The following is a 61,341-nucleotide window of genomic DNA, read 5'->3' as shown; positions in this document are numbered from 1 at the left end:
TTGCTACCTTGTCTTCATATTAGTTCTTTATTTGCACTTCTTTATTTTAATTTGAAATATTAATAAGAAAACTACATTGTTAAAAGTTCATTTCTCTTTTCATTTTTATTTTATAGCAAACATTTATTAAAACTTTAAGTATATAAAATATGCAACCGACAAAGAAATGGAATAAATCATACATGACATTCCTTGGATCTAATTTCATCCATAGAGAACTCTTGCTACATTTTTTTTCTAAACATATATATATTTATAATTAAGGTATGGTTGAGCAAATAATTAAATTGAAGTAGGAGTCCACTTGACACTCACTGATGAACATTAGAGTGTTGGTTGCTAAGTAAACAAAGGAAGGTTCAAGGAAAAGACAAAGCAATAAATTAAGATGAAGAGAGAGAACAATAGTCCACATGGACCACACTCCTTAATAAGGACACTCATTCTAGTGTGTTAAGTGAAAAGGAAGAAGAAGCAAAGAGCTAGCAACTAGGCATGGTGATGACACACATTCCCACCCCACCATGTGAACCCCTCTGTTTGGTGCCTTAAGTTAGGGGTCACCCTTTTGAATAGGACATGAAGGTGGGGTGAAACTTCATCAAGTGAAAGCTGCCTCTTTTCTAACCTCTTTTGTGGTGTGGATAGTGAAAGGAGCTTAACAAAAAGCCAAAAGCTGCTACTCAAGTCAATACAATCCTAAAATCCCCGTTGATCATTCATCAAATTTAATTGAGGGTTTAGCTTTTAGGGGTCAGATTCCAGTGCAATAACAACACGGTTGTGACAATTCTCACCCTACCTCATACAATATTGTCAACTTTTAACTCTTTTAGACCAGAGATTTTCCAAAAAGTCCATCATAATATTCTTAGTTTTTTGCTCCTCGAACCAGAGACTTTCCAGGAGGTCACCCATCCTAATATTGTCGATTTTTTGCGTCCCCAGACCAAAGACTTTCCAGGAGGTCACCCATCTTAATATTGTCAGTTTTTTGTTCTCCCAGACCAAAGACTTCCTAAGAGGTCACCCATCCTGGTAGTCTGGTATTATTCCAGGTTAAGCACGCTTAATTTTGGAATTCTGATAAATTGATCACGACCAGGGACGACGGATCTACATTCAAGTTAGTGGGGGCAATTGCTTTTTGTAGTATAATACCTTGTTAAATTTTCCTTTTTAAATTATATACCTTTGAAATTTCAACATTGCCCCCCACTAGAATCACTAAAAAAAATCACTATTGCCCCCTCCCACATAAGTTTCTGGCTCCGTCCCTGATCACGACTATCATGTCTTTAAACGATTCTATTATAAAAAGGTGTTAAACCTTACATATATCACTTCACATTCTTTAAGCGATGTGGAATCATGACACATTGACACTCTATAGTCTGTCAGTGTAGTAACTTGTCCAATGTTTCGCACTCGCTCACATAGATCGTCACAACGGTGTTGTGCAACATTGAACGGCAAAGATCGCTCACGCGTGTGAACAACACCGTATTATTACTGCATGAAATATTCATGCGTGTGAGTGATCACAGTTATTCCCGAACAACCACGTACATGCACCGCATCCGCACTAGGCGTAGAGGAAGTTATGGAAGCTTTTCATTTCATGGGAAAAGGTTAAGTATGGGCATCAAAAACCCTAAGAGAGGACAAAGAGGATATAAAAAATTAATGACCCCATGACATGATTAGGTGTCTAATCTATAGTGTTCCAAAGCTCTCATTACATGACAAAATGTACCCATTATTCTGTTAGTCACGGATTTTTATTTTATGTGATCTCATTTTACCACTCTTGTAAAGAAGATGATTTATATATATATATATATTGCTAACAGTTAAATAATTTCCTAAGTGGGTGTTTGGGATTTAATTGTTTTTTCTTTTCTTTTCTTTTAAACTTTCCATTCTGAGGCCTGCGTGCCGACTGAGCAATTGCTCAATGAAAAATGTTTGTTGCATCCAACAATGGTTGTGTTGCTGTCTTAACCTTAGCATCATTTGAGTTGTCACATGGCCATGATATATTCTTGTTGGAAGCATATATATATATACATAATGTCATGTACTTATAAATCATACTAACTATATGGTGGGGTCGTAGCCTATAAGAATCATTCATCATCAAGCGTAGATTAATTACCTAAACTATATTATATGGTTAATTAGTAGCTTAAACTGTCTGCAGTCTAAATCTGATTAAGCTAAAAGGCCACTCCAACACCGACAAATCATACGATGATAGTGTAAACGCGATTAATCATACATAATTTTGCACATTAATCATACATAATTTTGCACATTAATCATACTTAATTCGTGTTGTAACTTTCAAGATACTTTGATTCACTATGACATGAGATTGAAAAGCAGAAAAGAAAAAGTGAGAAAAGTGGTAATGTTGTGAAATTGTATTAACAAGCCACTGAAAGCATTTTGTTGTGGTTCTTGTTTTGTGGGCAATGAAGGGTTAGGTGTGTAGAAATTAATGTCATTGCATCAAAAAGCATGCTACAAATTGGACACCTTTGAGTAGAAAATAAGGGATTTGCTAGATTGAGACATGGGTACAAAATAACTTAGCTTTGAAGAGAAAGGTACATGTAACAATCTTTCATCAATATATTCATGTGCATACACTGAAATGGAGCACAAGATTTCCCAACAATAAATGGAAAAAAAGAAAGAGTGAACATTGGAATAGAGATCGCTTCATAAGGATGTAAAAAATTCGGTGTCATTAATTTGAATCCCTAAATATATATATATGTATTCATAATCATTCGAATTGAACTTTTTGGGATGATTGTTGTAAAACAGCAAAAACTAAGGTCTATCTGGTTTAGTTTTCTAAAAAAAAGAATTCGGAAAACTTTGTTTTTAAAGAACTAAAAAATACATTTATCTGAATACAACCATTTTTTTTAGAAACTATCAACCAAATAGATTTTTGTACAATTTTCTGACTTTCAATTCTCATAACATTGGAAGAAAGATCGCTTCATAAGGATGTAAAAAATTCGGTGCCATTAATTTGAATCCCTAAATATATATGTATTCATAACCATTCGAATTGAACTTTTTAGGATGATTGTTGTAAAGCAACAAAAACTAAGGTCCGTCTGGTTCAGTTTTTTTTAAAAAAAGAACTCAGAAAATTTTATTTTTAAAGAACTAGAAAATACCGTTATCTGAATACAACCATTTTTTCAGAAACTGTCAACCAAATAGATTTTTGTATAATTTTCTGACTTTCAATTCTCATAAGAGTCATGAGAGAAAAACCGCCCCTATAGTATGCATATAGAGTGTATAAGCCTTCTATACATTCTGAAAAATCCTTAATATTTAATTTTTTAGTAAATAAGGGTCTGAATGCTAAACAGACAAAGCGTCCCTCCATAACTGAATAAAAAAAGAGTAAAAAATTAATTAAATGTGAAATGACTAAAGTGTCCCTCTTTTTTTTTTCTTCATATGTATAAGGGCACTATTGGAAGAGAAAATAGTATTTTCAGAATTTTATATCTTAAATGGCACATGACTAAGTTTGTAACCAAACAGTGACTTTAAGTCCTTTTTTGATTATTTTTTCAAACTTAACGCATTTTCTCTTCCAAAGAAGGCAAGGGGTTATTAATCTGTTGGTAAACTTAACGTACTTATATATCCAAAAATAATTTTAAGGGTAATATTTGTCCAAAATTTAAAATTAGAGGTGTTTCTCTCACTTTACTCTTCTCATAAAGTAAAAAACTATTCTAAAAAAAACTGAAGCAAGCAAATTCTTTTCCCCCAACAATTTTCTTGATTTAACCAAATTGAGGATTTGGACTGAAAATCTCAGCATTCATGTTCATTACCCACCCATAATATACAATTTACTCAAAGTCTAGAAATGAGAGACATAGCATAGGCAGTTACTTCTTTGATTAGCTTGTGACACACACAAAAACATAGTATTGATTTTTTAAGTGGAGTTGCAACTTTGGTGACACTACTACTAAAAGTAAACTCAGTGAGCATGTTAGATTTTGAGTTTTGACATTTTGATGTGATGGATTAAGAATTCTTGGAAGTGTTGATAATGACTCATCCAAAAAGAAACTGTTATAATCTCATTTTTTGGGGCCCTAACCATTTTGACCAAGCCATCTAATGTGGGGGGTAGACCAACCAAGAAAAGTTTGGTGGTGGTTCAACTATCTATACAGTGGCCATTGAATGAACCAATAGATGTCTTGTTGGAATTGGAACAAGTGAACTACATGTTGGATGTACAACCCTAAAAATCATCCTCTTCGTGATCATAGCCATTGAAACTTTTTAGTCCACCTGATTGGGTGCAACATTTTACAAATGATTTTCCATCATTGAAACCTTGGTTGTATATTTTGGTTTGCTTTTATAGACTTGACGTACAATTTATGAAGATATTTATCTGTTTTCACTACCTTGACCGATAATTATGAATTTGTGAACTAGCTTTTATCTTCAATTTGCACAGCAAGAAAATGATGTGTGTCCAAAAAGAGATATTCATGGGACCTGTATATTTCTCAGAGGGTGAAATGGTCATTATAAGCTTAAAATATGAAGGTGACAGCCTACCAAAACCTTGCTTAGTCATGGTTATAACTTGCTAGGTATTGTTAGACTATCAACCTACATGAATTCATTCTTTTCTTTTAGGAGTAGTCCTGTAATACATTTATTTTCTTGTCATATTTTCTTATTACTTCATCCAATGTTAATTTTAGTAATGTCTTTTCTCTTATCTTATAGTATTTGTATTAATATTCTTTTCTTTTATCGGTACATAAAGTGATCTAAGAGTATACCAAAGGCGGCTTATCCTATAGTATTGGTATTTTCTGGCTTTTTCAAAAGACAATGTGGATAGTCTAAGTTTTCGTATAAGCGTGTAAGCGTGATGCATAAAAAAATAAAAAAATAAAAAAATAAAAATAAAAAAAAAGCAAAAATTTATAAAGGGGTAAGGTAGATTATGAGTGGACACTTACCAAACCTTAACCTAATCAAATAAAATAATTGTTATAGGGATGGGAGTATGAGAATGGGACAAAAATTTGACTATCATATCTTATAAGAGGTGATTAAATCCTCCAATTGCTGTTTAAGTTGAGTACAGCTTATATGATATGACCATTTATTAATAAATAAAACATTTCTTTAATTGATAAAAAGGTACCTCACACCCCTGAGCGATTAATAAATATGACTTTCGATTTTTGGAACATTGAATGAAAAGCAATATGGTTTGAACCTCATTGTCCTCAATGCAAAATTAGACTTCCTTCCTACAATTTGAATAGGGATCATATGAAACCAACCACCTCATTTTATGAAAAGTTTGATAATTTTACACCTCACCTTCATTTTGAGCTCTGGTTTGATTATACCCACATTTTATTTATTTTTATTTTTTTTTTGGAGTTCAAAATTTTAGTTGTAACGCAAAATAGTTATTAATTGAGTAGACATATTTCATTAAACTCAATAACTAAATGTTCTTTGGTAAATCAATTCAAAAGTTCTAACAATGGAATTTATATTTCACTTAAAAGTTGAGATAACACACTTTCGACATTACTGACCATTTTCAGAGATCCGACTCAATCTTTTATACCAATGTATCGCATTCTCTCGATTAGGTCATGATAAGAAAATACTACTAAATCTTTATGAAGTGAGAGGAGGGAAGGCGCACTACAACTAACATAACAGTGACCTGAAAAAGTTAGATAGCTTAAACTAGCACGCAACAATGGCTTTCTCTGATAGAGGCTATCTTCTTCAAGCTTCCCCCAAGCTCTTTTTAAAAATCTCAATACTTAATTTTAGTTTTATCAAACAATGCCTAAGAAAATCTCTTATTACAATCTCAGCTGAAGTTCAGCACCTAAGAAAATCACTTATTACGATCTCAATTAAAGTTAAGCACCCAAGAACATCTCTTATCACACAATACCAAATGAAGTTACTCTCTTATTACATACAATCTCAGTGATCTTTCTTTCTTTGCCAATTTAAAACTCCTAGAAAATCTTGGTTCAGTTTTTTGACAAATTTGTTCTCTCTCAGAGACATGAAAAAAAATAATAATAATAAAATAAAAATTAGTGCACTCAAAAATTTGCTCCTTTAATTGACAATTTTGTAAACATTTTTCTCTATAAAGAGTTAAAAGGGATCCAATTTCATAAAAGTCATCTATGATTCTCAGAATTTTACCGAGCTGTTGCCATACCAGACTTCGAGTCATAATAACAACCCAGGAAACCATATTATTATTGAAAAACCTCAGTTGGCTTTGCATCATCACATTGTATATGAAATTGCATCACTGAGAAGAGATAAAATGCAAAGGATAACAAACAATTCAATATCCAACTTGCCATACAGTCCCTGCACAACATAGCATCGGACAACTTACATAGCATCAGTCCACGGCACCATTCAATGACCACTCCAGGATTCAGAATTCCGGGACTAAGCCACGGCACCCAACCAATTTGTGCCCATTTCAGTATGGTGCCCGTTACCACGCATTGCTCCTTTCACCAGCTTTTGATAGAAAGATTCCTCCAGTTCCTTCTCCGTCTTACCAGTTTAGAAGGCAAACGGTCGCTGATGACTGAAATGCTTCAAAAAATGCATCAGGAAAGCACTTCAACATACAGCAACACATCAAGGAGACGCAGGATCTCAATGGAACTGGGTGGCAATGCATTGTGCCAACTGCCATGGTTGTTTCATCTATGTCTGCATCCACAGCCTTGCATTCTTCGTTTTCAGGATGCAGCAATTGTTTTAACTGCCGAGGCAAACTTGTACCCAAACTTGAAGGCTGCAAAGGCACAAGTTTTTTCCTCTCTTGCTTCCTTGGTTTCCAGGGTTGCTACATAAAGAAGCAGCAGCCGAAAGACAGGTTTCCCAGTCCCGAATCTCTCTTCCTCTCTTCCACCCGTTATTCCATTGAGTCATATGAACTGTCAACCCGAGTAGCCACAAGTGAGTTGATCATCCACTATGAAACCTACAAGTGAATATTAGAAAATTATTGTTAGCAACAAGTCCAGGAAAAACAGAGAACATACAAAGTCTGAACACCTCTACGTAGATAAAAGTCTTTATGAATGCATTATAGTTCAATTGAAAATTCAATGACAGTATAACCTTGGTCATAATTCTTGTGTGTGTGTGTGTGTGTGTGTGTGTGTGGTGGGGGGGGACGACCTTGCTGGATAATCAAATACGGACACATCTTATATAACAAAGGAGGCATCTGGAAATAGATTCAAGCTAAAAATGGTTATTCGAGAATCTCACAGGTGTGCCCTGTTCTAAATCAGGAAGAAAGTTTAAAGATGATTCTATAGCAAAAAATGTCTCAGTAATGTATTTTGTTGAACATACAAGCACAGTATCCTGGAAAAAATAATAGAAAATTATTTTATACCCCAATCAGATAGTGGAATTGCATTTCACGTATCGATATTGAAAGTCTTGCTACACAGGCTCATCAATTTAGATACTGTAGAGTTTAGCCAATCACCGAGAGGACATGCTACATGTAATACATATATCATACAACAGCACCTCCAAATTTCATATTCTTCTTTTCCTTGGGTAGACAAGATATGAATACTGAATAGTTTAGTGAAATTATCTACCAACCTTCACTCCTTAGCTCCATACCACAATCTACCTAGACCTGATCAACTTGCCTTGCCCTTGGGTACCAATAAGTTTAGCAATTGTTAGTAAGAGCTTGCAGCACATTCAAGAGTTAGTGAAGAACCTCAGTGCCAAGAAATTGGCCCCCAAAAGATGAAAGTGCCCAGCCTATGCCAATAAATTCCTTATAGCAAGTAATAAGGCCCAACAAATCTATGGTAATACATTGGATTGCAGCACAATGCATGTATTTTTTTATGATTGTACATTTGTACACACACACATGGAGTGTGTGTGTGTGTGTGTGTGTGTGTGTGTGTGTGTGTGAGAGAGAGAGAGAGAGAGAGATTACCAAGATCTTTTTCTTTTAACTTCAGAGAGTGAGAACAAAAGGTGGAGAATCCTTTCTTGGCCCGGCTACAGAACGATAAACGTAAACTTTATCTGCTTGACTGTCATCACTTTCATCATCCTTTATTACCTCAACATTCAACCTTGGCATTTCCCTTGCCAGTAGTCTACACCCATTCATTGTCACATTGCAAGCTGACATCCAGAGTGAGCGCATTGACTCATACTTCTCCAAACCTGAGAGTAGTGCTGCATTCCCGAAAGGGCAATCCCTAATTTCAAGCTTCTTCAGCTTTGGGCAACCTCCTAGCACACATTGCATCCCCCAGTCACTGCTGCCAGCAAATGCCACTGATAGTGTCTCTAGGTTTTTGGCATACTTCCCAATGTACTCAAATGTCAGATCCGTCAACAGGCCTGAAACTGCAAGCCTCTGAAGTTTGGTGCAAGTCTTTACCACTGCGCCAAAAGCCTCATCCATTGGTTCATCCGTGAGATGATCTGGCTGGCCCGGGTTCATTATGCAGAGGCGGAAATGAGTGAAATCAGGGCAATTCTGCACTATGGTTGCCACAGCAGCATTAGTCATCTGCCGACAAAAATAGAGAACATAGCGGAGTTTGTGGCATCCATATGACACAGCAACAAAACCTGACTCAGTCACCCCACGGGGAATATCCTGGTCAAAAGGATCTGCAGGGAGGACACGGAGTTCTTCAAGCAACGGGCAACTAGTTCCAACAGCCTCCAGCCCCTTGTCTTCCACCGTGTCCATGACCTATACCAAAAAAGTGAACATAGATATTAGAACGTAAGAAAATATTTTGATTTAGTGTAAGATGTGAAGTTCTCATTTAGTATAGTCTATGGCATATATGAGATCCACAAGTTAAACTGAAACTCAATGATTGCTCAGATTGCTAGATGTGTAGTTCAATAAAGTATTCTTCAGGGTTACTTTATCGTTCTCTTTTGATATAAAAAGGGCAAACAGATGATTCTATATTGTAAGAGGACAAATTGGAAATGATAGTTTTTCCGAAATTTATGGCAAGCTGTTTTGGAGAAAATTTGGAGTTCTTGAAAGTATACTATGAAATGACAAATCTAACAGCAAACAATTATCAGCAAAAATGTTTTTGATTACTTCACACTAAGACCAAAGAAGGGGAATAATTTTGTAACAAACTATGACCAGTAAATTGTCACAACAATATAGCTGCTTCCACAGCCACTTTGGAAGAAGCCTTGGCATTTTGGCAATAGCAATATCCATAAACACACTCATGTTTTTCATTAGACAAAGGCCAATCACAACAGATATTCTAGCACAAGGTAATCAAAAATGATCTGTATTAAAAAATTAAAAAAAATTAAAAAAAAAAAAAAAAAAAAAAGACACACACAGAAGAATCCTATAAAAGTCAGACAGACTGAGAGATGTGAATGTTACAGGATAATCATCGGTCCTGCCATCAAACTTGATCCACAATCCACTGGGGAAAAAGTGAAGCATTTGGAAAAATAAAATAAAATAATGGTGATTTTATCAGCAATTAGCATCCATGGTTCCTTGGAGAAACTAACAGAATTCTTGTACAATCTCATATGTAAATAGGACATGTAAATATTGGTGCCCAATACAACGCCAAGGTCTCCGACGCTGACCAATAAAAGAAATGCAGTCTACATCTATCTGGAATCAATCAGTCACTTCATCATTAAATGAAGACAGCATAATCTGCATTTTTAGGTTTAATGGAAGATGAAAGCAGGAAAACAAAGCTATATTTTCATAGCCATGAAGCTACATGGAGGGCAACTCCATTGTTTATGAGACAAGGAATTGTTACCATTTCCTTAATAAGACAGTGAATAGTAGTGGGTTTAGAATTGCAAGTTATGCCCCATGACAAATTCAAAAGTAGTAGAGGAATCTTTACATTTGCCCTTAATGTGTTGCTCACTAGAAATCTAAGGATAAATTTTCTGTTAAGGGAATGACTACATTAGATAGGAATTTGGAGTTACTTACCCAGAGACGCCGCAGATTTGGGCATTGAGCAAGAAGCTTAGTGAATTCACCAGTTTGCAGAGTTGCATAGCTCAAATTTAAGAAAGTCAGACTGGCACAGGCAGGGTATAAAACTGGGAGATAGAGGGAAGTGGCTTCCCATAAACCTGAGAGGGTGTGTAGATTTTTGCAGTTGCTGAACGCACTTTCAAGCTCTGTATACTGCCTATGCGTGAGCTCTTGGTGGAAGGAGCCAGTACCAAGCTCAGTGAGCTGAGGGGCCCGCACAAGCAGTCTTTGTAATTGTTCCAAGGTGATATTCCTATTAACCTTCAAAACGCTTAATGACTTACACCTAGTAACAAGTCTTTCAAGGTCATCAAAACTGACATCACTGCTCAGGCTAGCAAAGTTCAATACTTCCAATGATGTGAAATTTTCAGGAAAGCAACTTAACCAACCTCCACCAAAATCTTCCATGCCATTCTCCTGTACGTCAAGCTCAGTCAAGTTCCTGCAAGACATTAAATTTAGAAGGCTACTTTAGAACTGTATAACTTTTATTCATTTTGACATATTTTATGATCAACGAAGTAGACTACTTTACAAATAGTCAGTCAAATATTGACTTAAAAGGATTATTTATACAAGAACAATCAAGTTGAAGATCCAGATGCCCACCTACAGAGGAAGTGGAAAAATAAGCAAACAGCAAATCGTAATGCATTTTTATGAAAATGCCCCATCAAAAATCCAAGCAAGTAGAGGCAACTAAATGGACGAAATAAAGCATATGCTGATTGCAAGTCGATTATATTTGTGTCTAACAACGTTGCAAGTTGCTTTAAATAGCCAGAAGGAATAGACCCAAGGAATTTCACTTTAATGAGAAATGGATGTCACTAAGACGTTTCGCATCTCAATTAGAGACTAGGTTCCCAGAACCAAATGGAGAAATCTCTACTGGCTTTCACCCAGATGATTCTCAAGCTACAAACTTTATCAAAAGTAAAAAAAAAGTGAATACCAAAATAATAAATGCTCATGAGTGATTGGTAAACTACTGCTATTAAAGGATAATGAACCAAAAGGCCATTGATAATACTTAATTTCTTGATACTGGTGATTTGTGTAAGCATCAAATCTGAGCCATTCCTAAAACCGTATGCAAATGAAGTCCATGGGCAACTCCCAAAACCATATGCTCACAAATTCATTGCCTAACCTAATCATTTCATTCCGCAGATGACAGATCCAGTATAGAGGTCTCAGCAGTCCATCAATTATGGTTTGCTACTCCTAATTATATGGTCAACAATTGATTATCGGTCTGCTTTACCTAAAGCTATCTAATTTGAAAATTAACCATTCCTTCTCAATAATATCAGTAAAAGGGGAATGTTTTAACAGCCAAAACCGCTAGATGCAGAGTTCCTATTGATGAACAACATAAAGGCACTGCACAAGTAGTCACCACACTGAAATTTACCTGCAATTACTCTCCCGCGTGAAAGGTTAGGATATGTTTTTTTCTTATCCAATGATAATAAAGATATTTGTGCAGGGTATGTGCAGAGTATGGTTTGACATCAAGGACATGGCATCCATTAAGATAACAGGTCAAACGTCACATCAAGAAAGCAACAGAAAAAAAGAAACATAAAGTAGAACCACTTCAATTTCCACTAAACTTTTGTTTTACATAGTAAAAACAACGCAACTGAACAAACCTCCCATGCCCCAAATCAATTCATTTATTCCTGTACTACCTCAAGAAACATAATTTTTATCTACTTTTTCACAAACATATACACATTTCTTATGATTCCTGACAATATTACCAGATCTCATTACCAAAACACCCATCTAATTAGAACCATAAAATTACATAACAGAAGCCATAAATGCAGTGAATATAAACCAAAATCTAAATTTTTCATTCAAGAAAAAGGCTTAATCAACACACACAAATTGCTTACTTGCAATGAGTTGAAATAGAAGCAAGGCCATCAGTGCTGAACCCATCACAGCTCAAGAGCGAAAGAGCTCGGAAATTGGGAAAGGATGTCGCCAGGAACTCCAAGCTCTTATCACTCACTGCCATCCTCTTCAGCCTCAACTCCTCAAGAAAAGGGTAAGCCCTCGCGAACACCACCAGCCAAGAGTGAATATCAGCTCCCCAATCCTGCGGAACCAAATTGAAATCCGAAAACCGGGGCTTCCCTTTCAGGGTCACGCTCCGAATCTTCGGAAACCTCCGGGCAACAATCTCCGGCGATACCGAATAACAGTTGCCGATAAATACATGAGTCCGACTCCATCGCTCGGCGTTGTACCAATCTTTGCACACAAGTGAGACTGAGCTCCGATCTTTGTGTGACTTCACAAGGGACAAAACTGGCTCCAAGACCTCGTCCGGAAATGGCAAAAAGGAATTCGACTCGGACGAGTCCGGCGAGTCCTTTCTCTTTGTAATTCGAACCATATCGATTCGAGACTCGATATCTAACTTACAAACCACATTCAATGACGAAAATTAATCAGAATATTAAGAGATCAGTGGCTAAAAGATTTAGTTCAGAATGAGAGAAGCTTAGAAATACTGACTGATATTTAGAGACTGAACAATTAGTATAAATCACCCATCAAATCAATGACGAAATCTAATCAAACTCGTAATCAATGCACATAAATATATGTAGATATACTGTATATACATATAGATTTCAAATGCTGGAATGAAACATTAAAAGATCGGTGACTAAAAACAGCAGATTTAGCTTTTTCAGGAAAAAAAACAAAAAATCAGAATGACAAAATTAGAAATACTGACTGATATTTTTGATCCTAAACAATTACTATAAATCAGTCATCAAATTAAACACGTGCTTCAGGTACTAGCACCTTGAGCTGGAACTTGTTGTGCCAGTGTTTGGAGACAGAGAAATCGTTAGGTTTTCATGGAAAGTTTCTTAAATCCTACTAACAGAGTAGTTTCAATAATTATAAAAATACTCAAAACTATTTATACACAAACATATATATACATATATATATACACACACACACAGAGATATGGAGAGAGAGAGAGACCTATTTTCAGGCCAATGAGAGATCCGCCATGGAAACAGCTTGAAGGAGCTTAACAAGATTTATGGACATATGCATCTATAGACTATAGATACATAGAAATACATACATATATATATATATATAGAGAGAGAGAGAGAGAGAGAATTAAGGAAAGCTTGGTGCCATGGAAAAATCTTAGATAAGAGAGCTCTTAATTATGATTCTTCTTCACCTTTTGAATCTCAAAGCAGCTAAAGAAGAGGCCAACCCAGGCGTATTATAGCAAAAACTGAGCTGAAAATATAATAAATTATTAAAAAAAAATAGGCAATTGGTCCAGGTGGTGCTGAAGCTAACAGACTGGCAGAGAGCAACCTAAGATATCCACTGTGGTGTGATTTGTACACAACCTCTCATACTGCCACGTGTCGTAATCACATGGTTGAGAAGGCTTTTGAGGCCTTTTTGTAGAAGATACCAGATTTCGATAGCTGAGTGGCGAGTGAAATAGTAAAAAAGGCTTTTTACGGTAGAGTAAATGGTAAAAGCGTTTATCCCTTAACGGGTAGCCCTGTATGTACTGTGCGTTTTTTCCTACTTGTTTTTACCGATGTCGACGCGAGAGCTCCCTGGATCAATGAATTGTCCTTTACCCGCCATAAACGAGGAGGTCCGCACAATTACAAAGATGTTCCATGTATACAGTACTTTTTTATTTTTTTTTCACATATATATATATATACAGTACTAACCTTTCCTAAACTACAGCACAAAACAATTATTGAATTATTTTTTTACAATCAAAAATTAATTCAATAATTGCATATTAACTAAAATGTTCATTATTCATAATAATTCTAACTATATTAGACACGTATTCAAGTTGTATCAGTATATACAGGAAGTGTTTGATATGGCATGTTATAAGAAATGTCTATATTTCCTAATATTTTGCTCATGCACAACATCAATAAAGAGGGCATGTGAGTTATAGCTGTTTTCTTTCGAAGAAAGGCAAACACATTGGTTTTAGCCTTTTTAATGATGGCTAATGACAGAGTTTGAGATGGATTTGATTGAACCTACCAACCCTTGTTAAGCTTTTAATTTTTGCGGGAAAAAATTATTTCTTTTATTCTAAAATTTTTGTTCATCTTTCAATTTGGAAATATTCCAAAATATATCTCATTTCAAAAATAAAAATATATTCAAACTATCACTTAAAATTGACTTGATTAAATAAGTGGACTAATTACTGAGTACTTTTTTATCTTTTAATAATGCTAAATTTGAAATTTCGTTCTTATTCTCTCATCAATTCAATTAAAAAAAATGCTAAAAACTCACTATCATAAAAAAATTGAATTCTCTAAACACATCAAAAATTTTGGAAAAGAAGAAGTATACTTTTTTTTATTAAAAAATTAGAATAACCATTAATCAGTGAAGAGAAAAATCAAATATGGCTAGTATAAGCAATTTGCATGTTTTGATGCAATTAAGTGAGATCCGAGTTAGACTCTCGTCACTGAAGATTTCTTCTCGGAATGAATATATATATATATATATATATATATATATATATATATATATATAGCATTAATCATATATCATGTTTTGTTGATTAATGAAAGTATGACATAATAAAAGAGTAATCATGTTCTAGGATTTTAAAAAAAAAAATTTATTTTGATAAATTTATCTCCATACCCTTTTTCATTTTTGTTTTTTATAAAAAGAAGGGTGAAGTACATTAAACTTCCCTTTTCTATATGTGTTTTTCACTAAACTCCCCTTTTTTATTTTTTTGTCAAAAAAAACCCGTCAACTATTAGAGGGGAGTGATTTAACTAACTTCCGTTAACTAACTATTAGAAGAGGGTGATTTAATTCTCAAATATATATGCGTGTATATATATATATATATAGCAAATAAATTTCAAGAAAAAAAAACTAAGTTTATATTGGAAAAAAAAAAAAAAAAAATAGGCATTATTTTTGGTAGTGTCCCTTTAATAAATCTATATAAAATGAAAATCAATAAAAACCAAACAAATGAATGCACAATATAATTCTCAAATATATATATATATATATATATATATATATATGTAGCAAATAAATTTTAAGAAAAAAAAACCTAGATTTATATTGGAAAAAAAAAAAAAAAAAAAACCATTGCAATAACCTGTACTCTTCTTCTTGTTCAACTTCTTTTATTTACCCATCATTATAATATTATATATAATTTGTATCATAATATAATGGTATATATAATATGTATCATTAAATATTATTTAAATATATTTTCATTTCCATCTAGCCTTCCGACCAATATAAGTCTAGTATTTAGGAAAAAAATTTAGGTTTTTTTTTTTCTTGAAATTTATTTGCTATATATATATATATATATATATATATATATATATATATATATATATATTTGAGAATTATATTGTGCATTCATTTATTTGGTTTTTATTGATTTTCGTTTTATATAGATTTATTAAAGGGACACAACCAGAAATAATGCCTAATTTTTTTTTTCCAATATAAATTTAGGTTTTTTTTTTTTTGAAATTTATTTGCTATATAGGGGGGTGATTTAACTAACTTCCGTTAACTAACTATTAGAGGGGGTGATTTAATTCTCAAATATATATATATATATATATATATTTGAGAATTAAATCACCCCCTCTAATAGTTAGTTAACGGAAGTTAGTTAAATCACCCCCCCTTTAATATTTGATGGAGGTTTTTTGACAAAAAAATAGAAAATGAGGGTTTAGTGAAAAATACAGATAGAAAAAGTGGGGTTTAATGTAGTTCACCGTAAAAAGATATTAGATATTAATAAAATTTTATTAAAAATACTACTCTTTCTTCTTCTTCTTCTTTTTTATAGGATAATAAAAATAACTCATCAAACTTTGATGTAACTATCCAAATCTTCCATTTCCTTTATTTTTCCTTCCAAATTTTTATACCAAACAAAAAAAAAAAAAAATTCATATCCCCCCATTTCTTTTCCTTTCATTTCATTTCTTTTCAATCTTAAACATATTTCAATGATAAACATAATTAACTTGTTAAAAATTAATAATAATAACAATTGTAAACGTAATCTATATACATACATTATGTAACGGGACCCAAAAGAAACAGATAATTACATATTGATTCCTAAAGTGCAATCAAGCCAAGCACTAGGTTCTTCGGACTCGGCTTGGCAACGCTAAATTGTGTCCGAGCTCGGTTTAGTACTCAATTGAGCATAACTTGGGCCAGATTGAGCTCGACTCGGTGATGTGCTGGGCTGGATTAATGATTACCAAAGAGATAAGTGAACTTTTTTTTTATGTGAGTTGATTTAAAAAAAATTAAAAATTAAAAATTAAAAAATTGATTACATACATTATTCACGAGTCCTTGTACAAGCTTGTTCACGAATATATATAAACAAACAAAACGAGGCAAGTATATAAATGTTTGAGATTTAATGAACGAGCCTATAAATCACGTTGATTTTCTTTTGTGCAACTTCTTCATTCTGCCTCCCTGCTCCCTTCCATAGGAGTGAGGAGATGAAGGCCTCCTCTCACGACTACAATAAATTCGGAGTGTTTCAATCAGTGTGTTCTGTGGGTATTTTTTTTACGCCGTTTTTTTGTTTTCTTCGACTAGATCTTTTCATGTTTGGTTCGTTTTCGGATCACATAAGCGGATCTGTTGTTTTCTCCGACTAGATCTCTGGTCTAAGTCGGTTTTGGTTTTCCCGACTCGATTTAATCTTTTTCTCCTTGATTTGATCTTGTGCGGAGTTTATTGGGTGTTGGAGCGCCTTGTGATTATAGTTTTGGAGCAGTTGTCGTGATGATGGCTAAATCTTTCGGTCTCTCCTATTTACTGCGTTCTCTCATGATAATTCCGTTTATAAAATATTGACTTTATTTCCTCCACAAATTTAGAGTATATTTTTTATTTATTTGTTTTGTTTCACTTTATGCCTTTTTACGGTCGTCTATCTCTAAATGACGGCTAAAAAAAAACAAAGGGGAAGGTTTAACGGTGCCATTAAATAAGGTGGGAAGCTGACAGAAAAGAAGCAATGATGGGGTCATGTGAGGGAAGCACGTGATTCCCTCCTTAACCGCACGAGTCCACGCCACGGTTCTTCTATTCCTCCCAATAAATAATATCGAAGCATCTAATTCGTACAGCTAATCATCTCGAATCTCTATAATTAAACCATAATACCCCCAAAATTATAATAATAATAATAATTCTATATATGTATTATCAACAATAGTAAATTATACACAAACAACATTATTTATAAAATCACAGCTGTCAGTCAATTCATCACACCGTCCACTTGCCGACACGTGGCTCTTCTGGCTCACACTCATACGCCATTAATTTGTCATACAAGAAAAATGTGCAAGTTATATAATTCCACCAATGTAAATCTATTTCTTCTTCTTTTCCCCCTAAATCTACGTTTATAATTGAAGCATCCATGTGAAGCTTATAGTTGAATTATGTCCAAAGTATATACATCACATTCAATAAAAAAAAATTGTATTCCTGCAATTTATTTGTGGCAAACATGAATATTATTTGTTTTGTGAATGATATAATTAGGACATGTACACAACTAGTTTCAAGTTCAAAAAACTATACAGGGTCTTACCACATAGTTTAACAGTCCTAATAAAACATTTATCTGAGAATTTGAATATGAGTCTGAGTTGGGTATGAAAATACATTTTCAATTACAGAAATAATCATTTTATGTAATCATTTTCAATTACATAGTTTGCCATACGTTTTTTTCTAGACATTTTCTTTTTGGATAAAGCATAACAATTTTTTTTTTTTGATGTAGGAGTGTTTTGAAAAAAAAATCAAAAGTTATGATTTTGGGTCATGAATAGTTGTCAAAATAAGAAAAATAACTTTTTGGTATTTTGGTTTTGGACCACTGTTCACGAAGTATTTTAGCACTATGTAAAATAAAACAAAATTGCACCAAACATACTTTTATTGTTAAAATCAATGATGTAACAGCCCAAAAATAAAAATAATAAAAATAAAATGCATGTCAAACGAGGCTTTAGTATCTTACTTCTAATACTTTGTCGAACCGGCTCCCCTCAATCAAAATGTCTCCCCGGGCAATTATAATATAACATTCATAGGTACAACTATTCTTAAAATAACAGCCAAAACAATGTCATTTTAGTTAGTTGTCATTGTTCAAACGACCTTATCACATTGAAATAAATATATATAAAATAAAGTAACTTACCTCCAAAATGAAGATGCCTTAATCGAATCTAACACAAAGAAGCCCTTGAAATTCCATGTTGAGGAGAAATCTTGAGAGTATACGAGGAGAAATCTTGAGAGAGAATAAGGGTTTGCTGGGTTTGTAATTTTGAAAATAGATCTCAAGAATTTAAAGAATAGAAAACTGTTTTCAGAATAAGGACTTGTTTGGCTTGTTTTCAGATAATATATTTTTGGCAAATAGAGTTCTCGAGAAAGAGAAATATTTAGTTAAAGGAGGGAAATCACAATGAAGGGAACAATTTCAAAGTATTATAATCGTTGCAACGATAATATGGTGTAACAGATAGTTACAAACATTTCATCAAAGCAAAGTGGACTTACAATAGAACCAAAAAGTTGATATATGTGCTTTAATGAAGTATTTGTAATCGTCCGTTACACCACATTATCGTTGCAACAATTTCAATAAATAATTTCTTGCTGAATGTTAAACTCGTAAATGCATTAAGAGAGATTTTAATTTAGAGGGGTCGCATCCATACTTCGTTAACAAAAAACATTGTTTGTAATAGTCGGTGCAAAAATATCTTGTAACAAATCTTAAAAATTAATATCAAGGAAACATTAAACAACAACACCCTCTTGGCTATTTGCTATGAGTTTATAAAAAATTATTATATGGTCCAATACTACATAACTCTTATCGATTATTGTCTGACACATAAGCAAAAATTAAAATATTTATTTACTTGTAGAGTTATTATTGGCCGAAACTATGAAGATGATTTTGATTTAGCTGAGAATTTGTGTCCCTAAGGTGGTGGAATAAGTCATTTTCCAATAAAAAACACGAAACAACCAAAACCCAGTGAGCTTTTAATAATTTAAACAAATCTCAGCCATCATAAAGAGTGCTATCCACACAATTATTATCAAGTGTCCTCGAACAGTATACAAGTGGGCCAAGAAACTGAGACAGCTGAAGCTTCCACGTCACTAATTGGCATAAAAAATTAGGGCACAGTTATATTCTAATAAATGCAACAGTGGCATATCTACTGTGCATTCATGTGAGGAGTGGGGAAGGTTGGCCCTGTTTTCTGATTGTGGGCCCCCATACAAAGGGGTTAGTTAGGTTACAGAAAAAAACACATGCTTCCAACCTTCTGTGGACTTCAATGTCCATTTTCTTTTTAGTCCATGACTTCATGTTCATTCTTAAAATGAAAAATCAAGAGGGTTGTGCCCATCTTTTAGGTTTTTTTTATTTTTATTTTTATTTTTTATTATTTTATTTTAATACACATTGTTTTTATTTTATTTTTATTTATTTATTTATTTATTTTATTGTGCTTGATTTATAAGTCTAAAATCAAATGTACAACATTACATCATTTCAGCTGCCAAAATTAACCCCCAAAATCACCTGCACCTATGATTTGTAACATAGAATTGGAAGGAATTCTAGTCCTTTGATGCACAAGCTCAATACATGTTTTGTTCTTTTACAATCGCTCGCAAGTCATACTTGTTGGTTAAATTCGGATTCGCTGCCTTAGAGAGAGTCGAACATAAGACCTTCCATGTGTAGAGCTCCTGTGTCCAACTCTTGAACTATTGGAATCAGCCGTGCAACATAATTTGCAATGTATTATAGTGTAAAATGTCATTTTTATTTAGCTAGTGCCTAGCATGTCCATTCATAGACCACCTAGACCTTATAAAATAGAAAAATCAGTACACCATTCAAACCAACATTTGTGTAATAGGATTCAAATCCTGATCCAAATTTTTGAGACCCCATGCAGATAGTGGCAAACAGAAAATCACAAGAAAAAAATAAAATAAAATTAGAGGAATATGTATATAACATTGTCATTTTTCTCGAATCATGAAAATATACAAGATTACAAATGAATCAAGTTGTTTACCAATAGGTAAATAGTCAAACTGATGACCCGTTAAAAAGCAACTCATATTCATTCACTAAAACTCAGTTCCTTAGAAAGCCAAACCTAAATAATATAACAATTATCATTTCTGATTTGAAGAAACTCTTTGCATTTTGAGAAAAGTGAATGTATGAGTGTATTTTTTTTTGCTAAGTTTTAAAATATATATATATATATATATAGTTCAATAAGCAGGCCCATGGGCCATGGCTTAATCAAGCCCATTTGTCAACCAACTACTTGTGCATAAGATAAGATTAAAGAGTCATTTGAATCGGAAATTTCAGTAAAAATCTAAGAATATTGACATCACCATTCCCATTCACCACTAAGATAGTGTTTGCTATTGCTTCCTCCAACTTTAGGGTTCATAGTTTATACGTATCTTTGATTGCAATAGACCCCTAAATCTCTTGTCTCCCAAACCTAAAAACCCCATGTTCTAATGTTGTATGAGCCATCATTTTTCTTTTTATCTTTTCCATATCAACATCCCTATCCAATCCATATATTTTTGTCTACATTTCGAGAATGTCATTGGAGAGCTAGGGTGGGGGTATTCCACGTGTCAACTCAGGTAGACATCAACATAGTCCCACTTGTTTGATCATAGCATATGCTTGACACATATTGTGTTATAATTCTATCCATCAAAGGGGACATTGCTGACACCAAACCTTTCAACAGGTCAGTGTTACTATTTTGTGTGCTTGTACAACACTGATTATATATATATATATATATATATATATCAGTGGTGAATGTGAATGGTGATGTCATTATCCAGTGTATTTTTTCACTAATTCAGGGCGTTTGGAAGGGTAAACAGGGTATATAATTTACATTTAACCTATTAGTCAAATTGAATGCCCTTACCATTACCACTATACTTACCTTTGCCCCCAAAAAATTTACAAGTTATCTTTTATTATTAGACCTACAAAAAAAAAAAAAAAAAATCCTTCTATAATTAGATGTACACATTTTGTATATAATTTATAAATTATATTTGGGACAAATTACAATCCATCTATCAAACTTTTGCAACAAACTCTCTTGGATTACTAAACAGTACAATGGCCGCTTGTTCAGTTTGGTTCTGTAACAATGGGTTGGACTTATCCTGGACCAAATTTATAAGCATAAACTTGAGTATGAAGAATATACACCCAAACCATTACATTTCTGCAGTTTCTTTATAGGTGAAACAGATAATATTAAGCCTTAGAAGTAGCCATGTAACTGATTTTGCTATAAGTATTAAATAAATAGTAGATCTCTTTGACGAAAGACGAAAAACCTACATCGAAGGAGCGACCTCAACGATAGCATACGCACAAGGATAATGATTCTCAAACCTAACAACCTAACCAAGAATGCTAATCTAGGCATGCAAGTATAATGATTCTCAAACCTAACACTCTTAACTTCTCGAAGAATGCAACTAACATTCAATTTTCGTTCTAAATAGCATTGTCCACTCACAATTCAACTCCAAACTTTCCTTCCTTTCTCAACACACAGCCTTTTGATATGTTCAATACTCGGTTTGATCCACGTCTTTGAAATTATCAATCACGATATTCCATTGTCGAGGTACTAGGAATTATGTGTTGGTTATTACGTTGGAATAGCATCACATTTGTATCTCAGCCAAAATTCAAGGGAAAAAAGAATTCATTATGCCACTATCCATATAACCATGTTTATTATTCGAAAAAACCATCTGCAATCTTCACATTTATAACCCAAGCATAGTCTAAAAGTGAATTTAGCTACAAAAATTGGGACCAGCTCATCCCCTTAGTTCCGGTAACATGTCCAAGGCAATGCGTATTTTCTTGAAGTTATTAAAGAATTATTACAGTAATCAACTAGGAAAACAAAATTTGCCTCAGCTATTAACTGGTGAATCGTAGTTTTAAAAAAAACGCACCCCAAACTAATTCAGAACCTGTTAGTGGATGCCTCAAATGCTACTCGAGTCCCTCCCAAAAACAAAGCGCTTGGTCCAATCCGATACCACCAAGGTCCTTGTGCGCCAGCTGACAAGCTTGCTGAATGTTGAGAAAAGGCAACAATTGGAATGAGGATCATAACTTACAAAATTTTTCTTCTACAAAGTTTGAGCAGTTACCCAGCCAACATAATTGACAAAAAGGAAGAAATTACCTTGCATACACAGAATACCAAAGCCACTGAGAGCTGCGACCAATCGAAACCCAATCCCCAGGAAGTTGTGCCGCTGTTTGCTCACCTCCCAATGGAGCAAATTGTCCAAAATGTTTGTACCTTGAATAAGGATCATCAACACAATAAATAAACCATTCACCAACCGATCTAAGAGCATTGAATTTTTGGTATATAAAGTTACTTTAATTTCAGTATATAATATTAATTATCCAATGTGGCAAAATAATAGAGCTAGACTCAACTCGGCCAACAGGGAACTCAAGATTTCCATGTGATCAATGCCTACATGCTTCATAGTTTTTTTTTTCCCTTACCTAAAATGAAAAAATTTGACTTTTATCATCTCATTTGGGTCCTGTCAAATTATTGCATGAGTGCATGACTAAACATCAACCACAATGTTCCTCTCGTCTGTTCACCTATTGAGGCCTAAAGAGCATACTAAATTTTTGAAGTTTTGTGACATCCGGTTCTAACATGGCTCCAGCATGATACTAACATACTATAATAATAGTATTCTCAACACAATACTGGTGGTACTAAAAAAGAAAATACCCAGCAAATTATTGGAAGAGTAGGATGGGGTTTGGAAGGGAGGGGGGGTTCCTCACAGATGGTGCAGTTGTACCTGAAGGGACGAAAACGATGGCGACCTTCTCCCCTGAACCGAAGAGGACCTTCGGGATTTTTCTCACACTCCTCCATACGGTTAAAACAATTAGCAAGGTAGGAACCTTGCTGAGTTGCAACCTGAAATTCCATTTACACAAATATATATCAGAAAATGTATGTAAGCAGCAAGCAGTGATATGTTTCTTTAAAAGATATCAATATACCGAGTACAGCATAATTAAATTGGCACAATACCTGTGCTGTTGCTGGAAGATTCTTCATCTGAGAATCCACTTGTGAAAGAGCTTTTTTGAATTCTTCGATATTCAACTCAATGGATTCTTTTGCAACGTCTCCTTTGGAATCCTTCAACAGATCTACAATACTGCCCATCTGCTTATTCTTCAAATAGAGCTCCAATTGAGGGTATCTTTCACAGATGTCATCTACAACTTCTTGAAATTCTTTAACTGTAAGTGTTCCCGATTTGTCCTTGTCTGCTTTACTAAATATTGCCGAAATATCTTCCTGAATTAGAAATTGTAATTGAAGTAAACAAAATTTAGCGCCTGCTGAGTATCAAGGACTTGATTACTTCACCAAAAGGCAAGAAATATAAACGAATAACAGATATAACAGGCTTAATGTGTCAATTTAAGTACCCAAACTGATGCCATAAACTAGTGGACACAGCTGTGCCCACAAGCATTAGCACACCAGTCATTGACTAAATATCCAGGCTAAAAATTTTCTGAATAAGTTAAGAGTGCATGTACCATGACTTTGCGCTGATTAATTGTTGCACAATCTCCAAGAGCATATATGCTATCGCACCCCTCAACTCGAAGCCATTCATCGGTTGCTATTGCACGTCTATTGGTCTGTGCTCAATAAAACATATGTTGGCTTAAATGAGATATAAATACACCATTGAGAAAAAAATTTAAAATAAACAAATGAAAAAATTTAACTACTAAATTATTTCATTGTTAAAGAAGAATTGTACCTGACCAATCTGCTTCATAAAATCCATTACAACAGGACGAGTCCCAATACCAGTTGACCAGACAACCATTCCATATGGCATAGAAGAAATTTCCCCATTTCCTCTCTCTTTAGTAGAAATTTCTTTGTCAGATACCTTGACAACCATTGACCCCAATTTCACATCAATACCTTCTCTTTGAAATTTTTCTTCCGCAAATGCTGTGATTCTTTTGTCAAACCTGCAAACACAAGCTTCCAATTGCATAAGAGGACATCCATGGAAATGAAAAAACAGCGTGACAAATATCAAAATAATCAGGCGAAGTGTTTGTTCCTAATTCACAGAAGTGGAAAGACACTAAAGGAGAGGGAGATACTCATTGATTTTTATGAAATCGCACCATTCAACTCGAACAGAAATGCAATTCACATCTAGCACACAAATGGTCCAATTTCATGTCTGTAAATACGTACAAAAAAAACAATTGGTGTCTGGAACTTATTTTTTTCTGCACACAAGTTACATAACATGATCATTAACGGATGGCTTGGCAGATTTGTTTTCAGATATCATCCTAGCAAGTTGAGACCAAATTATGTATGCAATGAGAGTCTGGTAGTCGATTCTAACACACTACATTTTATACATCCTATTCCCAAATTTGGGTATTGCACGCACTTAAATTAACGTACCCAAACTCCTAAATTTTTGGCTTTTTAGATAGTTTTATATCTAAATTTATGGAGGCTGCAAATTTCAATTTACAATTCTTGTATTTGTGCCAAGTCATTCTCCAAGTAGTAACAATAAGAACACTAGTATTTGAAAGGAATGTGTATGAAGTTCTCAATCACTAGTAATGATCATGTTAAGACACAGCTTAAGTAGGTTATGGAGGACCGAACAACAAAGTATAATTCAGAGAGAAACAACAAAGAACTAACGAGTTCCATACTCTTACATGTTCAATATATGATCTCCTGCCTCGAGAAGTGTTATTTTTACTAAATCCTTGACCTTAGGATATAACTTGACTAAATCTTCATTGACAAAATCATGAAGCTCCGCTGAAAACTCCACACCAGTAGGACCTCCGCCAACAACAACAAACTGAAGAATTTTTTTCCTCTCTTCATCGCTTAGGTTAGGCAGGCTGGCCCTCTCAAAGCAGTCGATAACAGTCCTACGGATCTTCTGAGCATCTTCTACTTCCTGCATGAAGCGCATTTTAATGAACAAATTAGCAATAAGTTAGTGTACATGTATGAGAACAACTGGGTCCATATATACCAGAATCCCCGAATGACCAAAATCCCCTGTTTCAGAGTTTTAAATTGCTACAAAAGCTGAAAAAAATTGGTCATTAAAAATACAATGACGATAAAACAAGATTTTCAAGTAAGTTACCTTCAAGAAATGGCAATTTTCCTCCACACCAGGAGTGTTGAATGTATTAGAGCGAGCTCCCATGGCTATTACAAGGTAATCATAGTCTACAACAAATTCTTCGTTCCCATTCAAATTGTTTCCTTGATTAGATCGACAGTAAACTTTCTTATTTTTGGCATCAATCTTAAAACATTCAGCTTCCCAGTAACAAATATCTAGATCTTTCTGCCAGTGAAGACAAAGAAAACACTGTGTCAGTAAATTCTTAAAATGAAATTAATAAACAATTAGTGAAATGGAGATTACTAGACAAAAAATTAACCACCACGTCCATAAGAACAAAAGAGTACTCATAAGAGCTAGCAAGAATCAAGTAAAGCTCTAAGGCTATTATGAGCCTACATAAATTTATTACATTCAAGTGATACATACCTTAGCCTACATAAATTTCTTACATCCAGTGATACATACATAAGTCTAAAGCCAACATTAAAATGAAATATGATTTACATCAACTTTTACATAAATTCAAAGAAGACACCACTTAAAACTTCAAGCATAGTTCCATTGGAGCACCATGGCAAAAACAACCATAGCAATACTAAGAAATAATAAATCTTTATCTACTAAACGCATCATGCAAATTCATCTCTAAGGATCTACTTTTTGTACCTTTCTGACAATGTTGCGAATGGGTTCGACAATGCTGCGAGCTTCCACTGTGCCACATGTAACACTTGGTAACAAAGGTGTGAAAGCAAAATAATTACGAGGAGATATCACCTCGACATCATATGAGGAATTCTTCAGGCTCTTCAAGAAACTTGTTCCAGCCCATCCAGTGCCAAGTACCACCACCCTCTTTTTCTTGCTATCAACCTCAGATGGATTAACAATGTTGACACCATCATATGATTTTGACTCGGAGTAAGCCACAAGGCCTCCACCACTGCCAATATTTAAAAAAAAAAAAAAAAAAAAAGGAGGAGGAGAGAGAGGGAGAGAGAGAGATGAAGTTATTAAATTATATGAACTTGATTTCAGCAGTCCTTATAAGATTAAAACTAACATCGGTTGAGATAATTAGAAAAAATCTAATAGCATATGGTTTAATTAAAGTTATGGCCTTAGACAGATTGGAATATCCAATCCAAATTGCGGGGAAATACTTTGTTGTGTGAAATTGAATTAACATTGAATCCAGCTATATGATTGAAAAACAATATCTTTCAAGTAGGACCACCATAGGAAGACAAGTGAAATTTACTTCTATCCAAATGGAGTAAAGAATGAGGAATGGAATTCCATACCAAAAAGTTAATTATTTCAAAAGTTAAATATCAACGAAGAAAATGGTTCGATGAGCCAATTCAACTCTAAAAGAATGCATAATTAACCATGAACCAGTTGTTAACCAGAGAAGTCATTTCACAATTTTACTGGTCAAATGAATTGGTGGAATTTGCTTGATTGCATTATTAAGCAATATTGCATTCTTCAATCATTTCTTCTCATCTGGAAAGCCTATCATTTTACTCAGCATCACTTTTAAATGCAACCAAAATTCTACCTATACATTGCTCGAGTAAATCAACTATCCTTTGCTTCTCTTCTAGTTTTCTGATATTTCCATGCTGGACGTGTTTCCATATGGACAATTTGTCATTGCTAAAACCTTTGGTCTTGTCATTGGCCACTTAAATAGCAATTTAAGTAAAACATCAGCATAAATGTTGATGAAGAGGATAATAAACTAATTGAAACTAGCAAAAAATGTATCATATAGCTTTCCTTAAGAATATTTAGGAGTTATTTCTCCACAAGCACTTCCAAATTAAAATGCAGTCAATTCTAGTATTTCCTGCGTTCTCAATAAGACAATAAAATTACTCCCTGGTTTGCCTTATTTTGGGCTCTAACTTCATTTAGTCGCACTTTAATGAATAAATCACCACACTCAACAAGCTAATAGAAAAACAAAAACAATAAACTGGCTTGACTTTTAACTAATGTGCTACTTGTTCCTGTTTTCCTTTCATTAGTTCTTTTTCCTCTGCTCCTACCTTTGACACCCCTGCATCCTTTCCTTCTTCAAGTAATCCCTTTCAGGAACATGACAATATTTTTCTCTTGTGCCGGATCGACCAAACAGAAACTTATGCCTCAGTAGGTTTCTGAAGTTTGCAAAAGAAGCAAAGACTAGCCCAATGACCACAGTCCAACCACAAAAAAGAAAGAAAGAAAGACTACAACAATGCTGTAACCACGCGAACTGATGTGAAATATGCACCACTTGGCAGGAAGTTAGGAAAACACGGCCACTAATGTTTGGGCAGAGAACAACAATCCATGTACTCTAGCTGATAACTTAATGACATTAAGATCTAACATAACATCTAATGTCTGCACTTCCCTCTGTACCGAGCTTTTATGTTTTAACTGCTAACAATTGTAAGTAAGCCTTATACACACACACACACATATAAAACATAAGGAAAGTTTAAAAATCTTTGCCTCAATCAAGTGTCAAAACTCCAAATTACAGATCTAGCATCCTAAACCAGCTTGAAAACAATTAACCATAAAAAAAGTATTTGTTTTAGCAATCAAAATTTTCACACTCTACCTGCTTAAATTGCATTGATTTTCATTTAACAATCAATTAATAATTTAGTACTTGTTATAATTATAAGATTGTGACCTATAATCGCCATAACTAAAAGCAAAGACCATCCATATAGCAATTACTGAACCAAAACAACTTAATTATGTGATAACAAATCAAAATCAATGAACTCTGGTGTACAAATCAGAGCAAATCCAAATTTGAACCTAACAAAGTACAAAACGAATCAATACAAATCGAAATGAACTAACAGAAAACCTAATAAAGTAGTACCTAATTGTGAAGAGAACATATATAACAATTACAGAACCAAAACAAATTAATTATATGATAAGAAATAAAAATCAATGAACTCTGGTCTACAAATCCAAATTTAAACCTAACGGAGAACAAAACGAATCAATACAAACCGAAATGAAGAAACAGAAATGAAACAGTAGTACCTAATTGAGAAGACAACCAGAATATTAGCGAGAGAAGGATGGCCGTTGAAAGCTCGAGAAAATCTCTGGTAGAAAGAGAAACGACTCATTGTGGCGTCAGCCTTGCGAGCTCAGATCTAGCCAGAAACTTGGAGGAACTGTAACAGAAACGACTTGATTACTGTTAGTTGGAACAAAAGCATACGTATACAAATATATTTAAATATATCGAGAGAGAGAGAGAGAGAGAGACGTGTTGTTCTTACTGGTTATTCTCTCGAATTTAGAGAGAGAAAGTAGAGAGAGAGAGAGAGAGAGAGAGGAGGCAGCCGTGATACGACTTTGAACTTCCTTCCAGAGTGACCCAAGAAGGTGGGAGGTGGGAGGGAGGGTGCTGAGAACGTGATGTGTCACGATGGTGCCAGCTTTGATTTTGCTTTGTCGTGGCGCGCAAGATTGAGACACGCGTTTTTTTTTTTTTTTTTGGAGGAAATATAGGTGGACAATCCGAGTTTTATTTTTACAATTATTTCATTGACATTCAAAGTTTCAAAACTCTGTCCCGATGAATAAAATATCTGGAGTCCGAACTCCGAATCTCAGACCGAAAATGAGTGTGGGTCTCATTCGCCTTTGGTCTCTAAATTTGGAAAATATATTTAGCATGTTAGGTGCACTGTCTACCAGACTACTAGAGTCATCCATTTTTGCACACATAGTGCACGGTGTACTGAATATACCGAATACCTACTTTAAATTTAGAGAGTGGTTCATTTGATTTTTGGAAAGAGAACACTGGACATTTGATTCCAGATCCATTACCACTTGACACATAAATATCTATCAAGTTTGTGTAAATTTTACTGTCTCCCTCCTATATTAATTAGCCATTTTAGAGAGTATTGCAATTATTGCATTATTCTTTTTTAAAATTATCAAGTTGTACTTTTAAGTTTAAATATATGTATTATTAAGTGAGATTTTTTAAAAAGTTTAATTAAGAAAACATAACTTTTATTGATCAAAACCCTAGTCTAGAGACCGTGCTCTAATTTCTCCCTTTGAGAGATTTGAGAAAGTCTATAATGCTCTAAAAATGCATTAACATGTGATATCTCTTTTAATAAATGACGGATACTTCGTATCAACCTACTTCAAAATATTATAAATTTTCTTGACTTCTTGAATATGTGGGCCCCACTTGTGCTGGGAACGTCTTTTTTTTTTGCTAACATTACTCTTCGTTTACTACTACGGTCTTTAATAAGTGAAAATGGAATAAGGTTTAAATGAGAAAATTGATGGACTTAGTTGAAGTTTATTAAATTACAAGACTTGGACTTACAAATGAAGGAAGAGAGTTGAACGGCAACATAAATTGTGTGCGCGCGCTCCTGCAGTAGCTTTAAATAAGGAGAACTGGCAAATAAAAAAAAATTCCGAAAATTAGTTTGGTTGACAATTCATCGAAATTATTTTTTTCGTTGAAATATTATATAATTATTTGATATTTTTTCGCATTTTTGAAAATTGCTTCTGTTTTTTCTTTATATAACAAAAATAGATATAATTATTGGACACCATGCAACTTTTGATTTTGCATTAAAAAACATGAGAAATTACTACACCTCCCGGGCTAATCACAAAGCACCATATAAGTAAATGTGTTAAATTTATGTCAATTTCAAACAAATTTTTGTTCATGTGTCACTTCGTAATTAATCGGTATCAATGATTCCGGATCACGCTCTACAAAGACATAGGCAGTCTACAGGTCCGCAGCCCACACAAGATTGCCAAACAAACAGAACACATACAAACCCATACCCAAACTTCTTGGGTCAATCCAACTGTCATTCAGAATTCGGCTTTTGGGCTTAATTCATAGCTGATCTCTGGGCCTTCCTCGTAGCCATCAAAGAACCGGGTCCTTTCCTGAACAAAATTTTGTACTACTACATCTTCTTGTGCACTTACATGGAGAATACAACACAGTGCAAGGGTGTAGCTTTCTCCTTGTAAAATTGTTACATTGTTGCATTTTGATATAATGCAAAATGTTAGATGGAAGTTACATTCTCTATATAATTGTGTTAAATTTGTATGGTAAAGGTACAATAAATACTCTCACCTTACACTCCTATATCAGAGGTTGGGAGTTCGAATTCTTTTTGGGACCGGAGAATTTTTTTTGTTACTTGTCCCGTGCATGTGAAAAGGAATGACTTTATTTGCTTAACGGTGGATTAAGGAGTGCTCTAAAACGTTCAACACCACATCGTGAAAAAAAAAAAAAAAAAAAAAAAAAAAAAATTCTATTACAAAAAGGGAAACAAAGAAGTGCATTGAGAGTATTTGTCAAGGAAATTTTTTTTGGGATATTTTGTTCAGTCTCATCGGTTGAATAAGACAGACACTGTGCAAGTCTCATTTTGGGCCTAACCTCACTTAAAGACAAGCTAGGTTAGGCAAATTATTCATTACACTCTTGTTGTTTTGAGTCACTTTCATTGTTCCAAATCGAGTGAATTTAGAAGTGACTAAAAATGACACGTCTTGAGACATCCATTTCATTTGGGCATTTAAGCTCATATTTGATTAGACTAATTAGTCTTTTAGCGAAAAGTTTCATAATTGATTGGAAATTTGACCATTGATAACCATATAATCCTAAACCGTCGATGAGGGTTGTGTTAGAAAGTGTGTAACCTACCAAGTCATTATTAATATTTATTAAATAAATTTTAATTTATTTATCTTCGTATAATATTAACGAATAATTGTGTTAAGTAATTTAAAGAGTTTTTTATTCAATTGCCCATTAAATATTATACGATGAGTTTATATGCACGCAAACTAAAGACACATGAATTGAAGTTATGAATCTAACGATATTCGTAATTATTAATGTTCGTACTAAAATGTTTTATTTCGTGAGCATAACCGTTTGTTTCTAACTCAATGAAAACACTAAGTGAAGTAACTTATCTCGATCATTTAAATGAAGTGATTCAGAACCAAATGTATTGGCGTGCAGGACATGTTGAACGGATCGTTAATAAATAAAAAAATTACTTGCACCATCATGAATATTTTTCCTTATTTTTTACCAATGTAAATTAACTCTTAATCTTGAAAGCTATAGGTTGTATTAAAATTTACTTTGATATACTTGATATCCACATGGCAAAGTATTTTGGTTAGGTTGATTTGATTACAGAAAACTGGTCAGTTATATTTAATGTTAGTTCGGATAAACCTAAATGACCAAATATAGATTTATTAGTACATTGAAGTGATAAAAATATTTAACAAAATAACTAATTAACGTGAAATGATTGATTTATGGTATTAACTCACTCTTGGGGCTAGATTATAATTAATACCAATTATTCATATCGTTAAGTATAATTATTTTTTTAGTGGAGTTGAAAATAATTAATAAAAGGTATTTTAATAGTTTAAGTAGTTAGCAAATTAATAAAATAAAGCATTGAAGTTTTGGATAAAAATAAGCCTATCATATCGCATTCCTAAATATAAGCAGTAAATTAAAGGTGAATATGTGTGAAATAAAGCGAAACATGGATTGCTCATGTTTTAATTGTAAAAAAAAAATTCATTGTAGAACATAATAACTCAAAGATAATGAATTAGAAAAGGGATGGCAAAAGGTACCACTACTACGCCATCATCAGCTTGTTTTAAACATAAATAAGGATGCCAAAATAGTCTGCCTGTGGTGCACTAACTTTGTCGAATTCCATTTAAAGCAGTTTTGAAGGCTTGCTTAATGGTTTTAAACTACATGAGTTTTGTAATAAAAACCCGGACAGGTGCAGGGCAGGACGAAGGAAAGTCATCCCGCCTCGTTTATAATTTTAAAAATACTATTTTACTCTTGTGTATCATGTTTTATACAAAGTTACCTTATTGTTGGAAGAACGCTACTTAATATTTGTTTGGTTAATTCGATATAATTGTGAAAATATTCCTAAGAATAAATTACAGTGACACTTCACGTAGTTTGCCTTATTGACACCCAAATACAACTTGGCCTATTTTTTGACAATGACGCCCCTCAGGTTTGCAACATTTGACAAAAGACATCCCAGGCCGCTTTAACACATGATAAAATGAACAGAATGTCATTTAACTTGTGAATTGCCCATTTAAATAATGAAATTATAAATTTAACAGTCTTTAATTTTCAAAGCACTCCCTCACTAATAACCTGGAACAAAATTAGAATCAAACACAAGCGATTCAATTGAACTCAATATGTGTCTTTGTTTTTTTTTTTTTCCTAGTTGATACTCACACCCCTCCAAAGAATTGTTTGCATCTAGTAAGAATCGATCCTAAAACCTAATGAGACACCAGAGCACAAGTCTTTTCTAACTAAGCCACCTTGAGATTGTCCATTAGATTTCTAGAAATTTAAACCAAACAGTAAATTGAGATTGTCACAATTGTACCCTTTCAAACACTTCACACCCACATTCCATCTTCTCCGTCTGATCATCCCTCTTACTGGGTTCACCACTGTCCTTTGTTGTCGTTGCCACCACCAACAATTGAGATGATAACTTAGAGAGAGAGAGACAATGGTTAGTAATGCATCAAGGGTAATTCTGTCGTTTAAGTCTTCTGATAATTTATATAAAAAATTAATTAAATATTGAAGAGTAATCTTGTCTTTTCCTCTCTTTTTAGGGACTGTATACGAGTTGTCATTGTTAAAAAAATGTCTAACTTGTATATGTCTATCAATAAAAAAAGAGTAATAATAAAGGAACCGAAAAGGAATTCCCGAATTAACATTAAATTTAACATGGATACTGTTTAAGTAGATGAGGTGGATAAAAACAAGTCAAATTTTGTATTTATTCGGGTTTAATTCTTCGGTCTCCCTATCATTATTCATAAAAAAAAATTAGCCTATACCTAAATAGGAGCTTTTAGCATTTGAGTGGGATTTTTTTTTTTTGGAAAAAATATTGACCCGGACCGGTTTGCTAAGACACACACACACACAAAAGAGTTTGCTAAATTTTTTGAATTTAAGACTCCGTTTGTTTTAAAGTAAAATATTATCAATGTTTTTTTATTTTTTGTGTTTAGTTGTCGTATTTACGAAAAAATATATATTAAAATTTAACAAAAATAATTTATTCCTTAATTTTCAGTAACTTATTTTACATGCCCCGCCTAATGGACACGTAACCCTTTATCAAACACAGACAAAGTAAAAATAAAAGAATATTTCACCTGCAAAAGAAATTTTAGATAGTATAACGATTTTTATTTGTACAAAAATAAAATAGAAAACCTAAAATAAAGTCATTATCCATGACTTAGCTGTCTATGCTAGTTGTTGATAGGAAAAAACAGGATAGATTGCACTTCCAAGTCCTAACATTTTGACACAGCTTCAATAATAAGACGCACACAATATACATACAACCAAAACCTCACTTCACACTCAAATGGCACATCCATTAAGTTCATTAAGTTCATCGATACTTTCACCGTAGGAGAGATGTATCAGTCATTTTCATTGTACTATATCTTTGGATTTAGTGCTTAATGCACCTAAAACATTGGTAAAATACAACACTAATCTCTGTTTACCAAACTCAAAACCCAATTATCCAAAATCTCTTTTTCTCTGTCTCCAATGACACTTTAATTAATCAAGATTAACTTAATCAAACTCTCGCCGGAATTCGTCATCTCTCGCCGTTGAAATGTCAATCTCAATCAGGTTCTCTTCTTCAACTTCACTTGTTCTCTTACCATCCAATGCAATCTCAATCAACCCATCTCCGCCGTCTTCCTCCCACCTGAAACCCATACTCTCCGGCGAGTCCCAGCCTCCGATCACCGGAAAATCGCCGTCCGACGAGTCATCCGAGTCAGATTCCGGATAATACAGCGACAACGAAGGGTATCTCTCGATACCTGTTTCACGTCTCTCTCCTTTCTCGACCGGAACGTCGTCGTTTCCTTCTCCTTCTTCGTCTTCACCTTCGTACTCTTCGTATATGACCTCCAACGGTGCTCTCAAGTTCCATTCAACAAACGAATCGGCGTAAAACGGATTTGGATTCAAATCCAAACCCAAACTCGTTTCGCGTGAGACCCATTTGTGATCTTCCTCTGTTGATGAATCATGGGTTTGTTGTGCGTCGGTGGAATTGAATTCCTTTTCCGTCGTTTGGATGAGCCCTAATCGAGGAAGAGAAAGAAAGAGAATTCCAGTTGAAATCAGAACCGGGGAGAAAACAATTCCGAGGAAAAGTCGAGGGAAATAGAGGAGAATTAGGGTGTAGAGTGTGACAATGCTTGAGAAGAGAGGGTCAGAGGAAAGAGTGGAGAGAAAGGAATATGTTCTTTCTAGAAACGTCATGGTCGAATTGAATTCCATATGGAGGAGATTCAGAAAATAAAATAGGGGAAGTCAGAGAGGGAGAGAGGAGAGAATGGAATACGTTTGAATGGAAAGGAAAATGATGGTTGGGGATGCGATAATAGACATAATATATACATATGCATGAATGCGTAGAGAGAGGATAAAAAAAAAAGGTTTGTGAAGAGACTTTTGGGGAGTGCGTAAGAGGAAGGAAAGAATGGAATATTAATGGGGAGTGGTGGTGTGTTTCACAATGAAAATACAGTGAGAAGACTATTCAACTCACTTGTTGGTCGTTAGTCACTGTTTAAAGCAAGTCACGTAACTAAGAGTGAGCAAATTTAAGAGGGGGGTGTGACAATTGTAGAATTAAGTCGTAAATAATGAGGATTTGAGTCAGAATGTATGTAGAGTGGGTACATGTTTGAAATGTGAAAGTGACACCCATCGAAAATGATTGTGTGACTTAGGGTTTAACATTTAGTACCATTTAAAAAAAAACCTATTTTGGGTTCCAAACATACCATCATTATCATTCAAATTGTGATCTATGTAAGAAAAATGTAATCAGAACCTAATAAGTAGAACATATTTTGATTTCAGAATATCACCCTTCCTTAATGTAATTTTAAAAGAGGTGATATTTGCACAAATTCTTATATATATGAATTCGTTACTTAAATTAAATGGCATAAATTCCTTTTATACTTCGTTTTTAAGTATCAAATCAAAAAGGTAGCATTACTTGACATTTAAATGAAACATGTTTGAACTTTGGCGGAATTGCTTAACATGCAATTTTTTTATTAATCATTTTTACCAAATATAAAAAGTTGTGGTCTCATTTCATAATATTTTAATCAAAACTTATACTATATAACTAATCAACCTAAAAGTCATTTTCCTTTATAAATGGACTGTATTTAGCCATTTATTACTTTCCTCTTAATGAGTAATGATAGACTTGCCGACGTCCAATTAATCCAATGAATTAAGGATCTTGTGATCAAGTGATATTTTAAATTGTTGAAATCTTATCTACCGTAATATACAAATTTGGAATTACTATCAAGCTAATTAATACAACCATCATATGGAATACTCTTTTTTTTCTTTTCTTTATTTTATCTAACGGGTAATGTCATCATTTTCTTAGGCAAACCAGATAATAACATTTTTTCAAGACGTTTTTTTTTTTTTTTGGCTAATTAATTGCAATTACTAATTCAAGTGTTCTCCCTCGCGTGGATAGGATAAGGGGATGGCACTGCTTTCAACCGATGCACTCAAAGCCTGTGGCTTAGTGATATCTCATCTATTGTTCAAGCCTCTTCAAATGTTGCCATTTAATGTAATAATAATAATAATAATAATAATAAAGGAAATAAAAACAAAAGAAGAAGAAAAAAAAAAAAAAAACATGGATGCATATATGAGACATAGCATATTACTTCCCTTGGCTTGCATGTGCTGAGCATAAAGAGATAATGTGTCCCAATATGTTGAAAAGCTAACCCCATAAAAAAGAAGCTTCAAATGAATGCAAACTACGTATTAGCTTTTAGGTTTCTCTAACTTGTGGATTTGATATTTGGGATGGAAAGGTCCAACTTCCCTCCTCTCCCCACCCTCTCTCTCTCTCTCTCTCACACACACACACACACACACACACTCTCTCTCTCTCTCTCTCTCTCTCTCTTCAATAATAAAGTGAAACAGTGGAAGTTCCACAGTGGAGCATTGGGTCTACCACTAATCCTAGCTTGACTTCCAAGGAAAATAATGCAGGTCTTGGATGGATTGTATCCTTATATATCTGAATGGAACACTGAATTTCTACCACAAGTTTATACGGTATGGGTTAAGGCACAATGTTTCATGTTGATCCAAGAAAAAATTAATGCCGTTTCAGAGAGTGAGAGATCAAACCTTTATGGAGCTAGATGGATCGGATCGAATAGCATCATAACATACTCCAAATGTGCATTTTTACAAATGTATCTTCCTATTACTGATTTCCCAATTCATTGATATATATATATATATATATATATCTATATATATATATATATATATATGTATAATGTATATAAAAAGTTTATATCTGAATTTTGGTGATGTTAAGAGTGTATTCCTACCATAGTTTCCTCATCATGAGTGGATCAAATAAATGGACATTCTATAATTCTTTTTTAAGTGTGACGTAAGATTAAATGACTACCATGGTATTTCTCTTGTACCAATGTGCACTAGTTTAGATACTATAAACTTAATCTCATAGTGCTTCGTTTTCATTATAAGTGGACTTGTTAAAATTCTTTTATATTAAGGCATCAAATTGGACTACATGGCCTTTCTATTATGCCATTATGTTACCGTTAACAGTGAACTTCTCTAATGCTTCGTTCAGTATGAAAGAAAAAAAATTAAATAGAAGAAAGAGAAGAAAGAATGAATAGAAAGAGATTGTTTGCTTCTTTCTTTTTAATCCTATTAAAAACAAATGTGTGTGTGAGTTTTTGAATTAAAATAAAAAATAAGAGTTGCAAAAGAATTGGTTTTCTTGAGTCATTAGTATACACCTGTGGGACGATTTGGTAGATATGATTTTGAGTCTCACATTCCAAAAGAATCTTTTAATGGGAAATTGGGTTTGATGAAAAAATATTAAAATAAATTATCTCTAACACACAAATTGTTTTTCATGTGCTAGTGACCCTCCTAGCCTCCTTTATAAATATTTTTTTCATGCTCAATTCTCCCTTTCTTAATTTCAGAACATACTAAAATAATCGATACGTACTCTATAACATGGAGTGGAGTCAGGAGTGTGGTATGATTTTTATTGCGAATATCTCCTCTTTTATTTTCAATAAAATTTTGTTTGATGTTAGTCCATAAAAATATTGTGCTGAATTCAAAGGCCCCACCAACAACATACATAACAAGGTTGTTAAAGAATTGAACAATAAAGATGACATCTATATAATTGAAAGATATTATTTTGAGTGCGTCAGCATAAAAGTGGTTTCTTTCTTCTTCTTTTTTTTTTTTTTAAATAATAAATAGTGCCCATTTATGAGCACACTCCAATGCATACCATGGTCCGTAGATGTGATGTATATCGGTCCAAGTATAACAGACTCAGATAAATATCGGTGTAAATTGACCGAATTGACTAGTTCATGAAAATATGTAACGATATAGGACTCTTAAAAAATAATTACAAACATGCCGATATCGGACCCTGAAAGTGTGTCCAACCATGCTTGAGACACTAAGACTCTTGGAATGAATCCCACTTCAATGCATTTAAGTGCTTCAACTCGGTTAATTCTGACTACTTCTCTTTGTGAAGATAGCATCATTCTTGAGACACTAATACTCTTAAAATATAGACCGACCGAGTTGACCGGTTCATGAAATGCATAATAGTATCAGACTCTTAAAAAAGAATGACAAATAGACTGATAGGTGGAACAATGCTTGAGACATTAGTACTCTTAAAAGGAATCCCACTACAATGCATTGAAGTGTTTGAACTCCGATATTTCCGACTACTTCTCACTCGGTGTGAAAATGGCATCACTCTTTTCTCTCTGTCTTTTCTTCTTCTTCTTCTTCTTCTTCTTCTTTTTTTTTTTCAAGGCCATACAATGATCAATGAAATATTAGAATATGACAAGACAAGACATTTGGACGGCCAGTTAGAGGGAGCCCAGCTTTAATGATGTGGATTGTGGTTTTTAGCTATGGCTGACAACAAATCACAGCAGTCAATTCAAATAATTCAACCTTAAGAGTTTGGTGGACCTTAACAAATTAATTCATGTGGCATTGCCAATATGTCACAACATGATTATCACATGGTTTTGGGCCCTTAAAATGTACTCCAGGCATTGACTTTTAATATATATATATATATATATATATATATGGACTTTACTAATAATAGCCTTGTACTTTTTATTTACTAACACCAACTTTTACCCAAATTATCAATGGACTGTTAACTCAATGGTATAACTTCTCCAATTCAAAGAAAGGTGAGAAGTTGAAACTCAGTAGAGGTCACCGGAGTTCCTAATACACGATACTCCTGCTTTTGTGAAACTACAGAAGAGTTTGATATACAGAGTCTTGCCTCTACCTCCACAAACCGCAATGCCCTCTGATATTTGTCAATAAGTACCATCAAGAAAAATATTTTTTAACCTACAATACCATAAATATTTTTTAACCTGTGCTTTAACATTCAATTAAATTTATTTTGTTTTGTCTTCCAACACATCCAAGGATAAAATTCTCATCTCAACAAAATAATGAAAGCCCAACAGAAGCATTTATAGAAGAGTAAATATAAAACAATAACAAACATTTCAAAAGGATTAAAGTGGAAACTTATATTGCTTTATAGATGTAGTATGTCCACAAAAGAAAACAAACCAGTAATATTAGTCATGACAAAGGGCCTTGGATTCTAGCTAATGCTTGAAAAAGTTTCAGTCAGTTGAGTCTTTTTCCACCTTTTGATTCCTAGAACTATAGCTGTTCCCATTATACTTTATACCATAGACATCATGAAACCAAGAGCTCTCCCTTGCAGTTTTCACAACCAGCCGACAACATTCTAACAGCCATCAGTATGGACGAGGCGGACCATAACCTCCAGAATACTGTGTGTAAGTCGGAATATTTCCAGTTGGAGGCCTTGGAACCGGAGATGCATATTGCGAATCTGAAGACACAAAAATGAAGTTAGGGACAACAAAATAAAACAATCAAATGATGCCCTATATGACAAAATTCCAGATTAGCTTGCTGTGACAACACCTGAGAGCGTGTGCAGAATACATGACCAAACAACTACAAAACACAGAACAAGATTTCAAAACCCAAGCAACCAGTTAAAATACCTACCATATGTAATTGGAGGTGGCTGCAGAAATGTCTGTTGTCTTGGAGATTGCAGATTAACTAGGGGGCTTCCCGAGCCACTATGTCCACCATGAGAGTTGTAAGAGAGTGAACCACCCTGGTAAGAACCCTGGTTATAGAGAGCACTCTCTCCATAGGTAGCTCCTGTAGTTGCACCCCCGGGAATAAAATTCCTATTCTGAGCGCTGGGATGGTTATAGAGATCACCCGCTCCATAGGTACCATAAGAGTCAGTAGCACCCCCAGGAATGGCAATTCTACTTGCATTGTCATTTCTCATGTGAGCGCTGGGATGGTTATAGAGATCACCCGCTCCATAGGTACCATAAGAGTCAGTAGCACCCCCAGGAATGGCAATACTACTTGCATTGTCATTTCTCATGTGACCATATGCATCGTAACTCCCATACCCTTTGAAGTCACCTCTATGAAGAGAACCACCAGTGCTTGAGTAGTTTCCAAAAGGAACGTCTCTCAATGCAGGACTTTGATTGGAAGAAAATGATTCTGTTCTTCCAAGTGGTTCAGCTCCCAAATATGCAGAGCTCGCCTACAGAATTTAGCAAATCAATTTCAAAGAAGTGAAACTTCTCTTTCCCAATAAAAAATGACTGGGTATTTATAAAGCATAAATAAACGCATGTCTCAAAGAAGCTACCAGAAAATTTAGCTTCTCACAGAAGCATGTAGAAACGCGGACCTCAATTACGAATTCATAAAACCAAAAAACAAATCAAATTTGACTTGCCTGCCAAGGACTTTGGTAACCATAGTTCAACGGAGGCTGGGGTGGATGAGAACTTTGACAATGTCCACCAGCAACTGAACCAAAATGAGAACATATCATCAACATATGAAAAAACATTGGGGGACCAATTGCCAATTCCAAAAGAACTCACAGATGAGGGGGGAAGGGGAAACCTGGTACTGTTCCTTGATTATGTATTGAAGTGCCACAATATGACTGGATAGGGTTTCCACCAGAATAAGGTGTAGTTGTTGCACGTGTACCATATGACTGAACAGAAGTACCATATGACTGAACAGAACTTTCACGCGAATAAGGTGAAGTGTTGTTCATTGAGTTCCTTGTGGATTCTAGGGAGCGCTTCATCTCATACAAATATTTTTGTATTTCTACTCTGCTGTGTTCTGGAAACATAACCTTTACAAAACATACATCGAAGCATTAGCCACAATATCAAGATATTGTCAAAAAATCAAGTATCCAGCTCCTGAGCAATTACTTGATCAAAATACTCATCTGCACCAGCCATGTCCTTGCTCACAGGCAAAGCAAAATTGGCTGCCAGAGAGAAATTACAGGTCACATCAACAAAGAAAAGAACTCAAGCAATTAGAGAAACAGCGCCCAATATATATGTATATTATATATATATATATATATATATATATATATATATATATATATAAGAGCTAATGTGGTTGCTAGTTGGTATACCTAACATTTCATTTACTGCTTCAGCCGGAACCTCCTTTCCCATTTCTTTGAATCTTTTCTCTGAACGAGCCGTGAGCTCCTCTGGTTTTGGAAATACCACAACGGCAATCTGTTTTGGGTCGTGAAGGTCAGAAGATGTATCAAAAAGAAATTAGGAAGTAAAAAAAAAAAAAAAATCACTCTATAACATATGACCTCCATAAAAGATTAAACAACTTATTTTCAGATTACCTTCCTATAGTTTGCAAAAGGCCTCAGTTTACGTTTCCGAGCACTCTTGTAGACATTTGTCTGATCAAGGATGTAATTACGACTTGTCTTGGAAGCCCTTAATAATAAGGTATTAAAAATCCCAGTTGCACGGTCCATCAAGCGATCAAATCTTTCACCATAATTTTGCTTACGCAGAAGACCAGGTACCTGAAAGTAGTCGAACATTGATCAATCTGAAAGATAACTATGACATAATAAACAATCTTGTGGATCCTACAAACAGCAAGAAATAAAACTAAAAACAAAACAAAGAGAAAATAAAAATAAAATCAGAAACCTTCATTTGATCCAGAGCTAGGTTTGTTCCAAGCAATACATATCTTTTCTCAGGGTGATCCTTCACCCATTTCTCTGCCCAAGTTGTCTTGCCAGAAGCAGGTAAACCAACCATCATCATCACTTCACAATCCCTTTGATTAGAAAAGGTGGGTCCCATTATTGCATTTCCATCGTCAATAGCAGAAGCCCAAGGTTTGTAACCTTGTTCAGGAACCAGTCCATCTTCAATGCTAAATTGAACCTGGACTACAACATTTTTCAACAGAACATGGGGAAACAGTGCTGATTCCCATTGTAGCTTTCTTGTTGGAGAGTCCACTACCCCAAGACCCCTCGGCCCTGCATTAAAATGAATTGCAGTACCCAACCATTTCCCATTCTTTGAAAAACCAATGGAAGCCAATGGTTTATTTTCTAGATTTACAGCACAGACAATTGTATCGCCAACCCCATATTTCTCACCATAATCAGAGAACTTCCCTGCCTTAGAAAATTTTCCAGTGCCACCGAACCCAAAGCTGTGCGGAGTCTCCCCAAGGTTTCCCACTGAATCATCCCCTCTCGAGATGCCAAGACGACACACATGCTGCTGGTCAAGATTAGTGTCTTCCATTACAACTGGCTGGGCTAAAATGATTTTGCAACCAAAACAATACTTCCCCCCAGTTATTCCCACATTGGCACGAGCACCAGACCAGCAATAAGCAAAACCTTGCTCATGAAGTGCAGAACCTTGTAGACCATTGCCTTCGACATTGAAATCTGATGAAAGGATATCCAATTTTCCCATCAGCTATTCAAGAATAAATCATAATATAGTAGAACCAATTTTGATAAAGTATATCATACAGAAAGGTAGAATTGAGTGAACACCTTTAAAAATCAACATAAATTATCAGAACTCGAGTGGAAAAGCTTGTAAAAAAGTGATCAGCAATTTAAAAAATTAATCATAATAACCAATATCGATACAGTATACATACTGCACAAAAAGGTGGACCTGAGTGAGCACCGTTAAAAATCAACAGAAATTATCAGAACTCCAGTGAAAAAGCTTGTAAAAAGGTATTCATACAAAAAGGTAGACTTGAGTGAACACAGGTAACAATCAACAGAAATTTTCAGAACTCGAGTGAAAAAGCTTGTTAAAAGGTGCTCATCTATTCAAAAAATTAATCATAATATAGTAGAACCAATTTCAATACAGTATATCATTACATAAAGGTATGTCTGATCTGTTTGGGATTAGATTTTCCTTGCATGTTAATTCAACACAGGAACAAATATTTACATCCCATCTATTTTAGAACTGCAAAAAGTTAGGGTTTACAACAATGCAAGTTAACTACAAATTCAATAATATTTGGCATTATAGAATCTAGATTACAATACATCAAAAGCCAATATATAATTAAAAATTTAAATTAAAAAAAAAATTCCATAGTGTAAACGTACACAAATTTTAAAGTCTAATATCAAATTGATTCAAGAAAACGAGAAATTGAGTGCCAAAGTGATTCATAATAAACAAACTCGACCTAATAGGTCAGGAATCTACAAATTAGGGTTTTTAAAACCCTGAGGTTCAGAGAAGAATTTGAGCACCCAAGTATTACTAATGTCAAAACGAATCAGCAATGCAATGTTCAAATAAGAGAGAAATTGAGCGCGAAAGTGATTCAAAGTATACAAACTCGACCTAATTGGACAGAAATCTACAAATTAGGGTTCCTAAAATACATCATATGGGATTCAAAGAACAATCGCCAAATAAGTAAGAAACTGAGCGCGCAAATGATTCATAGTAAACAAACTCGACCAAATTGGGCAGAAATCTACATATTAGGGTTTTCAAATGAGGTTCAAAGAAGAAATCAAGAACCCAAGATTTGGTGTTGTCAAAGCGATAAAATTACCTAAATCGCAATCAGCAGGGTTAAGCTCGACGACCGTCTTCGCTTTCGACTCCGTTTTGTCGAACTTTGTCTTCTTGGTTTCAGGTTCACCGCTTTCTGCTTTGGGTAGTTCGCGTTTCGTGGAAGCCATTGAAGAATCTGGTAGTCACTCTCACTCTACGTGCATGAAGTGGAAGAGAGAGAGAGAGAGAGAAACTTAACAGATATGAATGCATACGACCTCTTAGAAATATATATAGTGGAATGTCTCTGACCTCTTCGTCGTTATATATATAGTGGCACAGATAAACAGACTTAACAAATGATTTTTATTTATTTATTTATTTTTTTTTTTCCATGACCGACTAGAGAATTGAATTTTTTTAAAAAAATTTAGTTATTTCATGATTTTTGCATTTTCACCTTTGACCTCCTCACAAGAAGACTTTTCTCTAAAAATTTTATTTTTTGTTGTTATACTATACACTCTGTTTAGATAGTACAAATTTGATCACAATTACCTTAAAATTTTACTTAAGAATTCATTATTACACCTGTGATCAGGCGGGCAGCCCCTCCACGACACGGCTCTCTCTCACACTCTCTTTTTCCGAACAGGCAAATCAAGTAAAAAAAAACTTTGTAAGGTTTGAATTGTTTGATTTCTATATTGAAATTTTTTTTTATGTATTTTATCAATAAAACGTTGTAAGATTTGATCCTATCTTTTCAGTTTTCTTTATTGAGTCAATAAAACCTTGTAAGTTTGATTTCATCTTGAAATTGTTTTCTATAATTGATTTCATTTTGAATTTTTGTTCTATATTGACTCAATAAAATCTTGAAATTGTATTCTGTATTTCTTCTGTTTCTCTTGTCGAAGACAAAGACTAGATTTCACGACAGAAATACCATGATTTATTGATTTGGTGATAGTTGGATATGTAACCGATTGATTTGGTGATAGTTGGGTATGTAACCGAGCCCGAGCTTGGCTCGCTCAAGCTCGAACAGCGCAATATAGATAACGAGTCGAGCTCGAACAACCCAAGGCTCGACTCAGCTCAGATCGTCTTATTTGTAGCCCTATCCACAACCACGAAAATATAAACAATGTAGTAAAACGAGTAAAGTTAAGTTTGAGAAATGACACTTTCGGAGGAAACCCTTATTAGTGAAAATCTACCAATCGTTTGGAAAAAATCTTGAAAGCTCTGTTGTCTCAGCAAAATAATTCACTAGTGTCGAAACAAAGTACAATAGACTCTGACGATCACACCATTTCATTCTACTAAAAACCAATTGAACACATCTTGGCAACTCCTCCGTTCAACATCACTCAAAGTCAGGCTTACTTCCTTTATTCCTATAGAATGATAGCTTGTAGATCAACAAGTACTCCACGAACACATTGATCTCTTCGTAGTGTGACTGAAACCTCCTCTTCTTTCATAAATGATTTTGTGATGGTTTATAAGAAAACCTGTTGATTTGATCAATTTGTAAACTGATGTAAACTCTGAAGATTCATCGTTGACCAGTAGAAGAACATTAACCTAATCACTCTCGTGTTTAAGTGTGTTGTTGGGTTTGTGGCTCAAAATTTGTGTGCAGAAAGTTAGTTTCCTTTTTTGTTTTGGAAGCTGCGAGAAATAGTTTCCTGATTGGTTTTAGAATCCAAAAGACTTGGGGGAAAAGGCTAAAGATTTGGGAAAGAAATTACACCTGCTATTTTAGAGTTGAGGATTGATATGGTAACTCCTTGTAGGTAAGTTGATCCTTATCCAACAAGGAATTGGATTTGAGGAATACTTGTCCAACAAGGAATTGAGTTTTGAAGACTCTATAAATAGAGATGGGTATGAGGGGGTTTAGAGAGAGAAAGAGAAAAGACAAAAGATGTAAGGGGTTTAAGGGTGAGTGTTGTGAGGAGATGGGAGAATATATGTAATTCCTGAGTGTATACATGTAGCCTCAAAAGAGATGATGAGTGAGTGAGTGTAGATTTTGACATGTGGTTGTATATTCTCTTCCTTGATTCATAATAGTGAAATCTCTTTCTCCCATGGACGTAACCCTAAAGTTGGGTGAACCATGTAAAATATTGTGTTGTGCGTGGATGTGTATGATTGTTATCTCTATATATGCTTGTGTTAATGTGATGTGATGATACTTCCGCTGTGTGTGATGAATGAGGGATTTAACTCTCAACAACAGCCGACCGTTGAGTGGGTTGGAGGGAGTTAATTATCTCCAACAACTAGTATCAGAGCCGATGGTGGGTCAGAGCCTGTGATTAGTCCTGAAGATTAGTAAAAGAAGATTGCTGCGAAGTTTGTCAGAGTAGAGGATGATAATAAGGTGCTATGGAGATTCAATCAAAGTTAATGATGACATGAAGGTATGAAGAAGGTGATGACGTGAAGCCCATGAGGAACAAGTCTTGTGACAAGCCAGAAGATGCTCGTTTTCAAGATGGGGCAAAGGTGATAGAGGTGAAACCCACGAGGAACAAGTTTTGAGGACAACTCAAGAGTGGGTGCTAGTTCTCAAGATAGGGCAAGGGGTGTGAAGAATGAAGGGGTTTGCTCTAAGACCGATAAAGAGCAAAGGGGAATATGAAGAGTAAAGAGAGGTTTGTTGTTTTGAGCCAGAAAAGCAATTGACGAAGATGAGTTAAAAATTGGTAGATTGCCATGCGTGAGCAATTGAACACCAATGAGATGGATAGAGAAGATAGAAGAAAAAAAGAAGAATGATGAAATTCGAGAAAAAGTGGAGATTGTTAGAGTGTTTCTTAAGTTCATCATAGTGCATTATTTGAGGTGGAGAAATTTTCAGTTGAGGTGGAGCTATGAAGAGCTTGAGGTGAAGGTATGAAGAGATCCTTGTTCGAGGTGGAGTTATGAAGAAGTACGTGAAGATAGAATTTTGAGCTAGGTGGAGATTGTTGGATTTGTGGCTCAAAATTTGTGTGTAGAAAATTAATTTCCTTTTTTGTTTTAGAAGCTACGAGAAATAGTTTCCTGATTGGTTTTGGAATCCAGAAGACTTGGGGAAAAAGGCCAAAGATTTGGAAAATAAATTATACCTGCTATTTTAGAGTTGAAGATGGATATGGTAACTCCTTGTAGGTAAGTTGATCCTTGTCCAACAAGGAATTAGATTTGAGATATACTTATCCAACAAGTAATTGAGTTTTGAAGACTCTATAAATAGAGATGGGTATGAGGGGTTTAGAGAGAAAGAGACAAAAGATGTAAGGGGTTTAAGGGTGAGTGTTGTGAGGAGATAGGAGAATATATATAATTCCCGAGTGTATACATGTAGCCTCAAAAGAGATGATGAGTGAGTGAGTGGGGGTTTTGACATGTGGTTGTATATTCTCTTCCTTGATTCATAATAGTGAAATCTCTCTCTCCCATAGACGTAACCCTAGAGTTGGGTGAACCATGTAAAATATTATGTTGTGCGTGGATGTGTATGATTGTTATCTCTATATATGCTTGTGTTAATGTGATGTGATGATACTTCCGCTGTGTGTGATGAAGGAGGGATTTAACTCTCAACAACAGCCGACCGTTAAGTGGGTTGGAGGGAGTTAATTATCCCCAACATGTGTGTCCTCAAAAAAATCTCTCAAAAATTTTCAATGTTCATTTAAAAGATAAAAATTTTAATTTTTCAATTGAAGCAATCAATCTCTTAGGTTAGAGATAGATGTGTTTTATATATATATATATATATATATATATATATATATATATATATATAAAAGACGTTTTTAAAAGGTAAAAAGACTTTCATTAGTATTTGGGTAAAAATGAGAAACTTGAAAGTTACCAAAATCTGAATTTTGGCACATTTTAGAAAACGCAATCGATTCTGTTTAAAACACCACCGGTTGTGTTTTTATTGAGAGCAATTTTATCATAGAGAACACAAATGGTTCTATTTTGAAACACCACTTGTTGTGTTTTTACTGAGAGCAAATTTAAGACTTGAGAAATGTGCACAGTTGTGTTTGCTGATGGCAAAAAATTGACCTATTTTGACTCTAAAAAACTTAATACTCTCACAACCCACCCAAACCATACAAGTGCAATGTGTCATAACTCACATATCTGTTCTAAACAATGTTTTTGACTAATTCAACTATAAGAGGCACTTGTACTTTCTTTTTTCTTTTTTCTTTTTTTTTTTCTTAGCAAACAGCAAAAAAAAAAACTAGCAGAGAATAGGACAGTAATCCAAATCCACAAATTGAAGCACTTCCTCTGGAATTCAAGAGATAACAGAATCAACACGCAAGCAAGATGAGGAGAGTGATGCAAGGGCATGGGCTACTCAATTACCTTGCCGCCTCACATGAGAAACCTTAACCCATGAGAAAAGGTCCAAATCAATGCAAATATTATAGATACATGGAGCGATGACAGAAGGGCACTTAAAACCCACTTGCAGAGTTTTCACAAGATTTTTAGTATCACATTCAAACCAAACTTTCTGAAAATCAAAAACACGAGCCCACATGATAGCAAGTCTAAAAGTGAAGGCTTCAGCCACCAATGGAGATGGAGTCGAAATTTGCTTAAAAACTACTGCCTTAAGAACCAAGCCTTCTGAATCTCTGAAAATAGTTCCCTCACCCCCAAGGCCGGCTGAATGGAAAAAAGATGCATCAACATTGCACTTGATTTTGCCTAGAGGGGGAGGAGACCAAGAAAGAGGGGAAACAAAAGTTTTGGGAGTCAAATGCAAATTCAAACAACACCTCTGCGTATCAAAAAACTCCAAGAAACTTTGGACTGCCTTGGAGGCCACAATTGAAGGATTCCAAAGTTCACCCCCAAAAATTAATTTGTTTCGAGCTTTCCATAAAAATCAGCAACAAAAGGAAACCAAGCTCATCATAGAAGCTACCTCCGTACGGCCAGAAGCAAAATTATGGAGGCACTTGTACTTCAATTTCGAAATTCAAGATAAACAAAAATACAAATCCATCATCAAGTTTTGACCAATATAATTTGCCAATATTATAAATACGTATCTTACAATATGCTGCCATTTTTCAGTCAAACTAATGTACATAGAAGTAACAAACAATTGATCAAAGAAAGAATAAGAAAAAAAAAAATCAATCACTGTAAATGAATTAATACTTAAAATTCTGAGGTTCAACTGATTCCTTATGATTATGATTGGGTTGTCTGTCATAAGAGATTTTAATCTGAACTCTAAGATGAAGTTGAAAGGGCGTGCCTATATTTGTCCAACTCCTTTTAAATTCAATTTTCAATTATCTTTCTGTCTAAAAAATTATACGAATGGATTTCCACCGTCTCCAATTCTATTCATTTACAATATAACTCTCCATATTCGTCTTAAATCTCCATTTTATTTTTCATGGCTGTTTAAGTTATTTAAAATAATATCATAGTATAAAATTTATCACGTGTGTGTGTGTGTATATATATATTATCTTTTATACATATCTAAGTTTATAAAAATATATATTTTTATGTCATTGCATATTCTGTATTCTAATATTTAATAATGAGACCATTGCACTTACTTTCCTTGTAAACTGTCTAAATAACAAGTACATCCTTTACGATTTCAAATACTATATTTGTCCCAAAAAAGTGTCCTTTTAGAACTGTGATGTGAGTCAAGGTCTCAAAACAGGACACTTATTTTGGAACGGAGGGGTATAATAACACTAATCCCTATCAATGTTGACTTTGACTCGAAGGTGTAAAATGACTATATACCCGTTGTACTTTATTATTATTTTTCAATGTAAAATATATGTTTTTTAATGGACAAAATAGTATTTTCAAATTTTTGAAGAGCATTATTGAATTTTAAATAAATATAGAGCATGACATCATTAGACAAAGGTGTCGGATATTATTACACCTACAAGGAAGACTACTGTTACTCAAATCTGAATAGGAAGTAAGTGCCATATTTGGAGTTAAATGCTCTATTTGAAACTAAATGAGAGATTCCTTTATTTTGATAATTTATAATGGAGGCAAGTGTAATTATCCCTTTACAAAATTGTTGTGTGTGTGATATTATTAACAAAACTATATTTTCTATTAATAATGGACCGGGTATTTGAAATTAATGTTTCGTTCCTTTCAATTCAATTATTTTTTCTAGAAAGCATTCATTTTTTGAAAGACTGCTAACTCAATTAATGTTGAAAAATGCTGAATCATTTTATGAGACATAATATTCAAACCAAAGGTGGAGTTTATCATTGGTTGGTCTTATCCGTCACAAGGTTGGAGAAAATTAAGATCTACTTAGTTTGTCGTTCAAAAAATAATAATTAAGAATTCAAAAAATAAAAATTATTTATGGAGTATTAAAGATGAAGTACCTTTTTTTTTGTTTTTTAAATATAAATCTAGCACTTTGTCATGCCCCGACCAAGTTCGAGATAGGTTGAAATGCGTGGGTAAGACATGAGAATTAATTTGGAGAGCCTTCCATAATATTGTAATTAAGTGTAGATGATTCTAAAATATGTGGAAGCGTTGTAGTGAGGGTAAATACATCCTAACCCTCTCTATTAAAATAGTGGAACCTTTAAAAGGGTTAAGAGGGTTGAAGTCTCCTTTGCAATACCAAATGACACGTTTACTTAATGTTTTATATAATTAAGTAAAACATTATTAATCAGACGTTTACATATTATTTCATGTTACTCATCATTGATGTATTTTAGCGTATGGAGTAAAATTGAGTGGGGGACTGGTCAGCATAGAGAGTAAAACTAGGTTAGCGAATTTGCTAGGTTAAATATAAATAAGAAACTAAAATATTTGCTTGTTAAACCCAAATAATTGGTTTTCTTTAAACCAAGACAAACCCAAATGATTATAGAAAAGGATGATTGCTATGGTCACCAAATATCCAATCCCCTCAAGTATCACGAGGGGCCATTTTAACTAATATCTATTCGAGTGATTGTGCGAGTAGTTCTTTTGGACAAAATTATCCTTAACATCAATTATCCATTTGAGTGATTGTGTGATAATTTTTTTGGACGAAATTATTCTTCAAATCAAAACGATATATTATTACTAAAGTACCCACCACTTACTTTTTTTTTTTTTTTTTCTTTTCTTTTTTCTAGCACTCAAACGGATAATTAAAAAAATTTAATTAAAGACCCAAATGACAATAATCTTCCAAAATGAATGAAAGATAGTTGAAAAACTTCATTTTGGTCTTTTTTTTTCTTTTTCTTTTTTTTTTTTGCCTTTCATAGGTGACCAACAATTATCAGTTTGATGATGACATTTTTTTGTTATATTTCATGTTTGTCAGTTATATATAATTTTGATGTGTAGTTTTTTTAGTTATGAATGTATTCAAGTGTTTTGGTAAACAGGTTGATTCATTTATGCTAATGAATGCTTGGACATATGTCTTATTGTCAGTTATGGTTATTAACGATGGAATTAATTTTTTAGAGGACAAATGATTGCTTGTCAATTATGGATATATTGAAGAAGAAGAAAAATTTGAGGATGTGTCTGAATGTTTTGTAAGCAGATTGCGTTCAACCATTGTTTGGTTACTGAAATATGCATATTCAATAAACAAGTTTTTTTTTTTTTTTTTTCACCAAAATCAATTTAAGTTGATATTTGATGAATAACTACCATATTACTATATATATTCTAAATGCAAAAACATTTCGAAAGAAAAAATCAAAGGCCTCGTTTCAAAATGAGAGGCCTCGTTTTAGTGTTTTATGCAATTAACAAAAAAAAAAAAAAATGAGTGGTGCGTACTTTAGTAATAATGTATTGTTTTGATTTTAAGGATAATTTCGTCCGAAATTTTTTAAACACAATCACTCAAATGGATGTTTCATGTTAAAAGTAATTTTGTCCGAAAATTTTCCTCACACAATCATTCTAACGAAGATTAGTTAAAATGACCCATAGTTGAGGGGGATTAATTGCTAAAAATATTCATAAAGGAAGTTTTTTATAAACAGGTGAAAGTCAGAGAAGAATTTTTTGCAATTCGCCCTTTAAAATATTTTTTAAAGTTAGTTATCAACTTAAATTAAATAAAACCTGTATAAGTACATGTATACTAATATTTTTTTTTAGTTCAATCATATAAACATGTATTAAACATTTTACATATCATACATTATGAAAAATACTTCACTTACATAAATTATTTTTAAGCAGTGATAGGAACGAAAGGTATCCCGAAAAAATGACCGAATCATTCGTGGCAGAGCCACGTCAGATTCTCACTCTTCAGTAAAAAAAAAAAGGAGGAGGTGGATAGGAACGGCGGCCGGCGGTGGGTATTGCCGGTCCTCTATTGCTCGGCGGCAGAGAATACTCTGTTCCGATTGCGACCACAGAAGGCTGTTTGGTGGCGACCACCAACAGGGGTTGTTGGTGTTGATTTGGTCTCCTTTGATGATGCCGTCCCCACTGCAAATTTTATTTCACTCCATATGCCACTCACTCCAGCTACATCCAAGATAATGAATGATGAAACTTTTGCCAAGGTGAAGAAGAGGAGGTGAAGGGAGGAGGAGAGAGGTTGGGATTTGCAGGGAGAGGATGGGATTTGGTTGAGGGAAACTGAGGTGGCAGATCAGATCGGTTGTGGCAGAGATCGGCTTCGACACGAAGTCGCGACGGTAGAGATCTTATCTCTGTTGTTTGCTCAACTCGGCAGAGAAGATCGGCGGCGGCAAGAAGTCGAGATCTGCGGCGGTGGCTAGAGCAGTGGCGGTGGTGGCAGAGATAGGCTTCGGCTAGGCAAATGAGATCGATGGTAAAGGCGGCAATGCTCGGATGCTATCGGCTGTGGTGGGCGTTGTTTGGTGCAGCGGCGGTGACGGCTATGAGATGGTGACGGGCTGGGCTGCGGCGGCTCAGATGGAGCAGGTCGGTTATGAGTTTTGCAGTAACAACCGGCGAACAATGTGGTTCCCCGGTGGACAACGAGGTTTTATAAAATCTGACGTGGCTTTGCCACGGAAGATTCGGTCATTTTTTCGGTGTTTATAGTTTGGCCCCATTTTCATTTTCCATTCTTTTTAAAAAGTTTAGATGCTTTTAATCATTTTATTAGGAATAAATAAATAAATAAATTGAGACAAAGTGTAATCAAAATAACATAACTCTAATTAACCTAACCATCTAATTTTTCCCAATAAATTTAATACTACAGTCATGAGCTACAACTAATTGGTTAAGTGCAAAAACACTCTCTTATTACAAAAAAAAAAAATTGTGCAAGAAGTACCCCACTAAAAATTAAGTGCATATAAATCCCTATATTATCAATCTTTTGAGCAAATTACTCCCTAATCATCAATTTTGACCATTTTTTTTTTTAAAACCCTGAAATGCCCTTGCTGATGTAAAAAAAAAAAAAATCTATCTTTTCCTCTCTCTCTAAACCGTCGCGCTCTCAGGTCTCTCTCTCTCTACAACATAGAAGTTCAACATACATTTTTTTCGCGTCTATTTCGGCTTCAGCAACAAACCATTAACTTTTGTCGAAAAATCACTACTTTAATAAATTAAAAAAAAAAATAAAAAAAAATTATATATTTAGGCAATTTCTAAAGCAAATTGCTTAAAATATATATATAATTTCAATATTATATATATAACACAAAACTAACACCACAAAATATTTAATTGACGAAGACACAGTGTTTATTTTGTCAAACTTGAAATATAAAGATTATTGTATTCCCTGAAGATAAGTATTGTCAATATGTCAGCAATTTATATACATACTTTTACAATAAGATAAATGTTATGTTGGCTTCGACATCATCTCAATTTGATTCACTTTTAGTTTATGACTGTGGAGCCTCAGATGCATAAGTTCAGTTGTCCCCTCTTGGTTGTTCATGAGTGCTTCTCATTGAATGTTATCTTGATTGGGATAATTTTGATACTTCTTAGGCTCATAATAGCATTTACACTCCAAAAATAAATAAATAAAATTAAATTATATGAGCATTGTTATATATACTCTTGTAACCAGGTCTACTCCCATATCCATATGTTAGAGAGAGAGAGAGATTTTGCTTTTAAAACCAGAGTTACCATGGATTGATTGCATTTTGCATATATATATATATATATATATATATATATATATATATAAGACAAAATTAATAACTATATGAAAGTAACTAAAAAAGAGAAAATAGAGAGCCAAACAAATATGGAAGTCACTTGAAAAAGAGTCCCACCAGAAAGTAAAAATTATGGGTGCAACTTGGGTTGGGAAATCCAAACCCAACCCGAGTCCAACCCGATTTTTTGCAGAATTGAACAATTATTTTTACAATTAGAGTTAGACTTGGGTTGAAAATTTTCAACCCGAATTTAATTAGGGTTGGGCTTGGGTTGAAATGCAAACAACCCGAGCCAACCCGAACCCGAATTGTAATATTATTTTCATATATATTTTTACTTTAAAATACATTATATATAATATTTAAATTATGATTACCTTTTTCTTCTTTTCAACTTCCTTGTTAAATCTTAAACATCTAGGAAACTTAATTTTCTAATAATTTGTTTGTAATTTATTAAAAATTTACAAAAATCTTTGAACTTTTTCTTATTTAAGAGTAATTTAATCTAAAACTAATTCAAGATCATATTAAATTTTGGATGTGAAGATTAGCCATATGAGTAACCTGAATTAACTCGAAGTTTTAACACGAAATTTAAGTCCAAGTTGCAAGCCCGAATTTAAAAGTAGAAGGATGGGTTGGGTTCGGGTTAAGAATAGGGTTAGAGTTGAGCTTGGATTTAACATTTTATATGATGAGTTGTGATCAAGTTAAACCTCAAACCCGCTCGAGTTGCAGCTTTAATGAAAACTAACAGAGAAATAGAGGAGAGAAACCTTCCGAAAAAAGGAAAAATAAATTTGAGGAGAGAATGGATATTTTGATTTTTTATTATTAAATTTTTTATTTTATTATACAAATATTTTAGACATTTCAATGACTAAATTGACATAATATCTTTATTTGCAAAAATTGTAAAATGTGATTTTATGAACCACATAGATGAATTACACATTTTATATGTTATTAGGAAATTTTTTTTTTGCATTTAACCTATATCTAGATACTTTATTAAAAGTTTTGATGAATAATTTAACAATACAATTATACAAACTTTGCTAAAACTATATATTACGGAGTAATAAATTAGATAAAAATAAATAAATTTTTTTTTTTTTTTTTAAAGTTAAAAATAAGATATCTAAATGTTTTATAATATTTTAATCAACACACGACATCCCATCAATACAGAAAGAAAAACTTTTCTAATAATTTTCATTTAGACAAGTGTAAACCACAAAGTATACATCTACAATCAAATCAAACAAGCCAACTCGTCTTCAATGAAAGGTTTGAAGACATGGCTTTGTAGTGGAAAGATTATGAACATGTACAAGTGAATGAGATCTCACAATCAGATCACAAACGTCAAGTAACTAACTCCATCAACTACTATTCAAACTACAACAATGCCTATATACAAAAACCATCAAAACTCATATATCTATCTCCATTCCTGCAAATGACACTTCCTTAGGCCACTGTTCTCCGTCCGGTGAAGTGAACAAGGCCACTGAGATGTCGGCCAGCTTCTTTCCGGTCAGGTGGGACCGACATCGCCGTGACTGCTTCGGGGCATTTGGTGCTTCAATCTCAATTGAATCCTCCAAATCAATTGGATTTTGAAATGTTAAAGTCTTTGTAGGTGTGCTATATGCAAAATGCAATTGCTTTGCAATCATACTCTGTTAATCCACATGAACACAAATCAAAGTCAATAATCATCAAAACAAAGCAAAATTTCAAATAAAAATGGTTCTCTCCATTTTTCTTTTTTTCACTTCAAAAACACAAATAAAAATCAATAATCATCAAAAACAAAGCAAATTTTTAAGTGAAAATCAATACTCACAGCTTCTCTTATCAATTTTGAGACATGAAAAAGCTGCTTCAAATCATCATGATTCACTCCACACAGTATCTTGATCTGCAAAACCAATAAACTTCAATTTTTACCAATACTGTTTCAATCAAAACTGCAAATAAACACACACATAAATATATATATATATATATATATATATATATATTCATGAATTCGATCGATCGAACTGCTGTGAGAGAGATTTGGTACTAACCAGAATGTCCTGAGGAAGGGTTTCAAGAAGAGACTTCTCAGAACTCAGAACCGACATCTGATCGCTACACTGTTTCTTCGTCGGAGTACTGACGAATGTGGACTCAGCCTCGACCCTGCTCGATATCAAAATCCGTTTCCGGCGAAACGATCGCGGGTAATGAACAAACCCTAACCCTAATCCTTCATCCACACTTTTCACATTCGAGCCACAGTTCTTCCCCAAAGCCATTTTCAACTTCAATTTCTCACAATGCCAATCCAAAACACCCGAAATTTCCCACCAAAATCTGATTTTTCCTTCAAAACAAACAACAATCGAAACTGATTTAGAAATAATCTGAAATAAACTGAAAATAACAGAGCAAACATCAATCAGAAATGCACCTAAATACCAATCAATCGTATATATCAAAACATATTGCCAAATATACAGAGACAATTACATATATACAGATAGATATATATATATATATACAGACCTGTAAAGAAAAAGGCTGATTTGTAGATTGCAATAATGGTTGATTTGTATAACGGTTGTTGTGAAGAAGGAAATGAGAACGGTCTTCAACTACAGAATTTATATAAGTCAAGTTTTATTTATAAATAGTAATAGTTGTATATAACTATATACTACTATATATATATATGAGTGTGAATCTATAAGAGAGAGTATTTTGGTTTTTAAAATTATGAAAATGAATCAAACGATAAAATCTAGGTGAAGTGTTGAAGTTATCTATATTTACTGGAAAGGACTAGAAACTGTAAAGATCTTTCATCTCTATCCTGTATCTGGATCTATATATAGAGTGGAAAACTAGCCGTTTGGGGACATACACGTGGCAGTCAGTAATGGTGGCAGGAAGCAACGTGGGTTCGTTCTGATGACGTGGCAGATTCTGGTCGGTCGAAATTGGCTGCTAGTAGGTTGGTGGGGACTATTTTAGCCGGACACGTGGATTTGCAGTATTTTGAGACCACACGCACTTTTAGTTGAAAAATGTTTTAGGTCAACTAAAATTCATAGACCCCACACCATTTTTAATTGACTCCACTCGTGAAAAGAGTGGGTAATTTTTTTTTTTTTTTTTAATTCCTTCCAGATAGTTCCGCCATTTTTCACCCAAAATTTGGTTCATTTTTTATAATTTTTCTCTTTTTAAGCATCTTCAAATTAACATTCAATAATTTAAAACATGTTCTATTATTATTTATGTAACAACTTAAACGTGCTCGCACAAATCCATGGCTGGAATTAAAATGTTGGGCTGAACAATCATTTTTTTTACAAAGGACAGGAATGTAAAAATTTGTTAAAGACCACTGTTGGGAAACTCGAATTCTCTATATTATTAATTTATTTTGTGTGTGTTGCATTTTTTTTTTCTTTTTAAAGTAAAATTGTTGTTTCTCAAAGTAATATTTTGTAGGAATTTTGAATTTTAAAAGTAAATTATTTATATTGGATGGATGTTGCATTGGTATATATAAAAGGGTGATAAAAAAAAATAAAAATCTAGCTAAATTCACTCAATTTAGCAAATTGTATAAAACTCCCTTACTTGGTTAGTGGGTTATTTTTGGCAAATATTTTAAAAGTCACCCCCTCGGTTAGTTAAGGGTTTTTTTTGACCAAAAAAAAAAAAAAAACAAAGAAAAAAACGAGTTTATTGTAAAATGGTGAAAGTTAAGGGGGTCAAATACACTTTACCCTATAATTAAAGGTGTTGCTAATAGAGACCAGTGAGTATCCTAATTTGAGTCCAAGAAGATGAGTTGAAGTAAAAAAAAGAGTTTATTGTAAACAGTGAAAGTTAAGGGGGTTAAATACACTTTACCCTATAATTAAAGGTGTTGCTAATAGAGACCAGTGAGTATCCTAATTTGAGTCCAAGAAGATGAGTTGAAGTCAACATGTCAATATGTACCATACCAAAAACTTGGATATGGAAGCTGATTCACCTCTGTATATATGTGTGTGTATATATATATATATATATTTGGTAAGTCACCTCTGTATGTATTTACTTGCTCCCCAATTGATATTTTCTTTCAATTTATATTTCTTTCTATTTATATTTATATCAACTTCAATCTAAATTTGTGTCCACAAGTTCTGAGTCACTCAACAGTTTAACCCAATAGAGTGACATCAAATTCACCCTGATTTGCAAATTCATCTTGGTGGATTCGCAAATTTAATCTTTCACATTTACAATTTTTTTTATGATTTCTCATTTTCGCCTATTATGGAAAGTGGCATGTACAATTTTTTCCTGCAACACCAATAGTCAATAGTGATGCCTACTTTGCCAACTAATAACCAACCTCTAATTTGATCAAGACATTTTTATTTAATGAAAATCTTATTCCTTATCCTAACTGAATTATGATTGACAATAACCTAATTTAGTCAGTAGCGGTACTTCTTCACCTTGCAAAATAGAGGGTTCATAATTCAAATTTCCATTTAGAAATATGAATTTCTTATCAAGGTATATATATATCCAACTTAGTTAAGACACTTTGTGCGTGCCCCTTTTCTGCACGCACTTTCACTTCCACTCGACTAAAATTTTACTACTTGCGCGCTCCCGCTCCATGTGACTTAGGTTAAGACTTGCCCTTTTGATCAACCAATTCAAATGAAACGCCTGGATATCTATAGAATTTATCCATTCAGATTTTGCAAAAAGGTCTCTTTGCTTCCCTAGTAGATTTGTTTTAATCTTCAAATATGCAAATTTATCATTTGGCAGGAAACACAAAAAAATAAAAAATAAAAAAAAAAACCTTCAGTAGCTGAGATGGACATATACAGAATTATCCATTAACAATAAGGTTTCTTTAGTAGTGTTTCTGAATTCGAAGGATGTATCATTGCTCGTAAAATAATTGGAATGGTAGAAACCAGATCCTCCTTGAGTGACTTTAATAACTGATTTTGGAACAAAATTCTAAACCTTACATTAATTACTACGATTACAAAGAAAAGAACATAAATCAACATGTATCAGAAAACAAATGGCACATTTCATCCTCAGCATGGAAGTATCTTAATTGCTCAGTCAAATGTAGAGAACAAATTAATGCAATGACTTGATCCCAAAAAATCACCAGAGATTCATCAAGATGAACAAACTATGTTCCTTGGCTTGTATTGATAATAAATAAAATTGACGACAATTGTTGTCCTCAATTATTTTGAGAATATAACTCAACATACAAGATTGTTCACACCTTCCAAGTTTGTTCACACCCAGCCTGAGTTTCGGAACTTACATTAGATACCGAAAAGCTGGAAGAATATTACTGTCACTATCATTTTCTTAATGAAAATGGATTATACAGGTTGTGAATGATTTTTATCTCCATGCAAAGAGCTTTTCAGGTATGGGTCATCCCTGTACTTCGAGTACAACGGAAGTTCAAGGGCTCTTTCTGAAATTTTCCCGTCCTCGTGAATCTTCTCTATCAGGCTTTCAAGGGATGGGAAATTTGCCTATAACATTCCAAGCCGAATTTCATAAGAAAGACCAAGATAATTTGATAACAATACTAGTCAATGGTTAATCGTACCTCAGCCCGAATGTAGCCAACAATAGCAAGACGCAATTCCTCGCCATAAAAATCCTCATCAAAGTCATGCAGCAACCACGGTTCCTGAAATTATAGACGACAACATTTAAGAATCAAAATATAAAATTGACTCGCAAAGTTACCAAATAATTCCACACCGCACTCACTATGGTCTTCTCGGTGTTGTTGAAATATGGATTCCAACCAATACTCATGACCATTTTGTAAACACCTCGTGTAGATAATTGACACCAACCAAAATACACCCCGGATGGGTGTTCCGAAAGGAATTCTGCATAGCCTTCTGCGGATAAATTAGCTGAAAGGAAAATAGTAATCCAGTTAGAACAGGATGAATGAAACTAAGAACAAGAAAATGAAAGATGGGCAGAACTCAAATTCTGCCAGATCCGACCAGCCAAAGTTAAGATCCCAAGGTCGCATCACAAACAACAAAACCACAACCTATGAGCTAAACTAATAGTTTAACAAATTAAACATGCAGATATTGACTTAGGCATGCCATGGCTGAAAAAGCATCGTAATTTTTATGCCAATAGCATGAAAAGGCCAATGATCTATTCATCAGAATTCCAGCTTGTTAAAACAAAGGAAACTAAGTAATTTGTCACCTGTAGGGATTCCAAGAACCTTTGAGCCACGACCAAATCCTTTTATAACAGGACCGCCAATGTACCAAGGTTCTATTGGTAAAGTACCCTCTATCCCTGCAATTATAAAGCAATAATTTCGATGAAATTTCTGATACAACCACCAAAATAAAATATTGTTCACAGTGATAGAGGTGTACAATCTTCAAACGGAGGTAGGCCCCACATTTCAGGGCGCAAATCAAGAAGAGAATTGATCACTTCATCAGCTGAAGTGTAAAGATGGGACTGTTTTGGGAGAGAAGGAACAGCAACCACTTCAATTCCAGCAGCCTTGCCAGCCATAACACCTGGTCTGCCAAAGCACAAAATTTCCCAACTTTAAAGAATTGAAACAGTGTTCTCTTTGTATCAAATACAAAAAAACATCATACCAGTTCCATGTCTGATAGGTCAAAAAAAATAAAGACTTGATCGAATTGTCAAAAAAGCAGAACTTCAAAAGAAAATGCAACAGTTACTAGTAGTAAATGCAACAATTACCTAAAAAGATATGAAGCTTAGTAGAAGTAATCCAGAATCCTACTTAAGGGTTTCTCTCAATTTAATCCAGAGTTCAAGCCAATAGCATTAAGAAGTTGGTAAAACATGCATGAGGTAAAAATAAGGGAGGCATCATTGCTGGGTTATTGCAACTGTAAATTTCACCCAATTGAGGGTACGGTTAAGGTTTTATACACAATGGAGTTGCATGACCTTAAAACTTATAGAGGCAACTTGGCTTTGTCCTATGGAAAATTGTTGAAACATTTTCTAAATTCAGAGTATATAGAACTAGAACCGTAAGAGAATAACAAATAATTAGAGCTTTAGTTACTCTCATGTTAAGTGGAATTAAATTTTGGGACCATTTTCTACTCTCATCTTGTTTTTGTACAAACACGAACAGCTAGTCATAACTATATTTACTCCTTAATTGTCCACTAGTCCCTAAAACTTTGAATAATAACATTA

The 61,341-nt window shown here is 34.0% G+C and overlaps 6 protein-coding genes across 11 annotated transcripts in view; all 6 read right to left on the bottom strand.

Moving 5' to 3' along the window:
- Positions 1–6,300: 6,300 nt before the first annotated feature.
- Positions 6,301–13,469, bottom strand: LOC132306413 (protein TRANSPORT INHIBITOR RESPONSE 1-like). Of its 3 annotated transcripts, none has more exons than XM_059803800.1 (5): positions 13,175–13,469; positions 12,061–12,590; positions 10,103–10,595; positions 8,069–8,845; positions 6,301–7,075 (listed from the first exon to the last, which is right to left on the bottom strand). In XM_059803800.1, the coding sequence occupies exons 2-4, from the start codon at positions 12,564–12,566 to the stop codon at positions 8,090–8,092; spliced, it is 1,755 nt and encodes a 584-aa protein (XP_059659783.1). In that variant the 5' UTR covers positions 12,567–12,590; positions 13,175–13,469; the 3' UTR covers positions 6,301–7,075; positions 8,069–8,089. The 3 variants fall into 3 exon arrangements, with proteins under 3 accessions (XP_059659783.1, XP_059659782.1, XP_059659790.1); XM_059803799.1 differs by having other exon boundaries at positions 12,061–12,586; positions 13,175–13,468; XM_059803807.1 differs by having other exon boundaries at positions 12,061–12,586; positions 13,386–13,407.
- Positions 13,470–22,108: 8,639 nt separating this feature from the next.
- On the bottom strand, positions 22,109–29,030 carry LOC132306404 (external alternative NAD(P)H-ubiquinone oxidoreductase B2, mitochondrial-like). Its single transcript, XM_059803790.1, has 11 exons — positions 28,900–29,030; positions 28,655–28,791; positions 26,258–26,534; positions 25,604–25,810; positions 25,158–25,408; positions 24,215–24,434; positions 23,985–24,089; positions 23,464–23,736; positions 23,225–23,346; positions 22,576–22,695; positions 22,109–22,460 (listed from the first exon to the last, which is right to left on the bottom strand). Exons 2-11 carry the CDS (start codon positions 28,741–28,743, stop codon positions 22,373–22,375), a joined length of 1,752 nt encoding a protein of 583 aa, XP_059659773.1. The 5' UTR covers positions 28,744–28,791; positions 28,900–29,030; the 3' UTR covers positions 22,109–22,372.
- A 4,841-nt stretch (positions 29,031–33,871) lies between these two features.
- LOC132306394 (uncharacterized) lies at positions 33,872–35,253 on the bottom strand. The gene has a single exon (XM_059803778.1). The coding sequence runs from the start codon at positions 35,061–35,063 to the stop codon at positions 34,341–34,343; it is 723 nt and encodes a 240-aa protein (XP_059659761.1). The 5' UTR covers positions 35,064–35,253; the 3' UTR covers positions 33,872–34,340.
- Positions 35,254–39,436: 4,183 nt separating this feature from the next.
- On the bottom strand, positions 39,437–44,186 carry LOC132306387 (uncharacterized). The gene is made up of 9 exons (XM_059803769.1): positions 43,917–44,186; positions 41,999–42,762; positions 41,680–41,868; positions 41,449–41,557; positions 41,234–41,292; positions 40,908–41,151; positions 40,735–40,808; positions 39,969–40,536; positions 39,437–39,786 (listed from the first exon to the last, which is right to left on the bottom strand). The coding sequence occupies exons 1-9, from the start codon at positions 44,044–44,046 to the stop codon at positions 39,689–39,691; spliced, it is 2,235 nt and encodes a 744-aa protein (XP_059659752.1). The 5' UTR covers positions 44,047–44,186; the 3' UTR covers positions 39,437–39,688.
- An 11,057-nt stretch (positions 44,187–55,243) lies between these two features.
- On the bottom strand, positions 55,244–56,894 carry LOC132306375 (F-box protein At1g61340). 2 transcript variants are annotated; one of them, XM_059803753.1, is made up of 4 exons: positions 56,617–56,894; positions 56,136–56,434; positions 55,910–55,984; positions 55,244–55,742 (listed from the first exon to the last, which is right to left on the bottom strand). In XM_059803753.1, the coding sequence occupies exons 2-4, from the start codon at positions 56,364–56,366 to the stop codon at positions 55,494–55,496; spliced, it is 555 nt and encodes a 184-aa protein (XP_059659736.1). In that variant the 5' UTR covers positions 56,367–56,434; positions 56,617–56,894; the 3' UTR covers positions 55,244–55,493. The 2 variants fall into 2 exon arrangements, with proteins under 2 accessions (XP_059659736.1, XP_059659743.1); XM_059803760.1 differs by having other exon boundaries at positions 56,136–56,424.
- Positions 56,895–59,270: 2,376 nt separating this feature from the next.
- Positions 59,271–61,341, bottom strand: part of LOC132306357 (bifunctional riboflavin kinase/FMN phosphatase) — a 9,901-nt gene continuing 7,830 nt past the window's right edge. For all 3 annotated transcript variants that reach the window (XM_059803733.1, XM_059803725.1, XM_059803741.1), the window contains 5 exons: positions 60,528–60,682; positions 60,349–60,444; positions 59,884–60,035; positions 59,717–59,800; positions 59,271–59,639 (listed from right to left, as the gene is read on the bottom strand). In XM_059803733.1, coding sequence (XP_059659716.1) covers positions 59,481–59,639; positions 59,717–59,800; positions 59,884–60,035; positions 60,349–60,444; positions 60,528–60,682 — 646 coding nt within the window. In that variant the 3' untranslated portion in view covers positions 59,271–59,480. The remainder of the gene's footprint in view (positions 59,640–59,716; positions 59,801–59,883; positions 60,036–60,348; positions 60,445–60,527; positions 60,683–61,341) is intronic.

The sequence above is a fragment of the Cornus florida genome, unplaced genomic scaffold (assembly GCF_030987335.1).
Source record: "Cornus florida cultivar Cherokee Brave unplaced genomic scaffold, ASM3098733v1 CherokeeBrave_3.0.0_Hap2_Chr01, whole genome shotgun sequence".
Taxonomy (NCBI): Eukaryota; Viridiplantae; Streptophyta; class Magnoliopsida; order Cornales; family Cornaceae; genus Cornus; species Cornus florida.
This window is presented reverse-complemented; position numbering and strand designations above follow the sequence as displayed.

Coding starts and splice junctions, on each gene's coding strand:
- LOC132306387 (XM_059803769.1), bottom strand. CDS start 44,046: ATGGCTTCCACGAAACGCGAACTACCCAAAGCAGAAAGCGGTGAACCT. Junction 41,869..41,998: donor TAGCTCTGGATCAAATGAAG/GTTTCTGATTTT, acceptor GACTACTTTCAG/GTACCTGGTCTTCTGCGTAA. Junction 41,558..41,679: donor CTTTTGCAAACTATAGGAAG/GTAATCTGAAAA, acceptor GACCCAAAACAG/ATTGCCGTTGTGGTATTTCC.
- LOC132306404 (XM_059803790.1), bottom strand. CDS start 28,743: ATGAGTCGTTTCTCTTTCTACCAGAGATTTTCTCGAGCTTTCAACGGC. Junction 26,535..28,654: donor CTGGTTGTCTTCTCAATTAG/GTACTACTGTTT, acceptor AAATATTGGCAG/TGGTGGAGGCCTTGTGGCTT. Junction 25,409..25,603: donor AAAATTGCCATTTCTTGAAG/GTAACTTACTTG, acceptor CGCTTCATGCAG/GAAGTAGAAGATGCTCAGAA.
- LOC132306394 (XM_059803778.1), bottom strand. CDS start 35,063: ATGGAATTCAATTCGACCATGACGTTTCTAGAAAGAACATATTCCTTT.
- LOC132306413 (XM_059803800.1), bottom strand. CDS start 12,566: ATGGTTCGAATTACAAAGAGAAAGGACTCGCCGGACTCGTCCGAGTCG. Junction 10,596..12,060: donor TCTATTTCAACTCATTGCAA/GTAAGCAATTTG, acceptor AATGTCTTGCAG/GAACTTGACTGAGCTTGACG. Junction 8,846..10,102: donor CAAATCTGCGGCGTCTCTGG/GTAAGTAACTCC, acceptor TTTTTGGTATAG/GTCATGGACACGGTGGAAGA.
- LOC132306375 (XM_059803753.1), bottom strand. CDS start 56,366: ATGGCTTTGGGGAAGAACTGTGGCTCGAATGTGAAAAGTGTGGATGAA. Junction 55,985..56,135: donor CCCTTCCTCAGGACATTCTG/GTTAGTACCAAA, acceptor TTGGTTTTGCAG/ATCAAGATACTGTGTGGAGT. Junction 55,743..55,909: donor CAAAATTGATAAGAGAAGCT/GTGAGTATTGAT, acceptor GTGGATTAACAG/AGTATGATTGCAAAGCAATT.